At 31.3% G+C, this 62,604-nt stretch overlaps 4 protein-coding genes and 1 long non-coding RNA gene across 6 annotated transcripts; 3 read left to right on the top strand and 2 right to left on the bottom strand.

The window, feature by feature from the left end:
- The first annotated feature begins 5,958 nt into the window (after window positions 1-5,958).
- LOC105251759 (neprilysin-2) lies at window positions 5,959-29,504 on the top strand. 2 transcript variants are annotated; one of them, XM_011258747.3, is made up of 10 exons: window positions 5,959-6,299; window positions 19,400-19,545; window positions 23,596-23,697; window positions 24,342-24,587; window positions 24,755-24,966; window positions 25,098-25,274; window positions 25,492-25,986; window positions 26,334-26,625; window positions 27,174-27,424; window positions 28,360-29,504. In XM_011258747.3, the coding sequence occupies exons 1-10, from the start codon at window positions 6,268-6,270 to the stop codon at window positions 28,696-28,698; spliced, it is 2,292 nt and encodes a 763-aa protein (XP_011257049.1). In that variant the 5' UTR covers window positions 5,959-6,267; the 3' UTR covers window positions 28,699-29,504. The 2 variants fall into 2 exon arrangements, with proteins under 2 accessions (XP_011257049.1, XP_011257048.1); XM_011258746.3 differs by having other exon boundaries at window positions 23,563-23,697.
- Window positions 29,505-31,720: 2,216 nt separating this feature from the next.
- LOC105251758 lies at window positions 31,721-32,844 on the bottom strand. Its single transcript, XR_889227.3, has 3 exons — window positions 32,731-32,844; window positions 32,318-32,396; window positions 31,721-31,900 (listed from the first exon to the last, which is right to left on the bottom strand). It is a non-coding gene; the product is annotated as an uncharacterized LOC105251758 (long non-coding RNA).
- Window positions 32,845-41,591: 8,747 nt separating this feature from the next.
- Window positions 41,592-44,331, top strand: LOC112638422 (proto-oncogene tyrosine-protein kinase ROS-like). The gene is made up of 4 exons (XM_025410107.1): window positions 41,592-41,661; window positions 42,744-42,952; window positions 43,254-43,730; window positions 43,969-44,331. Exons 1-4 carry the CDS (start codon window positions 41,607-41,609, stop codon window positions 44,329-44,331), a joined length of 1,104 nt encoding a protein of 367 aa, XP_025265892.1. The 5' UTR covers window positions 41,592-41,606.
- Window positions 44,332-46,598: 2,267 nt separating this feature from the next.
- LOC105247939 (phospholipase A-2-activating protein) lies at window positions 46,599-50,158 on the top strand. Its single transcript, XM_011252407.3, has 6 exons — window positions 46,599-46,887; window positions 47,396-48,265; window positions 48,344-48,674; window positions 48,832-49,072; window positions 49,145-49,563; window positions 49,752-50,158. Exons 1-6 carry the CDS (start codon window positions 46,751-46,753, stop codon window positions 50,076-50,078), a joined length of 2,325 nt encoding a protein of 774 aa, XP_011250709.2. The 5' UTR covers window positions 46,599-46,750; the 3' UTR covers window positions 50,079-50,158.
- A 1,892-nt stretch (window positions 50,159-52,050) lies between these two features.
- LOC105247940 (dual specificity protein phosphatase Mpk3) lies at window positions 52,051-59,794 on the bottom strand. Its single transcript, XM_011252408.3, has 4 exons — window positions 57,961-59,794; window positions 56,437-56,622; window positions 56,017-56,259; window positions 52,051-54,620 (listed from the first exon to the last, which is right to left on the bottom strand). Exons 1-4 carry the CDS (start codon window positions 58,355-58,357, stop codon window positions 54,235-54,237), a joined length of 1,212 nt encoding a protein of 403 aa, XP_011250710.1. The 5' UTR covers window positions 58,358-59,794; the 3' UTR covers window positions 52,051-54,234.
- Window positions 59,795-62,604: the final 2,810 nt, after the last annotated feature.

Raw genomic sequence — 62,604 nt, 5'->3', positions numbered from 1 at the left:
TAACCACAATTTTCAAATTCTAATCATTTATGAGATTTTCTGCAATTATCATGTATATCAACTAGTAACCATCCATGCTAACATGGATCATAATCGAATTCTTTTAACATAAATACATATGAAATGGAACAAAATCAGTTAAAATCATAAATCTATCAAAAAATCGATAGTTGACAATATTTAATAAATCATTTAAGCATAATCTTTCACGTGCAATGATATTAAATCTATTATATTATTAAATCTATTTTTTGATGACTTATCCAACTAGAATATAAAATAGAATTTTATTATTATATGTATTTGATATAAATGTGCTAATTTTTTCCTGACTCTTCAAATATGTTTCTGCTATAAATAAAATTTTCTATTATTAATTATACATTGTTTAAAGTAACTTTTAAATGGCGAATTATTTTATTTATAAATATTGTAATAAAGTTAAAAAAAACATAAGCTAAAGTAATCATTTTCCACAATTCTTTTATATTGCATATTCATGATATTCATGAAATACAAGGTCTTTAGAGAAAATTATATAAATTAGAAATCACCGAAAATTTATCAAACATATTTTTCAACATGTTTGTTCAAATATTGCTTATTTAAATTGAAAAGTTCTCTGCAGATTATTAAATACGAATTATTAAATACGAAACGTCAAAATCAATATATTAAAAATATATATTAAAAATGGCAAAAACAGTACAATGAATGTGTCAAAATTTAAAAAAAATTGTCGATTTTTTATTAATTTCCATTTCGAATTTGTCAATTTTAATATTAGACTTAGTATTTATAGCGATATTATTATAGATTTAAGAAAAACTTAAATTTAAATGAAAATTGAAAAATATTTGATAAATTCTCAATAATCTAATTTACAATTATCTTGTAATAAAGATCAATTTAATCATAAATATCAATTATAATTAACACAAAAAATTTCTTTTGAGGATTAAAAATTCTAACATACTTAATTTTTTTATTATAACAAAACTTCTTTAATATATCACGTAATAATCATAAATATAAGAAATAAATTATACGATAAATAATCGTCTTGTTTTTAAAATTTTTTTGTTGAATGCATATAATAATAAAAGACATCAAAATCCAAGAAGAAATAAGAAAGAAAAATTCTCTTAGATTTATGAGAAAAAAAACAGCGAAAACCTGACATCGATAATACAAATGAGAAGTTGATACTTTCTTGCCGCAAGCAAGTTCATTCGCAATGGATTTAACTGTGATTTTAATTCGAGATAAATGAAATTCAAACTGCCATATCGAATCATCGTTAAAAGCTTTCTTACTTCTAGCTTGTAAACTTGTGTATGCAGCAAATATGATATCTCAGTCATTAGACTTTTACGAGTTAAACGTACATTTTTGCAATCAATCCAATCGTTTGGTTATCATTAATAAATTAGTTCTCGTCGGCAATTGCTAAGGAATAAAATACGCGACACACCGACTCGGTCAACTCTTTTTTACTTATAATAGACATTGCTCGAGATGCGTGATCGGTGTCGTCGGTTGATTATACTAAGAGAGCCATTAAACGACTTCGTGATATCGTTTGATAATACACGTGTTGGCATTAATTTGCATATCGGTTACGGCGACATGATTCGGGAATCGCGGACAAAAATCGCGTCTTCTCTTTTCCTGAGGCAGCAGGTTAGAGCAGGTGTGGTTGTACAGCCACATGTTATAATCGAAACGGTTATAACTGTACTCTGGGTGTCACTGAGTATTTTCATACTTGATTGCATCGCAGACCCAACATTTGCCGATTATGTGCGATGCAGGAAACCGTGATAATAAATAAAGCTCGTATTCGCGCCGATTATCCAGCTTGTTTCATGGGTATACAAATGGATAGATAAATCCATGAGGAATTTATATAGTTTTCAATTTACAGCGTTATCGAGATTGCAGATTTTTAACGCGTAATTGCATCTTGCCTGACATTTTTATCTCTTGACAGGAAATTCTTAGTACCTTGAAGTATGTAAAAGTTATTTAAAAAAAATTTTTTTTAAATTATATAAATTCCATATGGATTTATCTATCCATTAGCTTGTTTTAAAAAAATTTTACAAAGAGAATATTCGTTCTCTCTCTCCACGAGATTTATTAAATATTAAATCGAGAAAATATTAACGATTAAGATTGCACAACGTGCGCAGTCTCTTAGAAAAGAGACCGTTTCTTATTCAATATCTATTTGAACGGATATTAACAGTCATGCAAAGATCCGAAAAAATGTTCCGCGACCCATAAAATGGAATGACAGTGCAAAAAGCTAATTCTTCGGATTATCGTTCCACTTTTCAAATCTCAGGATAATGACTTTTCGAATCTTTTCATGCCAGATTTTAAGCATATCTTTGCATTCGAGTCGGTTAGCTAATGCCAATATTTTTTTATACAATCTGCATTCCAAATCCAAGAGCGCTGTCTGACATATCGATCTCCTTAATGTCGCTAACGGTATCTGGTATCCCTATTTAAAGAACTGTCTTTCGCACTCAGGCGGTTAGAATTGTATTTTTATTCAAAATTATCGCGTAGATAACAAATTGAAAAATTTATAGATGAGTTTATTCCCAATTCGAGAGATTTACGTTTAATAATTGTAAATTGTTCGATCAATGTTAACAAAAAGCAATAATCAGAAATTTCGAATCGCTTACGTGTTTATTCCGTTATTACTTTTAACTCTCAGTTAATTATTATTAATTAATTCTTTTATATTAAAATATATTCCTTATCCCATTAACTAGAAAGTATCTGATTCTCTCATTAGTCGAAACATTTTATTTTCTGTCACACGGTATATTATCTACGTGCATATCTCTTTTGCAAAATAAAATGTTGCAGCTTTCGAGGTTATACATACATGCAGTAACTAAAGAATCGCAAAGAAATACGAAGTGATCCTGAACTCCTTTCTACAGCGCGAAGAACGCGACAGCATCTAGAACGGATGTCCCATGTTTATGAGATTTATTGCATCTATTAATTTTTTCTCTTCAATTTCTCGCTATTGTAAAGCGTCGGCCGATAATCAATGGAATTTCTTTAATTAATATCGACACACTTCTACGCACATTATACGGTTCACTGCTTTTATTTCAATTCGACTTTCGTCTCGTAGGCGTTTCTTTGCCGAAACGAATCTTATCCAGACTGACTATAAAAATGACGACTGAATAGAGACGAACGCCACGTAATGGCTCCCACAATGACGTTCAATTAATTATTCTTTAATAAATATAAAAATGATATACCACATCTTAAGCTTTTTTAAAATTATAATCGATCGGCTAATATGCCAATCGATGAAAAAAAATAATTAACCATTTATCAAAATGTAAAATTTGCCTTACAATGATTAAAAAAATAAATTAAGATTTTATAATTTAAATTAAATCGTGAATAAAAAAATAAATCAAGATTTTATAATTTAAATTAAATCATGAATAAAAAAATAAATCAAGATTTTAATTAAATCGTGAGTTTAATTCAGTTCCTAAAGAAAGATTTATTTCATGTGATTCACGTTATATTTGATCAATATTCGGTTGAGTCACACATTATTGTTTTAAAACAAAGTGCGCGTCTTTCAGAGAAATGTATTTATCAGTGACAAATCGCTGAAATATTCATCGACAACCGTAAAGGCTTTTCACGCGGTTTCTGCGCTAGATCGCGTAACCTGATTAGCATTCGTCCTTGATTATTATACTTAATGAAACTTTGCGGCTTATACCACAAAGAAACTTTTACGAGGAATGAAAGAAGGTGAAGGATAAACAGAATCGACTGCTATCATGCGTATCCATTGTTTCCCTTTAAAGCAATATGATATTGACGTTTGCATGGAATTATGAACGATGTGATTTTAAAAACGTTCCATAGAATAAATTAAAAGTATCCCTACGGAAATTAAATGAGAGATAAATAAATTAAGCTCTAAATGTTTGTATGATTTAAGCTTAATATTAGCAAAAAATTTCCCTATCAAAGCTTCGTCTCTGTTTTCCTCTTTCTCTATTTTCTAGCACTGCAAGTCGAGAGAATACAAAAGTTATCCTTGAATTGGCGAAGCCACAAGTCAATTTATCGCATCATGTCGGTGCAATCGACAATTGTACGTCTTGTCTAAGTTTGAGCCCTACGTTAACTGGGTTCTAGTTATAAACGAGATTTCCGTTCTTGTTCAAGGTGTGCCTTCGAGAAGTTACAAGGAATTGGATCAACTATATTAAAAGTTAATAAATCTATGCATTTCGAAATTCATGAATTTGAATCGATATGTATGATATGTTGGATTTATTAATTTTTGACATAGCCAGTTCCTCTTTAAGAGGCGAGACAAGTTTTCGAAACTCGGCCGAATTCATGCATCGCTATTATTCGCGTGCTTATTCATTCAACCTCTAACAAAACTGTTTTCTTAGCACATACGTCATATTAAGAGCGTTTATGAGATTATCATTATCAATGATTATCTGCGGTATTAGTATTATAGTTATATTTCTAAGATTTTGTATATTAATAACATGTAGAATTATTATTTTTGCGATAATTTTATATCTATTTCAACGATTTATTTAACACTTTATCAGAAAATAAATATATTATATGTTAACATATTAGCACATAAAATTAAACTTTAACATCTGATCACTTCATACACACGAATTTGTGTAAAATATTTAATTTTTAACTCTTAAATAAATTACAATCTGTCCAAAAATATTTAATTTAAAAAGATATTCTTTTAAAGAAAGAATTATTAATTTGTTATGAAATGATTTATCAGCTTAAATCAATTTTAGTCAAGTCTACACATTTCAAGAAATATTTGTCAATAATGAATATTGTAAAATATTTTGGTTTTTAATTTTATATAAATATATATTAAGAAAGCAAAAAAACAGAGAAACAGAAATTAAATAATTGATATATTTTAACAGATTTTCCTAGACAAATAAAATATAATTAAAAACAATAGCATAAAATTCTTAAAACATTTTAAATAAACTACACTTCTCTCTTTTTTTTTCTCTCTCATTATTATAATGATTCGTGCAATATTATATAGAAATTTGCATAGAAATTTGCGAATAACTATGCGTCATCATTCAATAGACTTCTCAAAATTATCATTCCTGGATATGTGTCAATTTCACCATAATACTTGTTTGATTAAATCGTCAAAATAAAATTCTTTAATAATGAGGAAATCTTATTATTCAAATTGAGATACTGAGACGTAATAATATCGCAACATTTAAACTCGGAATTTAAATGGAAGATGGAAGATTCACATTTCTATCTTCATAAATTCTCTTCATTTTATTGATTTTATTTATATCGAAATTTGAACTGTAAAATATAACGTTAAAATGTAATCTAACGCGAATGCTGTCACTAATTCATAATAATACAAGGCATACACATTAATGATAACATATCTAAAAAAAATTGTTTGTAAAATACATAGTTAAAAAAAGAAAAAAGTTTTGTATTGTAAGTTTTTTTAACAAAAATTTTCAAATCTATCTCAAAGATGCTTTACAATATTTGTGAAAATTTCTTCAAGTGTATTTAATAATATATATTCAATCTTTAAGGATTAAAAAATCCGAAAATTCCTTGTGTCGCGCCTATAAAATCGTATCTCTTTATTTTTATATTTTTGTACGTTCTTAATAAATACAGAATTTTAAAAAATCAGAATTGCTACGAAACAATAAACTATATATATTTTTCAACGAAAAAGACCCTCAAATTTTCGTAATATTTTGCTCGAGTCGAAAAAATGTTTGAAGAACGCGAGAATTTGCGCGCGTGAAAGAGGGAGAGAGAGGGAAAGAGAGGACGCGAAAGGGAGGGAGAGGGGTTTAAATACGAGCAGAAGCGCGCGCGCTACTTCAGTCCGGCGCTAACAGTCTAAACTGATTGCTATCCGGATCTCGCAGGAAGGCAACGACCTTTTTCCCTTCTTCTACCACCCTTCTTTCACAATCCTTTGTTCCTTTAAAAAGAAAATCGTCGAACAGAAAGCGGAAAATTATAGGACTACGAGAAGTTGTCGGTTGGAAACTATTTGAAATCAGGTGTCTTTTTCGGCTGAATTAAAAATTCAGACCAGGTAGTGGTCGAGGACAAAAGTGTGTGTAACTATGTGCTAGTGAGAATCGACAAGAAGATATAAACAAGGCACAATAAAAGAAAATACGAATCGCTATGACCAACAGCATGAAGCAAACTGTTATCAAGTGAGTTGGCATAATTGTTAGACAAACAGTAATAGCGATCTTCTGTTGATAATAATTATTCGCGAAAGTGTATTTCTCTGTCACTTTTCCCATTTTAAAGTTCAGCTATCTCTGATGTGATGCAATTTTTATGATATAATTATTGCAGCTAGATGCAATGTTATTCTAACGAAATAGTATGATTGGAGGAATCAAATTTAAACAATAATAAAAGCTGCTTTTGCAACGACTGAATTATTCATGGAAGACTAATAGTTAAATGATTTCTATGAAAATACATTTATTTGCAAAATATTTATATTGGTAGGTCAAAATATCGAACTTGATTTTGTTATTCGACTTTCAGAGGCTAGATATAGAAAATACATATAGAAATAAAATATAAAAATGTATAGATGTATAAAATTATTAAAATAGATCATAATACCATAATATTTTAATAATATTTTAATAATTTAAATACTTTATAAATCTTTAAAACAGATTTACAATTAACATAATCATCTATCAAAAATAATTAGAATGCTAATAAATATCTGTAATTTTAACAATATTAAAACTTAGGAATTTTTATAAATAAAAATTTTCTGAAAGAATGCAAGCAGAAATAATAAAATCTTATTTTATATTTCAAGTAAAACTTCATTTTATATTCTATTCAAAACTCTACTCGAAATAAACTCCAACGGATCTTTTTTAACCTTTTTATCTATAAATGAAAAACTTTTTACATTACATAGAAAAGACACGTGTCTAGCAATCATAAACTGCTGACGCGCCAGCTATACCGGAACAGTTTTTGTGTCTTCTCTTTTTTTCCCTTTTACGCATTAGTAGAGTTTTACTTTTACCATGGACTACATATTCAACTTATGCAACGTTGCTTAAAAAACTGGTCATTCGGTGAAATCCGCTGAGTTCAATCTGAAGGAGAATATTTCATAAGAGAAGAAAGTGTTCTTAGATTCGATAGTAAATCACCAATTGTTACGCGAATTATCAATCGTTGACTGGAATATTAAAAATGTTGGAAATTGCATCTTTTTTACAGTATTGTGTCTCAATAAATATCAAGTAAAGTTAATCTTTATTAAGTAATTATTAAGTAAATAATCATCAAGTAAATAAGAGGTAATCATTAAGTCAATACAGATTAGTACAGAGTCACTTATAAATACTCGCTATAAAAGTCTAGTAGAATAATATTATATTCCGTAAAAATAATCATGTGGTTTTTTATAAAAAATATAAGTTTGTCTTTGAAATAATAGAACATTTTTCGATCATCAAGCAGATTGTCGCTAAGCTAATGTTTAAACTCTAGCATATATCGGTGCAAGATATGATCGTTGTTGATCTTATGTCTATGTCACACATTAACATTAGGCCGATAATTTGCTCGATCAGCGAGAAAAGTTCTATTCATTTATTTCATATAATGAATAGTTTACATACGTCAACTTTTAAATCATTGTTTTATTCAGAGCATATAGTTATGCAATGCAAATACTCGCAGACGTATCGTTTTCATATGTTGACATATCGTTGACATATTGCTCCGATATTATGTAAGAGATTGTGTTGCGGTTACGATAAACAAACTTTGCAATATACAATGTACGACTGCTAGTTGATATCAGGTCTATCAGCATCACACTAGCATCTCGTGAAACTACTCTCTGATTTGTTATTATCTTGATTTATTAAGATGTAAATATTGTTCTCTACTATTTTGTCTCTCTAATCAATTAACAAAAAACCTATAAATGAGTGAAATTCAGCATATTGCAAGAGTGTCGTTACCAAAACAAAAGCTCAATCGTTCGAAAAATCATGACATAACAATGATTTTGTAATCAATTTTAAAACGATTTTAAAACAATTTCAAACAACATAATCAATTTTAGAAGTGTTATACACATATTTAATAAGATTAATACACATAATTAATCATTATTTTTATTAGCTCACTTTCTGATTAATTAAATGTTGCATTCGTAAACTTGTACTTGTACAGCTGAATCTGGACCGTCCATTTATCGCCTATTATGACAAATCGCGATAACGACATACGCGATTCTACTTAATGTATTTTAATACGCAAACGAAAGAACGCGCAGCGCTTTAGCGCAACGAGAGAAATCTCGCGATTTCAATGCACGGGACAGCCGGTGATAAAACGTACCAGGCGTTGATGTTACAACGAAAGTCGGCCGGCCATTGCACCGCATGCAGGAATAAAAAAAGAGAGGGTAGACAATGTTGACAGAAGAAAAATCCTGAGATGAATATCTTTTCTCTTAAACGAGTTCAGCTAATAAATATTCGTACTATTATACGTCGCATTGTTCCTCCTTGCGATATTGATTTCCTTCTGTAATGAGTATAAACGTCTGTATATAAAATGTTTCCATTGTTGTTACTCGTCTCTTTTGTACGGGAATGTCCGCTTGAAAAGAAACTCCGTTTATTGCAAAGAGATATGGAAATTCTCGGATGGCATAACAGACGTTCCTGCGATTCGCAAGAACAAGAACTTTCTCAATTACATTCTGCGTCGCGAGGAAACTTATATTTAACTGTGAGACATATAGTTGTCAAGTGCGACTGTACATACATATTTCATAAGGTTAAATAATAATAAATACATCAAACATGTCAGTCACACAGTGCGTGTTCTCTTCAATCACAATAACTTATAATCCATAACTAATAATCCACATATACGCACTTGGAATGTTTTTAGCAGTTATTTAATAAGCAAATTATGACTTGCGATTTTGAGTTTTAATTATCGATCACTCTAGGATGATAAAAGTTAACATATTAAAATTTTATATGTAGGATACTAAAATAATTTGCATATTAGAAACCGGTATAAACGTATGATATTCAACTTTAAGAGCCAACTGATACATCAAGTATTGAAACTTCATAAGAATGTCTGGTATAAGGAAAGAATATAAAAATTTAGTCAAAAATATCAGAACCCTAAACTAAATTAAAAACACAAATTAGTTGTAAATCTCCATTTTAATGTAAATTATTTATAGATAATAATGCAAATGTGTAGATTTGAAAAGTTAAATGTGCTTAAATGTTTTTGACAAGGTTTTTGATATAGCATTACGTAAATAAATTAATAAATAAATTAAATTTTAAATCATATAAGTAAAAAAAATAATAGGTTTAATTTTTAAATATTTATTATCGATAAATTCATACACTAGCAAAACTGCGTACATACTCTCTTATAATTTTTCTATACCAATTAGACAAATCTCAAAATATTAAAAAAATGGAAAAGAATATGTATATACACATAAACAATATAATGTAATCATTATATGTATTATTATAAATGTTCACATATGACTAATAATTCTTTTTTTTTGTGTGAAATGGAATTTTTTTTCTATACGGAAGTAATAAAATAATATGCTACGAAAGACGACGAAATATCATGGATTGTACAATGAAATTCGCAAAATAACGCGAACTTGTATTGAACTCGCTCAAACGATTGGTGAAAGTTTCTCGTGAGGTATTGAATGTGTTTATGGTTCATGGTGCAAGTTTACAAACGCTTATCCCCCGAGTTATTACAGCGTTACGACAGTCGCGCCGTTACAATGTAATATGTATGTAAAATTTGTACTACGGAACGATCCTGTTTAACATCTTCATGAATAAGCCGAACTGCGATAAATTGATTTCAAGTAGAGTGTAAACTTGGTAATGCATTTTGTACAATACACATGTTTTTTTGTTGTCCGCATGCATAATATACGATTCAAAAGATTTCTAAGATAAGCATTTACACGTGGACATTATGAGGAATCCATTAGAAAAATCATATTGAACTCATAATAACATTTTATATAATTTTTCATATTTGTAAATCATGTGTGATGCATTTCTAGTTAATTTCTAATAAATCATTGAGATTTATTTTTGTTTTGCAAATATATATTAGACTTTTCTAATTTTACATACGCATATAATATATTTCTTTTTTTTATTATCGTTATGTACAAAGTTGCAAAGTTACATAACATTAAAATGAAAGCTCCACATTTAAACAATTTCACAAGCACAATCGCATAGCCTTGTATTACTTTGCTTTGGTTGCGAAATCGCGATTTGTCTTTCGCTTTTTCGAATACCACTTTAATACTCCTACTACCTTACCATAGAAACGAGCAATAATAAATTTAAAATTTAATATTTGCATACTGCACGTGGACGGAAAATTATTTGTAGCTAGATGCTATTAATGGAACAGCTTATTACACGTCAAATAATGCCATGATGTAGCGAATAATTAGTATAATCACACATCACATTGTTATTAGCATAACGTGAAAAACGTACCTTGATGAAACTTTATTGATCTCTCTCTCTCTTTCTCTCTCTCCCTCTCTCTCTCTCTCTGTTTTTGTACATCGCTAATTTTGAAATAATTCAGTGCATAATTCCAGACGCTGTAGTATCTATTAGAATAATTTAAATATTAATTCTTTAAAAGTATAATAAAAATTGCAATGTACATATTTCTTATTTTTAGATGTTTAAATATGCGCGCAAATTTTTTTCTTCAAAGTAACTTCAATTTTTTTAACCTAGCATAAATTTTGCTACATGAAAATAAAAAAACGTTTTCTCTTTATACAATTATACTCATAAGAATGTATATAGAATTATGTTCTTTTTTTACAAAGATACTAATTATATTTAGATATCTTGCTTATGCATAAGTATCTACTTAAGATTTAACTACTATAAAAAAATATGGAAAACGTCGATAAATATTTAACGAACATATTGTCTTATACTTAATAAGTCAATTATTGCATTATTTTGCACTATTAACATCTTGCTATTGCATTTTACTACGGGATAGCGCATCCTAGTTCGACAAGAACCAATATATTCCTTCATATTATATATGGCTTGTTATCTTTATAAATATTTGTTATATTTATATTTATTATTCCCTAAGAAATAAATGATACATTCTCCGTGTATCTGCTACATAATTGCAGCGGAAGAGAAAGGGGAAAGTGAAACATTTAATTACATATATTTATCATGCAATTATAAAACTGTTCCTTATATCGTTAATGTATGTATCGCAATGTGCATACATAAATAAGCGAATTTAATTTCACAAAATATTAATGTATGATAGTAAATTTTTACTTAGAATATTTTGTGTTTTGATTAATATATTTTAATAGAAAGTGTACATTTTATCTAAATATATATACATAAAAATAATAATAAAACAATGTTTTTTGATATCGCTTGATAAATTTGTGATGACTAATTATATTGAAATTATGAAATAATAAATAATAAATTTGCGTTCTTGACGATAATGATTTTTGAAATGTTAAATATATTTGTCAAAAGAAATTTATTTGTTCAAAAAAATGTTATTTAAAAGTTACATTGTATCATATTTTTAAATGACTGCACATTTAATAACAAAATACATTTTAACTAATTTTGCGTATTCATGTAACATTATCAAATAACTATCAAATGCTACTGATCGAATAAATATCTGCCCTCGTACAAATTACGATAAATGGTGAATGTAAAGTAGCATTTTATATGATAGTTTTATAAGAGAATCAAATAGAATCAAAGAGGCAAGAAATGTAACCAATTAAACTATAATTTCAAAGTTGGTATTTTATCCTAACAGTCATTATTTTTGTTACTTATCATGCAATCTTATCTATACAAACACAGTAAATAGAGAAGATTAGAAAAAGAACTATGTAATACATTAAGATAAAACCTTATTTTATCTGCTCTTCTCAAAGTACAATCATAATGATAACTTGATAAATATTTATGTTTCTTTGACCTTGTTTACGAAATTCCAATACAAGTTTCAAGAAAAAAACTTAGGATCCTCTCAGTGAAAAATATTATGAATATTCATATATTATAAATTCGAAATTATAACAAACATAAAATTTCTCTTGCTGTTTCAAATACGGATATATTTTTTATGTAAAAAATTATCTTGTAAAAGAGGGAGAGATATTAAAAACTAAATGAGCTCTAATTCGTTCCAACTCACTTATATTCTCTTCTTAAGAAGGAAATCTTCTCACATAGCAATCAAGTTATTTCCACGTAATGCAAAATTGTAAATAATTACATAATTGTGTTGAGAGTCATATAAAATAATTGATATCTATACATCTTTTTACGATTCACTTATACATTTTATAAATTTTCGTCTAGCTTTCTTAGTTATATAGTATTGAGTAATAATTAATAATTTATTTATCGTGTATTTTTAAATTTATTCAGATTATTATTGATTTGAGAATTGATTTATTAAAAATTTATTTGCAAAAATAAAAACTTCTCTCTGATAGATTAATAATTACTAATTATATTAACAGGGTTGGAATGTTATCTTGCTCAAGATCTTGCTTTTAATGAGTTGACACATAAAATAATATTACGTTGTTCTTCTCTGCGTTTCTTGTCATTGACATTAATGTCGAGTGCAATCGAAGTTACATAACGAAATTTATATATATATTCCTTTCTTGTGTAATAATCGATTATTTTATTAACATTGTGAAAAAATGTTGATTCATCATAAAATGTTGTACATCGCGTGTCATTTTTTTATAGAAAACTACGTCTTTACAAAACAATCGAATTATTTTACCCCTATTTTACCTATCTACGAATATATCAAAATATTTACAGAAGATACTTGAATTTAAACTCATAAGCAGATTTAACGGAATAATTTAATAAATTAATAAATTAAATTAAATTAAATTAAATTAAAAAGAAAAAGAAAGAACTCAGTGATTCGACTATTTTCATTAATTTTATCAAATTTATATTTATCTAAATATAATTATATTTTTTTGCCTGAAGGTTTGATAATAATTAACAATAATTCTATCAAGATCTTAGAAAAAAATATACGTTAAAATAATCTATATTAAAATCTATACTAAATCTATACATTATGTATTATTAGTGTAAACCAAAAATTCAAAATAGTTAATAATTTAGAACTTTCAAAGTGTTCAAATGACGCAAAATATAATTCGCAATCAAATGGATATCGAATGTGTGATTCGCGTGTCTAGAGAATCGTCCATAATATTGTCAGCAACACACGCGAGCGAGAATTGAAATTAATTTAAATCGACTTAAAGGAGATCTTCCTCTTTCAGCTTGCAGTTTCACGCGAATTTGCAAAGGTCAATTGAAAGACGGAAGAGCTATGCGCTAATCTGCACGCCAATTGTTATAATTCGATAATTGGGTACAAAATTGCGAATAAAAAGCTCAACTTCAGTTTCCTCACGCAATCTTCTCCGAAGTGAAAATTTACTGTTACATTGTCATAGTTATCGTCACTATCGTCATCGTTGTTCCGTGTCCACTCAAAGTGGCCCCCTGGCTGACCTCGTTGTCGTACAACGGGAATATTGAAAATACGCGAAAGCTCAAACGACGTACACTTCTCGCCTGTCAAAAGGACACCTCACCTACTATCCCGTTAAAAATATTTGCACGGATGATATATACAGAGAGACATCATTTTTAGGTTTATTAACATCTCTCATTTTCGCGATATTTTTTTTTTCGAAAATAATGTCAATCAATATTTTAAATGTAGAATTTTTTCAACTGCTTACTTTCTACTTACATAATTACGCGTGATATTTCTTTTTTTATTCTGAAAAAGTTATATAAATCTATATAAATGATATACTAGAGAAGTTTTTGTTTTTAAATATTTATGAATAGATTTATATAAAAATATTTTCTAGAGACATGTAGCATTTTTTCTTTCATATGATTGTTCTCTTATAATTTTTAATTATTTCATTATTTACATCTATGTATTTTTATTTGATTCGGAAAGCTTTGTTCTTAATAAGCAATAATAAATTCTATATATACGTAACTTCTTTCCATATTATATTCTAAATTATAATTATTTAAAATGCAGCAATTAATCTTATTAAGAGTTTTAGAATATATTGCGCTTTATTTTTTATCGTGCGCATAAGAAAGGAGTTACGTTTCTATATATATACGAACATGCTATATCTAAATAAACGACTCTCTGGCGATTGGTTATCGCATGCATTATAATACATCGTTAAGTCTAGTGTGTTATCGTGTAATTTACGAGAATTGGAAAATTTACCATCATGAGGGCTACCCACGAGAAATTATGCGATGTCGTGAATGCGATCGCAGCCAAGAAATGAAACACACGTGTGAAAAGATGAACGAACTGCGAAAATAGTTATGACTAATTTAAAACGAGTCATGAAGAACAAGGTCACGATGTCGAAAATACGTTCGTTAAAATAATAAAATGAATTACATAAGATTTCGAACTGAGAGAAATTATGAGATTATCACAGAGGCAATAATTTGAATATAATCAATATCTCTTAAGTAATAGCTAGTCGATAAAAAATATCGATTTATAACACACATAATAATGCAAATGTACCTTATTTTTCTTTTTCATTAACACAATCATGAAATAGATCTAATCGCTCTACAAATATCTCCAAAAGAGAAAATCACCTCAGAAAATTACAGCGATATTAAAAGGTATCGATCATTAATTCTAGCCAATCCTACTATTAGTTAATATCGGAGTAATATCTAGCAGTTTCACATCCTCATTTCTAAAAGAAAAAAAATGCCTACAATTAGAGAAATAAATATACAATAATCAGTTCACACATTAGTGTTGCCTATCATTCACTCAATTTCTAGATATCTTGATGTCCTGATTTTAATAGAATAGCAATGTGTGATATGTCCTACACGTGTACAAGGAAGAGGGTCAGGAAGAGGCGATTAAGAGGCGCCAGGTCAGGGCACGTGAAGGCGATGCCTCTATTCGTTCATGCGTTTCTTCATTACGTAGTTTGCGCCTCGCCTTTCTGTTGAACTCACACGACACAGTTTCGCGGTCGCGTTACTCTGTCGAAACGCACTTTGCACCAACAAACGTGCCCACAGCACGCTCAATGGAGGACAATGGCGTGTTCCCGATAACACTCGTATCACGCGAATCATTTTCCCAAGGACAACAGACTAAGAGATCGATTGGCAACGCGAATACAATAGAAACGATCGCTCCAGGAAGAGTAATCTTGAAAGAAAATTTTTATATATATTTTTTTAAAAAGATAAAAAATATTATGTACAGTCAATATTATATCTATAGATAAAATTACATTTCACGAAATTATTTTTTATTTCGAAGTTTTATTTCGAAAGATAATAATCGATAAAGAAATATAAAATAGATCTCTTTATCTAATCTAGATATCTAGAATCTTTTTTTCATTCGCATAAAAATGCGAAATCGAGGGATAGAAAATCTTAGAATAATCTTACAATAATCTTATATAATTTGAAATTTTATCTAATTTAAGGGATCAACGGTACTTCTTATTCAGAGTGAGTAAAAATTTATCGCGAGATCGCTAAAAATGCGCTTATTCGCACGTTCGTTTATTTCGTCAGGTGATATCGTTCGAAAAAAAATGCACGTGTTCGCACGTGTCTGGAGAAATAATTATACCTTATATCATAATGCCTTACACATTTTACCTATTGATTATCACTTTTATCTTACAAGATCTTTGAAACCAAAACTCATCGTTTTATAAAACATATATTATTTTTTTTAAACATAATATATATTTCATATATATTTTTTAAACATAAATTTTTTTTAATTCAAGGATGAGTTGCAGTACAAAGCAATATTTTGGAGTATCATGACATGCTTTTTAATATACGTTGTATCAATCGGAAAATATACATTAATCATTCGAGCTAAATATAATATCGATCGAAAAGTATGAAATATTTATTCTGCGATTTTTTATCAACAATTACGATTGAATAAATTATACAAGTTTGTTAAACTTGTCGCGAGATAGGCTATAATGTTTTACTAGGATTTTGCTCATGATATAGATATGATCTATATACATCAATTACGTCGATCAATCCATCTCGATCCGACGATGCGGCTTGATTGCTTGGTTAGTGGTGCGACAAATATGGAATATAGACCGCAATCTCTCACCGATCTCGGGAGGTAAATACCGCAAAATCGGAAGATAATTATATCCTATCCGTTTTCCACGGCCTTTCGCTATATCGTTGATACTTCGATGCGTAGTTATTTCGAAGGACTGACACGAATATGTAATAACGAACAATAAAGCACGATAACGAAGAAATTATCGATCTCTTTATTCTTTTCGTTTGACTTGAATCGATCAGGAAAAAAAAACAAGGAAAGGAAAAGTATCAAAATTGATGCAGATATAGAACAGATGTAAAAATCTATAAATAACATAAACTATTTTTTTATTATCATCATATGCGAATTATTTAATTTGTTAAAGATATCTAGAAGAAAGAATTTTTCGAGCTTCAAGAATCACGAGTACAAAGTTTTTGATGAACATATTTAAGATAATATGAATGAAATAAATATATAGAAAAATCACGATTTTTGATGAATATAAAATATATTGGGAATATGTAAAAATTCAAATTGTGTCGTAAATAAATGCATTTACGGTAATAAAAAGTGTAAGCAAAACTACTCGATCGAATGAATTTAAAATTGAATTACATATTGAATTTTCAAGATGTATGCAGAATAAACAATACAGGACAAAGTATATAAAAAATCTTTTTAAAATAAAATGTAATAAGGGTAAAATATTGTTTCAAGAAACACCTTGATTTTGATATCTTCCCTCTTTAACATGTCACTATTTCTCACAAAAAAGAAATTTAATTGCATAAAATTCGCAAAAAATAATGCGCAAAAATAATTACCAGCATAATACATGAAAATCTCGGTTTGTCTATCTTAATCGTAAATATATCGCGAGGTTAGGTTTAATGTTGAAACTTGCTGTCAGAGTCAAGGTTACAAACGTCAGATGCAAATGCGTGGCATTGACTCCAATATTACACATTATGCGATGGAGGACCCCTCGGAGTAAGTGTCTGATGTCGCCGCGCCTCAATGAGGTCAATACACTCGTTGCATTACACGTGCCATGAGCTCTATTATGCGTTTCTCTACTAGTAAGTATCTGGCATTCGATGCATTTGTGCATACGAAGAATGAGGAAAAGAATTATCGCATATTTGTCTCACGAAATAAAGACATGACAAAAGTCAACAACTGTATTATTACATATTGATTATTTCTTGTATAAATATGGTTGAAATTTTTTGATCATCAGTTCTTACATCAGTTCTCTTACGAATTGACGATTTTTTTATACAAAAGCGATTCCAATCATGATCTAAGAAGGAATTGAAACCACAATGAAATAGCAAAGCAACGCAATAAATCATGGTTCCGCATTGTATGATAGAAATAAGAATAATGAATTATACAATTTTCAGTGATCAAGACGCAAATCGACATAAATCGATTCTAATTAATTGGCATTACATCATCGGCGAATCATGCATCCTGCAATCTATCTTATTGCGATATAAGAAAAAACGGGAGAGTAAAATTAGCATTCCCGAGTCGAAATTTTCCTTCTTTTAGATTTCAATATTCAATTTAATATTTAATTTAATGTTTTAAGCAATCAAATCACCCTATCTTGAAATTATAAATTTAATCTCTAGTTTTGTTGAAAGATCCTGTTTTAAATCTTTAAGTGAAAAACTGATTTTTACCGTCTATTTAAATAAAGTAAAAACTTATATAATATTATGCTTATATACTTATACAATTTTTATGTAAATAAAATTCTTAATAAAATTCTTCAAAGTCCAAACGTAAAAAAATAGGGATTGAAAATGGAAACAAAATTTCAACTCAGGATTCTTGGGAGTCATTTTGGAAAAATGTAAAAAATGCTCGCATGTTCACTACTGGTTTTGCATACGATTCCAACGATTCTGCATTTCCCATCACCTCTCGGCGAAGTCTCGCTGAGCGATTACGCCAGGAATTTAATGCGCCGCGCGATCTCTCGCGCGAGATGATCGTAAAAATAAAACGCAGAAATGGCGTGCGGCTATGAAGATAAAAATCTCGGGGTTCGCGGTTATCCTTTCGCTCGCCGCGAAAAGACGGCAATACTCTCGGCGAAGAAAAGCAATCCATATAAATTCCGATGCCCTTAATGGTACACGTGCCATGAACGGTGACCCGAGTAACGTTTTACTGCACGATTTTTCGCTCACGCTATGTGTAATAACACGAAGATCAAAATCAATCAAGAAGAAGAGGAATGAATATGTTTACGCGCATGCACACGACGCACAGAATACTTGCAATTATCCAATAATAAAAAAAATTGCTGATATTTATAGCTCATCGTTTTTATATCGCGTGGAAATGACGATGGTTTGTAGATATTTCTTGCATAAACGAATATCTTTTTTATGATATTCCTTGCGTAAACATATTTTTTTATGATGTACGTAAATATATCATAGTGATCCATTTGATAGAGTAGTATATTATCTAGGTATAGGAAATATATGTACAAGATCAATATAATTTCGTAACAAATCAAAGAAGAATATCTTTCATTTATTATAAAAATTGAAGCAGAGAATTCTTCTGTTATGACAGAAGAAAACAGTTCTTAAGAATCACGTAATTTAAATAGATTAAATCACAAGAATACTTTGTATGCGACTATGATAATATGCAGATATTTACATCGTCCATTTAAAGACTTGTTCGTTGAGTTTGTGGAATACAAGAAATAAATTCTTTCTCTCTTTAACACTATACAAAGCGATTGCGAATAATATACTATAAATGAATCTAATTTTTATAAATGCAAAACAATGTCGCAAAGCATATTACAAAGAAAAGAGAGAGCACGAAATTATTATACAAATAAATAAATAAATTGAATGTAATTTTCACAGGAATATTTTTAAAATGTTTTCATAATTGCTCACGTTTCTCATATAATTTAATTTCGATTATACTCCTTTTCCCTCTTTCATTTTATTTTATTATTATTGCAGAAATCGTTTTATTTTTATTGTAGAAATCCGACATGGTGGAAGAGACGGTCCGGTTTGGAACGCGGGTTAACGGTGATAGCCGTTTCCGGGTTTCTCTTGTGCATCGCTTTGGCCGTGGCGCTCGGAATTTTGGCGTCCAACACGACATGCAACACTACATCCATACCAGGTAAGAGCATTCACTTTTACAACGACCCACAATGCAACACGAGCCGCTCGCGCACGCATGTTATAAGTGCAATGTCATTCAAGAAGTGTGGAAATAAAATTCATATATGTAGTTTCCTTTCGAGATTTTGTCGTGTTAAAACCTCGCATATATGCCTTTGAATGAATTGCCTAGATTTTTTATCCCAATATTGATTTAGAAACTCAATGTTGGTTTTGTTGTACGCTTGGAATGCATATAGCATCGAAAATTGAATATAAATATCTTTATTATTTCTAATGAGTTAAAAGAAATATGCACAAAATTTAGATGATTCCAAATCTTTAACGTTCCAGTATATTTAACGTAAATTAAATAAAGTAATTTTAGAATGAAATCACAATCTTGATTGGATCTTGCATCTCGAGACTATGAAACTATTATTTTACTTTTAAGATGAATCTCGATATAATTTCGACGGAAAACAAAAAATATAATAATAAAATATAATAATAAAAAATATAATAACTTCTCATTTTCTTTCACGTAATGAGACTTTCATAACATCTGAAAATTTCTCGAAGAAGATCTCATTTTCTTCTTTCAATCTAAGCCAAGTGCAATTTATAAATCCGATCCTACGCGTACAACAACGAACTATCATGCATCGGCATCCCAAGAGGTGCATTGGTCTCGCGTTGCGACAAAGACGTTACTTAACATCATCCAATTACATTAATCATTAATACCTGGAATGAAGTTGCTAGTGGCATAGGAGCAAGGTATAATTCTCCGCGACATGGCAGCGATAAACTTCTGCAATGGCTTATACAGACACAAGTAAAAAAATGTCAGACACTATATCTTATAAATCTTCTATGCAATAAATGTACTTTGCGACATCAATGATTTAGAAATGGCAATATCTGTTGGAAAAAATTTTCAATATATTTTTTTCTAATGCATTTAAATAGCTATAATTTTAATTTTGTATTATTTAATTTTTTTGCAAACGATAGATTATTTATTTATGATCTGAAAGAGTTATTATTGTACGGAAAAAGAGCGCGAAGTTTATGTATATTAAAACATTTTATAGTATATATATTTATATTTATATATTAAAAGAGGCTAAATTTGTTCAGGAAGATGTTAATGAAAATTTTAATGGTATTTAAATCATACGCTTTTAATCACCATTTTAATTATTGTTAGACGTATTATCGAGATATGGACGTTTATACATTACGTTTTTCTTTCATATCTCAAAGAAAGAAAGAGAAAGAAGTAGGATGCACTTTTTAATAGCTCAATGCGACAAGCGGTGATTACCTTTATGATCGAAGCCGTTTGATAACGGTATGTGTCGTAAAAAGTTTTAACCGTGAGAAAATAAAGTACGTGAAATTGCATCCTTGTCGTAAATTTTATTTATAGATCGTCTTTTATATATGTTTTGTATCAAAAATGTTTTATCAGCTCATTAAATGAATTAAAAAAACAATATGATGTTACAAATATAATATACAGGGTGTCATATAACTTTTGTCTGAAACATTTTTTCGATTTTTTATTATTTTCCGAAATATTTGCCTGGGGAAATTAACATGAGACACCCTGTATATTTCGCAGAATTATAAAAAGTTCTTATTATTTATATATCAGTATTTATCAGTATTTATTTTATTTCGCTATATTATATTTTATATTGTTAACGAGAAAAAACGGTCAAATATAAATTAAATCAAATATAAATTTAAAAAAAATTATTGAAATTTAGTTAAAAAGGCATTTCATAATTTTTGAATTTTCCATGCAAAAAATGATGCATGCATAAATTTAATTAAAAAAGTTTATAAATATATACTACTGTGTCCAAAAAGTAAGACCAGTTTTCAATTTAAATCGCGCGAGTAAACCGCACATCATAAATATTTTTTTTCTAAGTTGGCGGCATTGTGACAGACATCTGTGACAAATTTCATGTCAAAACATTCATTACTTTTTGCTTTACGCTTGGTTTTGTACAACGCTAAAAGTGCATTCGGCGATTTTTACAATATGTCTAATTATATTGAGCAAAGAAGTTGCATTAAATTTTGTTTGCGGAATGAAATTTCGGGTGCAGAAACGTTCAGGATGTTGCAGAAAGCTTTCGGGGACCATGCTTTGTCGGAAAGGAATGTCCAAAAGAATGACCGAAAAGATCACGCCAAAGTCGATCGAAAATCAAGATCATGTTGACAGTTTTCATCGATTATCGTGGTGTTGTCTATTCAGAATTCCTTCCACCCGGCCAAACCGTCAACAAAGAGTATTATTTGAGTGTTATGCGTCGTTTGCGAGAAGCTATTCGCAAGAAGAGGCTAGAATTGTGGGCAAATAATTCTTGATTTTTGCATCACGATAATGCACCTTCTCACACTGCACTCGTTCTTCGTGACTTTTTCGCCAAAAATTCGATCCATATCGTTCCACAACCACCGTATTCGCCTGATTTAGCACCGTGTGACTTCTGGCTATTCCCGAAACTCAAAAGACCACTGCGGGGAAATTGTTTTGAGACGATAGAAGAGATACAACGTGAATCGCTACGCGCTCTGAAAGCCATCTCGGAAGGCGACTTTAATTCTTGTTTCGAGGACTGGAAAATACGTTGGCATAAGTGTAATGTGTCGAGAGGGGATTACTTTAAAGGCGACGAAATAGATTTGGAAGAATAAATAAATATTTTTTGAAATAAATAAAAACTGGTCTTACTTTTTGGACACAGTAGTATAACAAATGGATCATTATTCTTTAAGTTAAAAAAATTTATATATATTTTGCTTTTCTTTCCAAGACAAATAATTTATATATAAAAAACTTATCGCGAAAACAAATTAAAATATTATTAGAAAAATTCGATGAAAATAAACTTAAAGTATATTATTTTAATTCGCGCAAAATTTGCGACAATGTTTTCTATGCAAGATTTTTGTTGAAAAGACTACGCACATTTTAAAAAGATTCAAGAGGGAGCTAGACTTGTCTAAAAGAAAGAGCAACATTATTCATGACGTATGATTCGAAGTGACGTCAACGAAAGGTCGACTCTGACGCGTTTTGATATTTTAAACGGGGCAAACATTGTTTTGAGAGTTACTCACCCGCCACGTGTGTTTACACCGACGTAATAAGCGATTACACGCATAATCACGCAGTTTACAATGCGAACTAATATATTTCATTTCGTCGACTGACGCATCCCCGCAAGATATTTCCGGAAATTATGTATTTAAAAAAATCGGGACATAAAACTTAGTCAGCGCGCGGTAGTTTGATGTTGAAATGCTGCCTTTCCCTACGTGAGTACTTAGTGATTACATACGCAATTCAAGGAATAATAATAGGTAAAGCAGCGTGCAACGTTTTGCATGAACGCGTTCGAGAGGAAACCGCGATATAAAAATACGATTATTGTCGACTTAACTTTAATTTATAAATATTAATTTGTAAAAATAAATTTTTAAAAATATTTATAAATTGATATTTTGTTTAAGCGTTTTAAAGAAAAAATAGAAAATGATCAAATAGTTTATTTATTAAATAAAATACGAGCTCTCGTGATTTATAAAATTCAAGAAATATATATTTTGCAAAAATATTCTTTAGAAATTAATTTTCACATAGTATTATATTTCATATCATTGTATATAATTATTTTATTTATTATATAATTATTAATAAACATAATCAATTGAATTCTATCAACGTAAAATATATCTCTGTTTTTTAAATGCATTATGTTATTTTCTGGAAAATCTTGCATTTTTGACAGAAAAATAGAACTGATAGCTCTCTTAATCACATATATTTGCACAGCATAATTCATATTGATTGCTCGCGAGAAGAAAGATATTAAATTTTACTCTGTGTGCAATTTAAGTTTTATCACAGCTTGTTGTATATAACTCGATGCTTCACCCATCCACTAATTTGTCGCTATTACGCATTTTTTTCGCACCCGCAACCGCACCTGCATCCGCACGAGAACAGATCCTGTTAATACAGAGATGCTACCGTCCACAGCCGAAGCGTTAAGCGGATCGGAAACATCGAGCAGCGTCCATATCATACAGAAAAGCTCGGAATGCGACAATATATGCTTAACAACTGGATGCGTTAACACAGGTTAGTGAGAAATATATGACAGAACTTGAATTTTCTATTTATTTATAGATATAAATATTTATAGATTAAAATTAAATATCGTAATATAAAATTGTAGATTTCAATACATCTTGTTAAAAAGAAGATTAAGGTATATTAAACTGTATCTGTATATTAATTAATTTTAAAAAATAAAAACAAAATTTAAATAAATTTATAGTAAATATGTTTTAATTTTTTTTATCGATAAAGATTTTATAATTTTATTTAAATAAAATTTAGAAATACACAAATCAAATCATATACATATATTCACATCAGCATTGAAGTATATCATATTCTTTGAATTTATGTCATAAGGTGTTAAATATTTAAAAAGTATTCGATAATTTTGATATTTTCCTCTTTGGTAATGTTTATTTCATAATAATTAAAAATTAAATTATTTCCCATAATAAATAATTTAATTTAATTTATTTCACATAATAATTAAAAATTTTGCAATCCAAAAAATATTTTTTTATCTCTAAATTATTTATTATTCAAAAATGTTTCAACAAAACATATACTTCGGGACATTCGATTATAAGATAAATTAATCTCATCACGCGAATGCTGAAAATCTTTGCCTAAAATCGAGTTGTACTAACTTGTGCACGACACAGCCTCACAGGTACTGAAAAATATGGATCGCAACGTGGAGCCGTGCGATGACTTTTACAAGTTCACCTGCGGCGGTTTTCTTGATTCCACCATCATTCCTGATGACAAAACCAGCGTAAATACGTTCTCCATCATCGCCGACGATCTCTTGGAACAATTACGGACTAGCATCGAGGAGGAAAGTCCTCCAAACGAACCGAGACCATTTAGACTTGCCAAAGACTTCTATAAGGCTTGCATGAACAAAAGTAAGCATGACTTTTTTATATAAACCACTAGGCTTATTACTAAAAATAATAAAATTATATTACGAATTTTATAAGATTCACGAAATCAATAGCTATTTGTTAAGTAAATAATAGTAATATTTTATTTCTCTTTTTTATTTTTTTCTGAAATTTATTTATTCTTACAGCCGCTATCGAGGAGCGAGGCTTGCGTCCGTTATTGGACAATCTCAGAAAACTTGGTGGCTGGCCAGTTTTAGATGCCGAGCGATGGAATGAGGGTGACTTCACTTGGAAAGATGCCGTCTACAGATTTCGCAAATTGGGCTATTCCGTTGACTACTTCATCGATTTCGGCGTCAGTGTCGACTTGAAGAACAACTCAAGACGCCTGATCGACGTAAGCACGTAACAATTTGCAACGAAAGACGAGATTTAAAACAAGCGAAACGAAAGCCATAATTGTTCCAAGTTAAATATATAGAATTTACAACAATAAATCCGTGCTCAATGTAAGTTGATTATTTTTAGCTTGATCAAGCAGCTCTTGGTTTGTCGCGTGAATATTTATCGAAAGGCTTCGACGAGAAAATCGTTCAAGCATATTACAAATACATGGTGGACATTGCTGTGATCCTTGGAGCTAATCCGGATCGAGCCCAAAAGGAATTGAAGGAGTCGCTCGAATTCGAAATCAAGCTCGCTAATGTAAGTCACCCTCCAAGAATTTAAAACTTGTAATTGCAACCATTTGATACAAAAATATTTAAAACAAAATTCAATAATAACTTCTCAAATTTCAATCTCTTTATTTGACAAAAATAAAAGAGATCTTTCGAAATTTGCAAGACTTTCTAAATTAATTATTTTATGTTACTAATCAGTATAAACGTCAATTGCGATTAATCGACTATTATGTACATAGATCTCGCTACCTAATGAAAAACGACGCAACGTAACTCTGCTCTATAACCCTATGACTGTGAACGAGCTGTCCGCGGCTTATCCTAGCATACCATGGTGGGAATACTTCAACACAATCCTTGCGCCACAAGCGAAACTAAGTCGGGACGAGATAGTTATCGTGAACGTGCCCAGCTATGTAAAAAGCTTTGAACAGCTGATCAGCCAGACACCCAAGAGGATACAGGCGAATTATATGTTTTGGAGGGCGGCCGCCGCGTCGGTCAGCTATTTAACGGACGATATCCGAAAAAGGCAGCTGAAGTATACGCTAGAATTAAACGGCAAGACAGAGAGGGAACCGAGATGGAAAGAGTGCGTGGAAATTGTTTCTGGCAGTATGGCGATCAGCGTCGGTTCGATGTACGTGAGAAAGTACTTTAAGGAGGACGCGAAGAAGACCGCTCTCGAAATGGTCGGCGACATCAGAGAGGAATTCACGAAGATTCTGAAGAAGGTGAGAAAATCAAATCAAATTCCTGCGAAATCGCAAGTATGAGAGATGGAAATCTTGAGATTGATTCTTTTGACGTTCATTTATCTAGAAATTGAAATCTGGAAGACGAAGAAGTCTCTCCTTTAGTTTTCTTTTATCTGTAAATTGAATCGCACGAAAAAACACATGCAAGAATCTTAACATACACCTATTTACTAATGAATTAAAATCTAGAGAGTGACTATTTTTATCTATTTCCTTTACTATTCAAGAAAGAAACAATTTGTCAGAAATATTAATTTCAGAAATACTTTGACATTGTAATTTTATCCATTTAAAATTTTTAACGAAATTGCGCGCATTTGTAGGTGGATTGGATGGATGAGAAGACCAGAGCAAACGCCTTAGAAAAAGCAGCTGATATGACATCACATATTGCTTATCCAGATGAGTTGCTGGACAATAAAAAGCTTGACGAGTTTTACGACGGACTAGAATTAAATTCTGCTGATTATTTAGGAAGCATTTTAAATCTGACTATCTTCGGAACGAATTTCTCATTTGGTAGACTGAGAAAGCCGGTGAATAAAACGGAATGGATTACTCATGGAAGGCCGGCTATTGTCAATGCATTCTACTCATCGATTGAGAATAGTATTCGTAAGTATTTAAAAATAATTTTAAATTTATATCAGTAAATAAATATCAAGCGCATATATCATTAATAATAATTTATATAAATTTTTAGAAAATATTTTTAGAAAATATTTTTATAAAGTTAAGAAAAACAAAAATTAATTTAAACAACAGTTGAAAAAGTATATTTACATCATGCTGATCTTAATATTCATAAAGCTAATTTTTTTTAAAATCTTTCATTTCAATTGAAGCAAATTTTAAATCTTTTAAATTCTTTCAAAAATGCAATCGTTTTCATTAAATTTTATATTTATGTTTTCGAATAAAAAATAAAAAATTTCTATCATATGTAAAATATTATATGAAATTCTACAATTAAAATATAAATATTTCTCGTGTAAGAAACAGAAAAATTTATGTATTTTGAATTATTATTACTTTTTTAGATCTTAATCTAGCTAACGTGTTTTAATCTCAAGAAGAGACATTATTATAAAATAATATGCAAATTAATGCTGCAATCATTATTTGTCAAGTGTCAAATAATTTTCTCGCAATTTTTTTCCTAGAATTCCCCGCAGGTATCTTGCAAGGCACATTCTTCAGTAATGATCGGCCGCGATACATGAACTACGGCGCTATCGGCTTTGTTATTGGCCATGAGATTACCCACGGCTTCGACGATCAAGGCAGACAGTTCAATAAGGAAGGTAATCTCGTAGATTGGTGGGAGCCGGAGACAAAGGAGCACTATCTCAAGAGAGCCGAATGTATAATTTACCAGTATGGAAATTATACTGTGAAGGACATTGGAATGAACGTAAGGCAAATCTTATATGTTCGCTTTTTCCTACATTTATATTCTTAATTATATTTTTCCAAATTTTATATTTAAATTAAATTTTATATTTTTTAATATATTGTCTAAATTTTATATCTTTTTTATATATTGTCTATTGTAAATTTTACATTTTTTTATATATTGTCTATTTTATTTTTATGATGCAGAAATTCTAATTGTCTCCAAAGAGATATCGAAAAAATATGAAATTCATAAAGGAAGAGATTTATATTCGTGTTACATAAATTCTTTCGCATATATCTGTCGTTTCTATTTCTTTAATGAAACATTCTCTGATGATACTGGATGCAATTGTCATAACATCTTTTGTTATTCTATTTGCTGCTATTTCCGCCGCACTTAATATATAAGCAAAAACGCTACCGTTGCAAAATTAATCACCATTCAAGTTAATTTCTATTCATTGTATGTCGCAATATACCGTGTAAATGTTGTAATAGAAAATTTATGTGCAATGATAAGTAAACTTTTTCAGCGAAATCATTTTCAAGTAAAATATTTAATAGTCGCATAAAATATCTTTTTCTAAATCCGCGGAAAGAGAAAAATAATTATCTAAAAAAATATACAGTGGATCACAAAAAATATATTTTTGTCATATTTTATATAAAATAAATATATATATAATAAAAATATATTTGTTCGTTATAAAAAAATTAATGCCAATAAATATTTATCAGCATGATTAATGAATTATTCATTTTGCGATATAAGTGAATGCAACGAATAGAGTCAATTCTATCATTTTTTCGTGACGGAATAAATTAATGATTAACGCTTTAAAAAAAGAGAATCATTTTTAAATGCAATATAAAAATATTTTATATTGTAATATTGCGCCTAAGTGAAAAAAACTTGATTATATAATTCTAAAAAAGATTTACACTTTGCAGGTGAATGGAATAAATACTCAGGGTGAGAATATCGCCGATAACGGCGGCATAAAAGAGGCGTATTACGCATACAAGGAATGGGTAAGACGAAACAAGCCGGAGCAGACGTTGCCGGGCTTGCCCTATAGCCCGGAACAGATGTTCTGGATAAGCGCCGCCAACACTTGGTGCAGCAAATACCGTCCGGAAGCGATGAAGCTACGTATCACGACGGGATTCCACAGCCCCGGCGAATTTCGCGTACGGGGACCATTGTCGAACATGGAGGAATTCTCGCACGACTTTAATTGCCCGATCGGATCTAAGATGAATCCCAAGAAGAAGTGCGCCGTATGGTAGATCTCAAAGGTGTCAGCAAGAAACGGTTGGCTCCGTTATAACGTTTCGCGATCGTTTTTAACCCTATAAGCTGTAATTCCAAATGCTTCCTGAAAACAAGCAATTCGGTGGCTTTATAAATGAGAGATGTATTTTCAAATGTGCATGACGTTCCCTTTCTCCATTTTTCCTGTTTTTAAAGCCACGGTAATATTTATTATTTCGATCCTCAAACGTTAAATTGTATCGTATTCATAAAATAATTATTGGTTTTTTTTTTCATTGTAAGATTTTAGTGAATTTAGAACTTTTACACCGTCGCTTTTAGGGTTAATGAACGCAAATGAATCGTATTTGAGAATATGGAAGTAATCTGATTTCTTCTAGCATCCTACAAAACATCTCATCGTAACAGAGAATATTTTATCAGCGATAATATTTGAAGGCGAGAACTGATATTCCGCAATATCTAGCATGAAACATGCAAAAATCTGTAAGAAAGCATTGTTCATGAAATCCATAAAGATTGATGCAATGTACGTTTTTAAATGCGCAGGATATAGATATTATGAATCGTTTTTGGTAAACAATTTTTATAATAAGTAAGAAATACGTGTCATATGCGCGTATGTAAATAGAGAAAAAAATGGAATATATGATGGATTTGAAAGTTAATTAACTCTACTTGTATGAAATTATATTCGTCTAACTGTCTTTGATGTAATAAGAAATAGGATTTCTGTATTACAACGATAATGTTAAAAATTTGAAATTCCATATGATGGAATATAACTCGCCGAGCGAGATTAATTAAATTATCAAACATATTCCATTCTTTTATTTTTTTATTAAAAATTTTTATAATTTGTATATCGCAAAAAATATTGACAGATCCATTAAGAAAACACTTTTCGTTTCTTATTGTTAATAATTTTGTTAAGGCTTTCTAATAAGTAAATTAAATTTTAAAATATTCTGTTGACACATAGATGAATAGTAGTAGTATAGATTGTACAAGAATGATCTATAAAATCAATATTTGGAAAGAATTTAGAATAAACTTGTTACAGTTTTTTTAAATTTTAACAAAACTCGGATAACTTTTCATAACTATTTTACGTAAAGTATTATTTAGTAGTATTATAGAGTAGCAATTATAAAAACATTGCAAAATAATAAATATGCATTTGCGACAATATAAAGCGCTTTTACAAAAAAAATAATGCGATATACACGATTTCTCAAAGTTCTAGTTATGTTATAGATTTCGATTTTCAAGTACGTAATACATATTCGAATATTTGTTCTCTCGGAGATTTCTTGGATAAAAGAGTGCCAAAATAATTAATTTTTACATCTTTGACAGCATTTTTTGTAAGAATTAGACATGCTGGTCAAATTAAAAAGCAAGTCAAATTATAGAAAATGGATTTTTTTAAATACATTTATATTTTCAATATATTCGTGAATTTATAAGAAATATTTTATTAAACTAAATATATTAAAAAATTCACATTTTCTTTCAGTGAGTCAAATATTCAACGAATTCTATTTTTCCTAAAAATTCACTTCTTCTAAAAAAATGATTATTTTTTTTACATGATTATTATTTTTTGATACATGTAGAGGAAAGATATCAAAAAAAGATATCCATATACTATTTTGACTTCTATAGAGAAAATCTTTAGCTGAAAATTTAAAATAAAAATTTATTTTCACAAATATTTACTGAAAATAACTTTTTATCAGATTTATTATAATTTTCCTAATATTATTTCAAATTTTTTAACAAATAATCTTTTTAATAGAATGGAAATTAAAATCTGAAATTTAAATCTGAAAAATTGACATTTAAAAAAAAGTTAATTGATAAATAAACAAATTTATAAATTATATGCTTTTATCAAATTTACATCAGTTCTGATAAAGTAATAATAACTGAATTGTTAAGAAATAAGTCGTCTAACAATAAGATCTGCATCAGTTGGTATCTTTCCTTTATTTAAATAAAAAAAAACGCAGAAAAAATGTTTTATCGAAAAAAATTAAAATCTTAAAAAGTTAAATGCGCGCATTTTAGCAATATTTGACTAATTTTATTACCGATAGCGTATGTCATATCTTTAATAATAAATTAAATAAGTTATTTTAGACAAAATGTAGATCTCATGTTACGAACAACAAATTAATTTTCTAAAACAAATTAAGCTTGTAATTAAAAGTTAAGACCAAACTCTTATTCTCCGCAATTTTATTCTTAGAATATAATTTGCGGAAATATTTTACATTACAATGCAAAATAATATTAACAAAATTTATATAATGTCATTTTTAAATTATTAAATGCAAATATTGATCCCTGATTTTTACAAACTACATTTTTACAAACTACACTTGTATATTGTATATTTGTATGTGGTATCAGCATTGTAATTGTAAACTTTAATGCGAGAAATTTTACATTTTGTTTATTATATACCTTCGAGTAATTATTAGTCGTAGAGTTACCGTTTCGAAGTACTTACAATTACAATAGAGCAATCTATTAATAAATATTAACCGTATATATTTAACTGCAATCGATTGAACCGCGATTGCTTTCCAGTATATTACTTTTTGCATCCGTGTGCGTTGCGTATAATATTTTTATTTGCGTTATATTTCCTCCTATATAGATGCATTTTCTACTTTCAAATATTTATTACGATGGCCATTTAAGCCATAAAATACAATAAAATTTAATTTAAGTAAAAACAATATAAGAAATATGTATATATACATACATATATATATATATATATATATATATATATATATGTATATATTTATAAAATAAGATGTTTGTTGAATATATGTGAAAGTTTAATACAAAAGTATCTCGTAAATAAATACCAAACTGTATTTTAAGCACTTTCCAAAAAAATATCCGCATTGTTTTTTTCCAAAATATACCATTAGTGAAATTTTACGCACGCAATTTTGCAATTCGTTGTGCACGCACAATGCGAAAGAATATAAATAAATACTTATCGCTATCACTTACCTTAAACTATCACTTAACTGTATTAAAATGATCCAATGTCTGCGCCCACGATGCATCAGACAGCGAGATAATATATGATGCTTCGATCATTTGATCCTTTCTTGTACCTTTCAGTGAGGATGATGTGCTGCTGTCCGGCTTATCACGACGCAAATTACATCATAATTACACTGAAAATCCCTGAAAATTTAGCACACTTTTAGTTAATCGATCACTGAATTCTCGACACTCTTTTATATTTTTAAACGTAACTTTACACCAATTGTTACAGAACAGATTAGAAGGCGCCACTAATGCCCTCACTTTTAGATTCAATACTTTTCACTTGGATATCTAGATATATTCACGTATCGTGGCTGTTGGTTCGAAAAGAATCAAAAATGCTATCACGAACAAGAGATAAAAATGACGATATTCTTTATATTTAGTCTTAATTAAATGTTCAACAGATGTTCAACTATTCATTATAAAATCGCCAATTCGTCCGAGAACTAATCACAATGAGCGAATATCTACACAACGTGACTGACTCGAAAAGTGAAGAACATTGTTAACATCGACGATTATTAAAACATACTGTCTTTAAAAATCACTTACCATCACGCACTTATTGTTGCACTGTCCTTCGAAATTATATTCGATACTTCGATGTTCACTTCACACGTCGTAAACGAGTCTGAAAAACGATAACTTTGCGTCAATCTATAAATTGAAACCTGTAAAGAGAGTTTATTATAATAATCCTTGTGCGACAGATTATTCTAAAAATCGATAGTATTATCGATAACGTGATATCTCACGGAGAATATATCTTTTTATAAGGGTACTGTATGATTTTATGCAACGCGTAAGGAAGAGAAGCGCAGATCATCTTTGAACGATGCGAGAACAAAATTGATAACCGCGCATGCGCGGCCTGGGTATCGCTTCGCGCGCATCGAGGTATCATTGAAACTGACTCGTAAATAAATTCATTTCTGTAATGTCAGATAATTTTCAAAATTACTCACCTCACATGACGACACTTTATTAAACGCAATCCTGCGCAATCAAAGAGGAGCCGAATGCAAAAGAATCAAAAAGAAGAATGAGAGATGAGATACCATGACTCGCTTTTTTAGAGAAAACGAACAATGACTATGGCAGCGCCATCTAGCTCGCTTTTAGATAATTTCTGAAAGCAATGCGCCCTCTATAGACATAGACACGTAGACGTGAACTACGAAGGTAAAATTCATGAATGTTTTCAATGAGTAACACAATGTGCACAACTTCTGGTTGTGTTCCGTGCTATGTGCATGAAATGTCGGTAATATGAGTGCTGTAACGCAAAATGCTCGTATATGTTATATATTTATATAGAAAATTTTTTGGAAAAAAACCACTATTTTAACGAAAAATGCCGATAGTTTAAAGATTAATATATATATATATATTATCTGATAGTAAATAGTAATTATATATCATTCCACCCCCATCATTCACCGCAATCATCATTGAAAATAAAGTATAATATTAATTAATATTTGAAAATAAAGTATAATATTAATTAATATTTGTATATAGATAGTAATATTTTATAATATGCTTGTCATTTTGTTATGCATTTTATTGATGAATAAAATAAATAACTGTAGACTTGAGATAACACAACGTAAAGAACTAATGGAATTGTCAATAAGCAATCTTCGCATCATAGCATATCTTAAAGTTACTTATTGACGACAGCTATGTTTTATAAAACGTTTAATCATCTGACAATGCAGTAACTAAAGGGTTAATTGTCCACTTAATATTAAAAAACGTTTAATCAGCTATGGACAATGCAGTAGCTAAAGGGTTAATTGCCCATTTAATATTAAAAAACGTTTAATCAGCTATGGACAATGCAGTAGCAAAAAGATTAACTGTTCACTTAATATTAACGCTGTGTTGTTGCAATGCAACGAAATTAAACCAAACATCAAATATTACAGTTCTAAGAAGTGACATAGAAGAGATTTATTGAATCTAGTAAATATTATATTTATATTATCTAATATATTTATATTATCTAATATACATAACTTTATTTAATAAGAAATAAATTGTAGATAGATATGCATGTATTAATATTGGAATGTTTGTTACTTGCGATATATATTAGACATTTAACATGTGTATTTTTCTATTTTACATATTATATAAGATTTGCATTTTTTAATGTAGTATTAACTTTTTAATGTAGTATTTCAAACTATACATATAAAATTTTGTACGTACACATGTATCATTGTTGGAGGGAATAAATTTTTATAAATTTGTAAAATAATATAATGATATTTTTGAAAATAAAAAGATTGTATATCATTTAATATATAAATGGATTGGATATATATTACAAAAGGAGACCGGAGCATCACAGAATTATTTTCATTTATATTTTACGTAATTAAGTGTTTATAACACTTTTTTGGAAATAAAGTAATTGATGATTTATAGCGGGAGAAAGAGAGAATTTGATTGAATTGGATGCACTAATGCACACTGATGTATATAAAGACTGGTGTATATTAGTATAATTAAAATAATAAAGTAACTAATATTATAAGTTTTTACATTATATTATATTATATTAAGTATATTATGTTAAGTTAATATTAAATAAAATTATACTGTGTACGTTATTATATTATAAGGTTATTCAATGCAAAAAACGGTAATAATAATTCGTACAATTATTTTATTTATTTTAATTATTTATATGCTATTGTAAATTTGTAGTTATTTATACTAATGTAAAAACGCTACCGTTATGTATCTAAACTACATTATATGAATTATATGAATCACAGAAAACGTATAAATCACTTTTTTTAAATCCATTATTATTTTTATTATAATCAGAATATCTTTTCAATAAACGCCTCTCTCCTATGCCAAAGAGAAGATATGCAGAAATAAATTAATATAAAAAGTTTAATAAAATTCATTTAACAATTATATGTACATATAATTATTTTTATTTATATATAGAACTATTTTTGTTTTATACACATATAACTTTTTTGTCAAACAATTTTTAAAGATTTTTATTCTATTTAACGCCGAGTATCGCACCAGAGAGAAAAAAAAATTACAAACGGAATGCAGTTAATAAGACGTCATGGCAACACATGATCAAATTGATCATTCGAAGTCAGTTATCATTCTTCTTGCTACTAGCCAAAAACACTACCGCGTTCGTCCCTTGATTCAAACTTCATCATATGAATATCACAAAAAACGTGTAATCGTGTACGAATAGTGAATTTTAAAAAGCGTATACGTAGTAACACAATCGTACGAATGATGTGTGTATACAGGGTGATCCAAAAGTATGGAAACGGCCAAATAACTGTGGAGGAATGCACTTTGGAGAAAAAAGTTTGAGACAAAAGTTGTAGGATTTTTCCCGGGCAATCCGACGGTGACCTTAGATTTGACCTTGGATAGTCATTTGAAGGTCACATAAAGATTACCTTCAATTTCTTAAATGGAACCCCCTATTTTTCATTACATATTCTTGTAGCTTATCTCGAGAGCTTTCCAAAACACTATAATTAAGTACCTTTTTATTAAGTACTTTTTGAGTTATAAGGCTTGAAATAATTTCTTAATTTTACATAAACCATAAAATATCTAGTAAACCATTCATTTTTCGATTATCTTACCTTCATACTTTTATGTACAAAATAATGAGAGGAATTAATTGGTGTAAAGAAAACACATAGTTGTTTCTAAGAAAAAATATGTAATTTGCAATTAACAATTCCATATTTTTTCTTAAAAACAACTGTATGTTTTCTTTACACCAATTGATTCCTCTCATTATTTTGTACATAAAAGTATGAAGGTAAGATAATCGAAAAATGAATGGTTCGCTAGATATTTTATGGTTTATGTAAAATTAAGAAATTATTTCAAGCCTTATAACTCAAAAAGTACTTAATAAAAAGGTACTTAATTATAGTGTTTTGGAAAGCTCTCGAGATAAGCTACAAGAATATGCAATGAAAAATAGGGGGTTCCATTTAAGAAATTGAAGGTAATCTTTATGTGACCTTCAAATGACTATCCAAGGTCAAATCTAAGGTCACCGTCGGATTGCCCGGAAAAAATCCTACAACTTTTGTCTCAAACTTTTTTCTCCAAAGTGCATTCCTCCACAGTTATTTGGCCGTTTCCATACTTTTGGATCATCCTGTATATGAATTAATATTAATTCGATTAGCACATTAGAAATAATAGAGTGAGAAGAAAAAACTAATTAAGAATTCAACGGGATTTGATTGAGTGCAAACATTTACAAAAAATGCAAATTATATTTGGAACAATTTTATGTATTTTATCGAAAGATTTAATACTGACAAGAGCAACTATCACGTTTATGCCGAAAAATTATATCACTTCAAACAACCTTCAGACAAGAAATGTTTCCATATATGCGGATTTAAACTTCACGCAGGTGAGAGATACTTTTCGTTTGATTAAGAAACAATTGAATATTATTGCAGCTGGTAATTCATAAATGAATGATAATAATTTATATATACTCTCTCTATCTAATTCTCTCTCTATATAAAAAGATACAATAAAATAAAACTCTCCAACATAAAAGAAAAAGTGTGTTGTAAAAAAAAAATGTATAAAGTTTCGAAATTTTATTTATAAATGGAAGTGCTACATATAGTATAATATATTAAGTTTAATTAAAACAATATGTTAAAACTCGATTGTATCTCTCTCCCTCTCTCTCTCTCTCTCTCTCTCTCTCTCTCTCTCTATATATATATATATATATATATATATATATATATATGTGTGTGTGTGTGTGTGTATACATATAATTATTATTTCTAAAAATAACAATTTTTAAAATTAATAAAGTTTGCTGCTTACTATATATCCGTTACATTAATATATATATATATATATATATATATATATATATATATGTACGATGACACATGAACAGACTTTTAAGTCATTTTTCTTCAATTTCTAAAATTTCTTTATTTTTCTAGATATTTGTAATAATATTTATTGATATATAGTATAAAGTTTATACTAATGTAGATTTCATTTCATAAAATTAATTTAGAAAATCGTTAGTAATATCGGCAAATTTTTGAAAAAAAGATTAAGTTACGATAAAATTGGAGAAAAGTTATCTAACCTAACATGAAAAAATCAAATTGTTAGGCACAAAATTGTTTCAACAATTGCAAAGTGCTACACTTTTACTTGTATTATTTACTAAGAGTAGCCATTATATATCCTTGTTGATTCTTGTTAACCTATTGATTGATCTTCTATTTAATATATATATTTGTTTTTATACAAGATGTTCAAAAAGAAATTAAAAAATAGATTTTATAATATAAATAAAACTACATCATATTTAATATATATATATATATATATATATATATATATATATATCAATTAGGAATGATATATTGTATATCAAACCAGTATTATTAATCCAATAAATAACAAATGGCAATTTTTCGTTTAATTTTATTACTTATAGATATAATTTATCATTAAAAGCAACAGAAATAATCGCGTTTTTGCTCTAACGATACTCACTCAATTCTTTTTGTATGTTATACTTTATGACTATATTTTGTATGTTATACTTTATGAAGGATATTTTAATGTCCGGAAAAAGTGATCATCATATACTAAATTTCAAATCTGACTGGAGTCATTTTGATAATATGACTATGAGAAGTAAGCGAGAAGTCGGTGAGGTTCCACCTGCAAATATTCCTATCACTCCAGAACCTATCAGTAAGTTACAATAAAATACATTAAATAAAATGCATTAATAATAAAATCTATGACAAAAAATTGTAAATATAATTTAAATTCAAATGAGAATGGAAATCAAATCTAAAAATATCTTCTAGTAGTGAGAAAAATATAAATTCTATTCTGTTGTGAGAAAGAAATAGAAAATCATAATATTGTAAAAATAATATTGTAAAAATCATAATATAAACATAATATTGTAAAAAATTTTATAATTTTTTTATAATTTAAGATAAAGTCAATATATATTTTATCAATTTGCCATTTTGTTTTTAAGCAATCGCAAATATTATATTTCTGATTTTTCAAGCAATAGAAATTTTTCGAAGAGTATGGCTTATCATTTTATTAAAAGTTATTTATTGATTTTTGCTCTGGATTAACAATTACTTTCTAAGTCTTAAATGACGGAAAATTTTTTTATATTATTTTATTTTTTTAAAGATCAATACTGTACTAATTTTATAATATACATTTATTTTTTTCTTTTCTTAACTTTCACATTAAATTATTCTTTCTGATTTACTGAGATAAATCACTTAATTATTATATATTAATTTTATATATAATTATGTTAATATGTACGATCTTAAAATCTTTAGAAAGCAGTTTGAGCGAGCCAACATCTCTCAGAGCATTTGTACAATTCGACAATCCAATCACAAAAAGCGATATTTTTGTGACATTGAGGTAAAAAAATCTAAATTCTCAGTTTATAGTCTTTCATTTTTCTTTCTTTTCTTTAAATTCAACGACATAAAAAGATTAATTTTGTTAGAATTTTACTAAGTATAAAAAGACTAGTTTGTTGTACTTTTACAGATGGAATCAACCTAATTTTACCGATAAAGCAATACAAGGATACACAGTGAAATGTTTTTTCATCGAGGACTTAGAAGAGAAAATCTGTGACGATAAAAATATCACAACTACAAAATTGGAGCACATGGTGCACAATCTAAAACCTAACACGACATATTATTTCCGAATACGTGCGCATACTAAAGTTGTTGCTGGTCCTTACACAAACATCAGTATGTCAACCATGCATGAAAATCCAATACCTAAATTATTAATACAAACCTCGAACGGGATCGAAATATGGGACCAGGATACAAACATTCCTGAATTCGTATTGAGGGAAGAATAGTACGTATATTGATAAAAAAAATAGTTATAATTATCAAGTTATTTTTGACACTTATAAAGTTAATTATTGCGATGTACAAGTTTATTATTATCAACATTATAGTAATAACTATAAAAATAAAAATTTCAACTATAATTTTTTTACTATACAATTGTAGTTGACTTTCTTTTTCAGTGAGTTTAAAGACCTGGGAGGTTTCGTTTACTCGATACAAGAACAAAGAATTTATTGGCATGACAATAATGATCTAATGACATTGGAGATTAATAAAAATAATATCAAAAAAGTAACTAGCTTTGTAAATCTATTTGGTCTCTGGATTGATTATGTAGCAAGAAATCTGTATTTTTTACATAGAAAATATGACGGCTTACAATATGATGTTTTAAAGTTTGACTTAACAATGTGGGAAAATGGCATAAGTAAATTTGATAAGATTTTGGAATTAAAAACCACCAAGGATTTTAATTGGAATATGATTTATACAAATATGTTTCCGTCTATGAGGTATGTTTACTACCATTCACCTAAAAAAATAACTGTCTATTAAAGATTTATGCAAATTTGTAATTTTTCTATAATTTTACGTAGTGGTTTTATAATTAAGATTATAAGTAAAAAAAATAAATTATTATATAATTATAAGAATTTCGAATTTTCACTACATATAAGTTTTTATTTTTGGTAAAATGTTTTATAGTGAGTAAAATAATTATATATTTTTTAGAATTGGATATTGCCTATCGTATAATTCGAAAATTATGCGATACGATATGGTAAAATTTTATCTTGATGGAAAAAATAAGCAAATTGTTCCGTTAAATTTGTCTATTATGTACACTTGCGAACTTCAATTGGCCAAAAAATCTGTTGATTTTACGATGATTGATGACGTGAATAATGAGAATCCATTAATTTACTGGTTGACTCCCAATCACTTAATTGTGACAGACATTAATGTTTCTATGTGCAATACGATTTTACATAACAAAAACATAAGTGATGATGATATATTATTCTCATACGCAACGATTGACAAAACATACATTTATATTTTAACTAATCATGTGGATCAATTTTATTTCCGTTTGGAAAAGAAATATGCAAGTCTCGAGAACGGAAATGCAGACAAATATGTTGAAAAGATAATAATGAGCCAACAAGAAGTTAACGCAATTTTATCTTTTGATCAATCTCTTCAACCATACCCTCCAATAAGATGTCTGACACCTGACGAAAAAGTTTATAATTTTGAGAATGTGACTGCAACGACAAACAGCATCATTGTAAATCTTCCGGAGCCGGTTGTAAAGAGTGGATGCAAAAAATATAATTTACCAACTACTATATATATTATTTCCGTAAGTTTTGACAATTGTTTAGACAACAAGTCTGAAAAATTCAATGTGCCGACGTACGAGCGATCTTACGAGATTCAGAACTTAATTCCATTTACGGAGTACAAGTTGAAGTTTACTTTAAGCAATTTTTACTTTGATCAATTATCAATAAATCCATTCGATTCGAATATGATACCAATAAAAACTAATTTAGGCAAGCTTAATGCACCAGAAAACGTAAGTGTTCTAGCTTTGACGCCTACTATAGCAGTAGTTCATTGGATGCTATTCAAGAAAGGGAACTGCGTGGCCGTGAGCTACGAAGTGAATTGGAAGTCAAATATATTAGTGAACGGCAAGCAACAAAAGGGCATACAATTGATCAATGTACCGAAAAGTACAGCAGACGGCAGATTTTTCACAAAGATTAACTTGTTGCTACCAGTACAAGATTACTCGATATATGTACGTGTGTATCCAACTAATTTCAGTGATTTCTACAACGAGAGTTTGAGCAAGATTGTTCACATATACTCAGAACCAAACATTATTATTTTGAGGGAGGTCAACACAAATAGCATGAACATTTCATGGATCTCAAATATCAATCTGACGGTCTCTTCTGCACTAGAGTACAAAGACGTTGCAACAGAAAAGTGGCAAACAACGAATGATACTAGAACGAATTATAACGAAGAAGTAATATATCATATTAAAAATTTGCAATCGGGAACTTCATATAAGTTTCGCTTAATATTGAAATACCTCGAATATGAGGAAACTTTTACATGGCCTGATGAAAGATTTATTTTTTCAACACTTGGTAAGTAAATGAAGGTATCTATACAGCACAATAATATTACAGATATATTAAAGAATAATTTCATTGAAACATTACAATATTGCAAATCGATTGCGAAACTCTACTAAATTATTGTTATAAGATGATAACGTGTTAAGATGTTCACTTTTTGCAATATTGCAATGAATATATATTATAACAACATTGCAGTATAATATATTTGAAAAAATGCAATGTTATTGCAACCATTTAATAATATTATAAAATACACTAATCAAAAAAAAAAGGGAACATTTTTTGAACCCTACAAATTGGGCTACGCAATTGGGAGGTGCAAAAAAATTAAAGAGTGTTATAGTTTTAAAATGTTTCTAAAATATAAATATCATATTACTTATATCTAATTGATATTTTGTTAATTTATATTTCTGCAATGTTTCTGTAATGTGTTACATTACAATTTGCAATATTACAACGTTGTCACAAAGTAGCTGTAATATTCTGTGGTGCATAGATGTTATAATATTATATGCTTATTTTTTTACATATGAATAGACTGATAAAACGTAAAAAATTATTTATTTATTATTAATTTATTATTTTTTTATTATTAATTAATTTATAATAACGTTATTAGTAGATATAAGTTTTTAAATAAAACGCACACACGAAAATATTAAAATTATGTTTTTGCGTAACATAGGTGATATTTCGAACACTCCTGGAATAACAAAACTAGAATATTATTTATCATTGATGTTAAGTTTTATCATTATAGTTACTATAATCTGCATCTGCTACTTTTATTATTGTAAGTATATTTGATGTAGGTATCAACTTAAATTGTAGATTATACGTATACAGGATGGACCAATAACTCTGTCCATCTGGAATATCTCCGTTATTTTTAGAGATACAAAAATATTGTACTTATAAAAGTTGTACGGTACCAAGAGGGCCGTAATATGCTACTAATAATTTTTTTCTAGGTGGCGGCGCTTGAGAGATTTCAAGATTATCTCCATTTTTTTTAAATAGAACCCTCCATTTTTTATTACCTATTCTTATTACTTATCTCGAGAACTTTCCAAACACTATAATAAAGTATTTCTTCATTGAGTACTTTTCGAGTTATGAAACTTGAAATGATTTCTTGATTTTACATAAACCATAAAATATCTAGTAAAATATTCATTTTTTTTATTATCTTATCTTAATACTTTTATATACAAAATAATGAAAGAAATCAATTCATGTAAAAAAAATAGTTTGTAAAAAAAGATATGTAATTTGCAATTAAAATTTCATATTTTTTCTTAAAAACAACTGTATGTTTTCTTAACACCACAATTGATTATTCTCATTATTTTGTATATTAAAAGCATTAAGGTAAAATAATCGAAAAATAAATATTTTACTAGATATTTTATGGTTTATGTAAAATTAAGAAATGATTTCAACCCTCATAACTCAAAAAGTACTTAATGAAGAAATACTTTATTGTAGTGTTTTGGAAAGCTCTCGAGATAAGCTATAAGAATAGGTAATAAAAAATGGGGCATCCCATTTAAAAAAATGGAGATGACCTTGAAATCTCTAAAGCGCCTCTACCTACAAAAAAATTATTAGTAGCATATTACGGCCCTCTTGATACCGTACAACTTTTATACGGACAAAATTTTTGTATCTCTAAAAATAATGGAGATATTCGAGGTGGACAGAGTTATTGACCCATCCTGTATATCTTATATAATATCTAGAGATTTACTGAAATTATTAATTTATATATACTAGTGATTTACTTATATAAAATTAAACTAATAAATTTACTAAAAAAAACGATAAATTTTATAATGCATATTATTACATAATTAAATCGGAATTTTATAACAGTATATCATCGACGCAGAAATAATAAAAAGCAATTTTTGCCTTCAACATTGGCCGACATGGAATTAGCGATTCTACCTTGCCAAAACACTCGATTGAATATGCTTTACAGTCCTATGTTACATTATAATCCGGATGAATATGCGATAACTAAAATCGAACGTAAACAAATCACATTAACAAAACCTCTTGGTAGCGGCGCATTTGGAAAGGTAAAAATTAGTTTTTTCAAATTAATTTCTAGATCAAGAAAACAGACCTTTTCTAATAAGGACACAAATTATATGAATTTTTATAGTAGATTATATGTAATATAAAATTTAGATGAGACAACATACATGTACTTTGTTACATAAATTTAGATGAAATTTATTTTTCATTGAATACATGTACTTTGTTATATATTTTTCATTAAATTATTTAATATAAAAAATAAAATATAATGATACTTAACATTAATCTATACATGTTTAAGTGAAGTACATATTTAAATTTGTGTGAAATATTTCGCAGGTGTTTCAAGGAAATGTGAAGAACTTAAAAAAATCGCGCACAGAGATATCGGGCACTGTTGCAATAAAAACGCTTCGAGAAGATGCTTCTTTGAATGAGAAAAAGAAATTTTTAAAAGAAGCCAAGCTTATGAGTCACTTTCGACATAAACATATATTAAGATTGTTGGCCATTTGTGAAGATGGGGATTCTCCATTATTAGTGTTGGAATTGATGGAAACTGATCTATCAAAATATTTGAGAGATTGTCGAAATTTGCAAGCGTCAGATTTGCATGCCTTGCGTTTGCAGGATTTACTCGCCATGTGCGAAGATGTTGCACGAGGCTGTTGCTACTTGGAAGAATTGCGCTTCGTACACAGAGATCTTGCGTGTCGCAATTGTCTAGTATCTTCGAGAAATCGCGAAGATCGTGTCATTAAAATTGGAGATTTTGGACTAGCTAGAAATATATACAAGGATGATTATTATCGCATGGTAAATGCAATTATTTCAAAAAGTTAATTATTAAAACAATGAATTCTTTTGAAAATGTTTTTATTTTTTTATCATAATATTATTGTACATTTTTTTAATAATATGGAATATAAATAAATTGTTTATATTTATATAAAGCAAGAGATAAATAAGAGTTTTTTTTTCATTTTGTACATATTTTATTCTAAATGAACAACTTGAGCCAGAAAATTAAATTTTTGTTAAAATCATGTTTTAGAAAGGAGACGATCCGCTTCCTATTCGCTGGATGGCACCCGAATCTTTGACATTCGGCATATTTACTTCTCAAAGCGACGTTTGGTCATTTGGTATTTTAATGTGGGAAATTACATCGTTGGGTGAGCAACCTTATATTGGCAAGTCTAATGAAGAACTGATAAATTATGTACGTGCTGCAGGCAAACTGCCGATAAATCCGATAAATCTTAACTGTCCGTCAATATTGTACCAGTTGATGCTACGTTGCTGGCGTACAGCGGGTGCTAGGCCAAATTTCAAATTATGTTTGAAAAATATTATAGCATTAAGAAAGAACATAGAAGATGCCTTACTGATTATGAGTCCAGTCGACACTATTTAGCCGATATAATTAAATTAATGTTTATCTCTTCGTTTCCGAACGATTCGATAAATCTTAATGTAAAAAAAATATTTTTAGAATATTTCTAAATTGATTCTGTTATTTTAAAGTTTAATCTTAATATTAGATTTATCAATGAAGGTAAAAGAAATTTTTTAATCTTACCTTCCATAAAATCTTGATTATTAAAAAACATCACATCCATTTTCATAATTGTAACAACAACGTAATATAATGATATATCTAATTTATGTTTTTGAATAATCGAAGCGAAACCTAATTGATTGCGATTATATATATATATATATATATATATATATATATATATATAAACAATATTTTTTTCAATATGGAAGTATAATTAATTTTCGATATTATATATGAGCAATAATTACAAACTGATTGTAAAATTTATGAGCGAAAGGGAAACGTGAATAATATTCTCTATAATTAGTTGTGAATACATAAATATAATAATATAATTATTTTTGATTTTTTGAATTTATAACAGTTATCATGTATAAATTTTTAGATCATTCGGGATAAGTATATACATATACAGGGTGTCCCAGACCACCCGTCTCACCCGATTTTTTCGTAAACGCGACATTGTAAAGAAAAATGTTTCAGACAAAAGTTTTGTGACTTCGAGGGGGACATAAGATGGTGTCATTGGTTTGACCTTGGATAGTCGTTTGAAGATTACGTGAAGGTCACCTTTAATTTCTTAAATGGAAACCCTCATTTTTCAATGCATATTCTTGTAGCTTATCTCGAGAGCTTTCCAAAACACTACAGACAAATGTTTTTTCATTAAGTACTTTTTGAGTTATAAGGTTTCAAAGTTTGCAGTACTTCGATATAAAATGCAAAATATCTCGTAAAATATTTAGTTTTCGGTAGTCTTACCCTAATACTTTTATGCACAGGATAATGAGCCAAAACTATTGGTGCAAAGAAAACGTATGATTGTTTATAATAAAAAATGTGTAATTTGCAATGCACTTTTTGTTATAAACAATCATGCGTTTTCTTTGTATCAATAGTTTTGTCTCATTATCCTGTGCATAAAAGTATTAGGGTAAGACTACCGAAAACTAAATATTTTACGAGATATTTTGCATTTTATATCGAAGTACTGCAAACTTTGAAGCCTTATAACTCAAAAAGTACTTAATGAAAAAACATTTGTCTGTAGTGTTTTGGAAAGCTCTCGAGATAAGCTACAAGAATATGTAATGAAAAATAGTGGGTTCAATTTAAGAAATTAAAGGTGACCTTCACGTGATCTTCAAACGACTATCCAAGGTCAAACCAATGACACCATCTTATGTCCCCCTCGAAGTCACAAAACTTTTGTCTGAAACATTTTTCTTTACAATGTCGCGTTTACGAAAAAATCGGGTGAGACGGGTGGTCTGGGACACCCTGTATACATATTTTTTATTTTTATATTTATTGACTTACTGTATATTCAAATTATATTGATTACAAAAGTGTGCAGTTGCAAAAATAAACTATATTTATTGCTCTATCTCCACTAACTATATTTAATAAAGCTAATGTGCAATATTTACACACAATTAAGTACAATCTATAATTTCGAAAAATCATCAAATATTGACAACGTTATAGATATGTATGACTTTTTTATAAATATTAAAAGAATTATTAATTTTAAAAGGAGAACAATTGTAGAGACGAAGCAATTAAGAAAAGCAATCGTTTGAGCTAGTTTATTAAAAAATATGAACTTCTAGCGCTAACTTATTTCCGATCAAAAATTGCATATTGCATTTCGTATATCGTTTTTTGTGAAAAACAATGTATGGAAATGTTGCATACATATTCTCAATTCATAATATCTCTTTACCATAAAATAAAATGCATTTTATTCATTTAAACATAATTTTAATTGGAGTAATGAAAATTTTGCAATTAAAATAACTATACAAAACTTATTTATATTCAAAATTTATTTAACATATATACATAGGCCCAGTTCCACAATCCAATTAATCCGAGTTTAAGTAGTGAATGGACCCAGTTTAACGTATTAAATTCGGATTAACTCGAGTTGTGGAACCGGGCCATAATCGTCTTGCATCAGGCGTTAACTCATGTTATCGACATTTGATGCACGTAACATGGAACAGAACCACAATTTATCGACATGGTGTGTGACATGGTACCCAAAGAAGTTTCCCCCCTTATCGACGATTCTGAGCCTTCTTTTTTTTTACCGATAGCGCGGCGCGTGCACGCTCGACTCGGATTGCATCTGTCATCATGGCTGTCATCAGGGCGCGCGCGAAGCGATATTTATGCGGAACGTGGACGAACGCGTAGTCGGGCAAAATTGTCGTGTCTTTGCGTGTTCTGGCTCGAGAGCGAGACGGGAAGACCGTGTTGTGCCAGCATGGACAAGCCACCGTACAAATTGAGCAGCGTGCTGCTCGGTCACTCCGCGGACGTGCGAGCGGTGGCGACCTTCGTCGACGGGACCGTCGTGTCCGCCTCCCGGGACAAGACGGCGCGCGTATGGAAGCCGACCGGGTTGGTACTTTCTCGGAGAAAACTCGTACGGAGTCTCCGAGGACTCGTAACGTCTGAGTTTTCCAACCTGTTCGCTTCAATTCTCTCAATCCTTTCATGGAACTATGTTTCCCTCTCTGGCAGAATCTTATCTAAATATTATTGCTGACCTTCCTTCGAAATGACGTCTATTTATGTTTGTTTTGAGACTAATTGTCTTTTAAAAGTTGGCTTAAAAAAAATCAGTCTTATATTTGATGAAGTATATTTTTTAATCAGTCTTATATTTAATGCATATCACTCTGACCCTCTAATATTGATCTTAAGAATATTATATTTTATTATATATTACATTTATTTATTATATATTTTATATATATTATATATTTTATTTATATATATTATATTTATTTATTATATATTATCATATATTACATGTATTTTATTATACATTTATAATAAAGATTATTGTCAGATAGTAGAATTATTGTAACTGTATTTAAGTGTATTAACATTTAGAATTTTGCAGGAAAGATAACAAGTACGAGCAGAGCGCAATATTGACAGGCCACTCTAACTTTGTCAGTTCAGTATGCGTTATAAACCCATCAGAAAGAAATCCCAAAGGGTACATCATAACTGGTAGCAATGACAATACTATATGTGTTTATATAATGGATGAAACAGTACCAGTGCATACAATAACAGCGCATCAGAATACAGTGTGCAACCTGAGGACTGGTAAGAAGGATGATACGTTTCTTTCGAGTTCCTGGGACCTTACTGCTAAGTTATGGGACGTAAGAGATTTGAGTAAACCTCAGCTGAACCTCACGGGTCATACTGCTGCTGTATGGTGTGTAGCAGATTTATTAAATGGCAATATAGTGACTGGATCGGCCGATAAATTGGTAATAGTGTGGGCGAAAAATGGTTCGATACAACATAAATTAACAGGACATACAGACTGTATTCGTGACATAGTTGATATAAAAGAGGACGAGTTTTTAACGTGCGCCAACGATGCTACTATAAGGCACTGGAACGCCAAACTTGGGACCTGTTTAGGCACTTACTGTGGGCACGAGAATTACATCTATAGTATAGCAGCTATTCCAAATGGCACATATGTTTTTTCGTCTGGGGAAGACAGAACTGTTAGAGTATGGTACAATGCGGAACTGAGTCAAACCATTGTTCTGCCGACGCAATCAATATGGTGTATTGAGTTGTTCTCAAATGGTGACATAGTCGCTGGAAGTTCCGATGGGGCTGTTAGAATATTTTCGTCCAATCCCGAAAGATACGCGAATTCAGAAACACTGGAAGCGTTTGAAAAGCAAGTGGCAAATACTACTCTGAATGCACAGCAAGCAATTGGAGACATCAATATAAAAGAGTTAATCATTTTTTTTTCCTTTTAAATATAAAATAAAAATCTTTCTACTCACATTATTAATTTTAATTTTGTAAATAGTTTACCAGATGCAAAAGTTCTTTTACAACCTGGCCAACGAGATGGCCAAACAAAAATTGTGAATGAAGGGGATGCAGTTAGAGCGTATAGTTGGTCGCAAAATGAGCAACGGTGGATAAAAATTGGCGATGTGATGGGTGCATCCGGCAGTACCGCGGCTACATCCGGAAAACAACTTTACAATGGCATAGAATATGATTATGTTTTTTCGGTTGATATACAAGACGGCGTGCCACCTTTAAAGCTTCCATATAACAAAGATCAAGATCCCTGGCATGTTGCACAACAGTTCCTTCATGACAATAATCTCAGTCAATTATATTTAGATCAGGTATCTATTTTGAACAGCGTTATTTTAATTTATCATACAATATTATTTATATAATGAATGATAAGTGTAACTTCTTTCATTATTGCTTTATTTAAAGGACAATTATAAAATAGCAAATCTGAATAAAAAGTGAAATTATCTGTATACTTTGTTTCAGGTTGCAAATTTCATAGTGAAGAATTCTGAGTCAGCTCCAGTTTTGACTACTGGATCTCAATATGTAGATCCTTTTACAGGAGGAAACAGGTATGTTCCTGGATCAGGAACATCGTCTAGTACATCCAACGTTACTGTACAATCATCGATGTTTAATTCTTCCAACACATCTGCATCACCTTCCTATATACCTCACTTGAGGTATTTAAAATTAGAACAAGCAAATATGTCTGCCATTTTGGGTAATTAAGTTTAAGATAATTAGAAATAACACAAGATATACAATTGTATTTTATTCTGTGTTTGTATTGTAGAAAAATTAAACGAGTTAAACGTTAAACAAGAAAGTATGTATAAAGTACCAGAGGAGAAATTAAATGCGATAGGAAAACTCGTAGGCGGTCAAGTGTCCGAGGAAGTTAAGGCCAGCGCTATTAGTGCGCTAAAGAATCTTTTAGATTGGCCGAATGATACAGTATTTCCGGCGTTGGATATAGCGAGACTCGCTGTGCTTCATAAAGAAATAAACGATCAATTGTGTACAGAGGAACTGTTGCCAGTCATACAGAGGCACATCAAATCTGATGCGACTCCATCGAACCAAATGCTCACCTTCCGATTGATAGCCAATATGTTCCAGCATGAAAAAGGGGAAAAACTTTGTCTCGATCATCGAGATGAGATACTGAAGTCTCTGTTGGATCTGCAATCGTTTGGAAACAAAAATAATCAAGTATGTGTCATGTTAAACAATTAAAATAATTATTGAAAGAAAAGAGGCCGGCAAGAGTCTAAATTACATAATTAATAAATGATTCAAATAAAATCGCAAATGTAAATCACTACAGTTTCAAATAAACTAATCTTTTACAATATAATTGCAAATAGCGTAAGAACTGTAAATTAAAATATTTTTTTCAGGTCGCAATATCGACGTATATCTTGAATCTGATCGTAGCATTAAATAAGTATAACGATATGCCTGCTAGAACGAGAGCACTGAATGTATTATTTGCCATGTTACCCCGTTTGAACGAGCCCGAAGCAATATTTAGAGCTCTAGTTGGACTGGGGACGTTATTGGCCGCTACAGCAGATCCTAGTGATCGTAACGAACTAATTACCGCTGTGCGACAATCCGAAACTGCTTTGAACGTTCTTACAACTCTATCGGAAAGCGCGACTGATCTTAGTACGACAAACAAATTAGTAAACTGTTCCAAGCAGATTATCGATTTGATTATTTAATGCGCTTACGAATGTTTGGGATACACTCTATTCATACAACTATTATAAAAATAAATTTTAATAAAAAAGAAAAACATTGAAAAGATTATAATTAATGAAAATTATTACTTTAAAATAAAAAAATTCTAAAAACCTGCACTAATATATAATTTTAGTAAATGCAATTAAAAGTAAAAAATAAGTTTGCACACATGCATGTTTTATAGTTTGGTTATTCAATTCATAAAATATAGTAAAAGAAATAAAAATGCATTTTTGAATTGAAATTTATTTATCATATATTTGATTATTTAGATATGTGCTATGCTCTTCCACATAATTGCAGAATGTACTCGAAAAAAAAGTGTTTATTGATTTATATGATAAGAAAGACATAAAACAATACAAGATGTTTTTAAATAATATACACAATTTTTAAGATTGCTCTATATAAATTAAATATCCTTTTAGAAAATCCATGTATAATTTATTAGCCAAATTATTCAGTTAAAATTGTATAAATGATACATTAACAATTTATGTCTTTAATTAAATAGTTACAATTTATTAAGAAAAAATATTTTTTGCAGATATCGTTTAATGTATGTTTAATGTTGACTGTTCTGAAATTAAAGTGGAACGATATGTTCTTTTATCTACTTTTTAATTTAATTTAATTTTTTATGAAATTCTTTTAATTTTATTATTTATGAAATAAGTATAAATATTTTTAATAAATAAAGACATCAAAATTATACATACATACATACATATATATATATATATATATATATATATATATATATATATAAATAAGATTCAAAGAAATTTTTTACACATTCCAGATTTTATAATTGATTTTATATAGGAAGTACAAAACTATGAATTAATTAACATGATTGCAATATACGAATAAAAATTAAAATTGATACGCATCGAGATAATGGAAACTAAATTAATTATTAATATTATCATATGGCAGATATACAATGTGCGTGTAACGCATATATTTCATTTTACATTATCAAATAAACTCGGAAAATAAGAGACGAAAGTTACATGCGTGGAATGTAGATGACCTGCTTAAATGACATTGATTAATTGTAGTTCAGGTAAGATAAGTTGTATTTCTATAATGAAAATTAGTTAAAATATATATACAACGACGAATATAAAATAATAATTTATATATATAATATACATAATATTTGATTAAATTTCTCGGGCATCGCGCGCCCAGTAAACATACAACAGACAACAGTGTAATAGTAGAATATGGTTATTACATTAACGTCAAATATATATTTCCTTAATTGTATATCAATTTACTCCCGCAATAGCCAAGAGCTATTAATTACTGTATAACTCTTGCAGTTAATTATTACACGAAAAAAATAACATTCACTTGTACACTCATATTAACTTCAATTATGCTCAATGAACGGTACATGTAGTAGTACATGAAAAGGTAGTTACAGTGTCACAGGCCATTCTGGCTCGTTATGGGAATGTGAATGCATTTCTTTTCTTTTCGTTTTCTTTACAAAAATAACTTTCAATATATATCTGAGATCTGTGAGATAAACAGTGCTGATTCTCGTACAATTCAGAGTTCAATTTGGCGCACGAGTTGTTACGCAATATACAGCTAGATGCGTTTACAATATGAATGCACAGGCCCAAAAATGTGTTCTCGTATAGAAAAGTATCTATATAAAAAATCTGAAGAGGGCTAATGTTCTGATGCCAGAAATCTAATGTGTGCAGGAACCATTATCTTTCAGATTTCTATGTATGTAGCAATGACGACGGATTCTGATTAATAACAAAATCGACTACCGATTATTTGAAGGCGTTACTTTAATAGTGAAATTTTATTTTACTATTAAAAAAGAAAAGAACAAATTTTAATCATTGAAACGAAATATTAAAATTAAATGAATTAAAAATTACCTTGACAGCAAATAGATCTTTTTAAAAAAATCAATCTTTTTTATGGCAAATATTTCAAACATATTTTTACTAATATGATAGTAATCTATTTCAACTTTTTACATTTTCTCTTGCCGATTTTAACGCTTTGCATCTTGAATCGATGAAAATAAAAAACAAGTAACGCCTTCACACATATCTATCATTCCGAGAATTGGCTCGGATATTAGTTTCCTATATCGGTGACAAGCCTGACTTTTCTCATGAGCAGGAGAGATTCGGAATGCCCTACAGAAATGCACTGATTTTTCTAAGATGTGTGTCCTCCCTTAAACTTAAGTTTAACTGGCATATGTACCTGAGGCGACGTGCATATACCTTTCGCGCATCTCGAAGGTGAAAATGCATTGAGGCGATTATCCTTGGTGAGATAAGTCACTTCAGTGTGTATGTCGACAAACTATGTTGAAAATTACTCTCTCGCGAGCTTTATCTTTTATACAAACTACCAGACGAGTAAAAGATTCCGGGAGCGGATTTAAGAAACGGTCTGAAACGCACAACTTCACTTTCTGCTCCGGCTTTTAAAAATTCGGAAACGTTTATTTCCGAAAGGAAATGCTCGACACTTTAGTAATATCAATGAGAATTTGCTGTGAGCAACCTCGATCCTTCAATGACAAAATTTTTGAAGGCCATTCTTGAAAACTGTCCACGTAAAATTCCGCTTAAATTCGCTCCTGTGTGTATATATATATGTGTATATATATAGGACCTCTCTTAATTTTGTACCACGGAACTTAATATACTAAGCGGTGATGTTTATCTTCGACTATACTTGTGATTGCCTGGTGGGAATTCGTCGTTTAGAGATTACTTCGCGCATGAAATATCGCTTGCGGTAAAATAAACACAGCCTCATTAATTGAAGGATTCGGGGGAAGAAGTATTAAAATATATATATATATGTATATATATGTTTTAGAACTCTCTCTCTCTCTCTCTCTCTCTCTCTTTCTTTCTCTCTCTCTCTCTCTCTCTCTCTCTCTCTCTCTCTCTCTCTTACATACATACGTTCTTTCATTCTTTCTCTCTCTCTTTCTCTCTCGATATGATGGTACATGTTACGTCATATCTTTTCAAATACACAGTGCCTGAATCCTGATACATCTCGCATACCATTTACAATCATACACGCTAAAGATTTCTCGAAACTTGGAAGCATAATGTCAGAATTGTACAATTACGATTACGACGCAACTGTTGCACGATGAGAAATTACGGGATCTCATTTATAAAATACTTTCAGTGTCCATTGCTGCCACGACAAGTTAGAAAGGAGAATTGTAAAGTTTTCCTTTTTTTTGTTATTTTTTTTTTTACATATTTGGGCATGAAAAGTGTTATATCATCTAATCTCCCCGTAAGTCACAACACGACCGCATCATATTATCGTGATTCGACGGCGTAACGTAACGTGCCAAATCTTCGTAATTGAAAATTTCAACAAGATAGACAAGCTTCGCTGCTGCAGATATATCTCGCAGCGCATTATTACCCAACGCATAGGCTGAAGAGCTAATTGTCTAACAAAGAGATAATTTTTCTTTAATATATTTCCTTTTTTTGAAGGGTATATTAATCCTCTCATTCCTATATTATATCAAAATTTTGTCGAAAATTTACTCGCATATTTACTACAATAAGCAGTTATAATCACGTAACAATATTAAAGCTTAATAAAAAGAAATCTTTAGAAATGATTTCATAAATTCTTAATCCGTCATAGTATGTATAATTACTGAATATGATGAATATTGAATGGTGCTGCGTATTTCGAAAAGTTAATTTTTTCAAAAGAATTCAACTTGTAGTGAGAATTTAAATAATTTACATTTAATTTATCGTTAATTTGTAACGTCGTATAATCATGTTGTAGGAATGAGAGGCTCGACGGGAAGAAACAAGAAATTAGAAGGAAGAAAAGTGCCGGTGTAATAACCAACTTTGGATGCCTCTAATAGAGCTACGTACATCTTAGCATTTGTCGAACGTGCGTCTAACATCCTACTCTATCTGGAGATATACCGGAAGCAAAGAGAGGGCCGAATTTCGATGCTCGTCTCTCACGTGTCAGAATGATAAAGCGCGTTATCGTAACCACCCTTCAATCAGGATTTTTTCTCTAAGGAGACGCGTGTGACGGAGGGACCTAAAATTTGTATTGGGTCCCCCCAGGCCCGTCTCATTCGGCCGGAGTGCTCGCTGCCCATCTGTCGAACTCGATGCCCGAATCAGGACTGAGGCCCAGATCGATGGGACTCAGGAAGCTGGGCGCCGGACAATTGCAGGGCCCATCAGGCCGACACGCCCCGATGCACCTCTGATCATTGTTCTTGTTACTTTGCCGATCTCCCCCTCGATCCCTCAACTCCCTCTCGAAGCTGTGCAACTGTTCCATGAAGTGAAAATTCGGTGCGACATTGGACTTTCTACTACGTACTAGGTTGAAAGCGTCATTCAGGCTGAGGCTGCACTTGTGCATGAGATAAGCCACGGTGATCGTGACAGACCGTGATACTCCGGCCAAACAATGAACCAGCACTCCCTTGTCTGAGCTCCGTGCTTCTTCTGAAAAATATCGCGATTTTAATCCCGCAATCATAAATTTCATCAATTACCGTAAATATAATTTTATTTATTTATTTTTTTGACATAATTTTATTTATTTTTTTTTTTTTTGACAACACATTAAATGTAAAAGATGTAAGCTTATTTTGATTTTCCAAAGTTTATATAACGCGAAGCGATCTCTCGAATAAATCAATAGAAAGAAAGATATTTGTTGAAATATTGAGATATAACGCTATTCTCTTTGATAGTCATTATTCAATTAATATGATATACATGTAATATAAAATTAATTATTAACCATCATCAACTCTATGTTATATTTGTGAATATTTAATATTAATTAACTTGAAAATTGTATATGAATATGCGTGTGTTTGTATGCAATAAAAACATGCCAAGGAAAACAATGTATGTCACGACAAATTTGTGTAAATGACGATAACAAAGGGCAGCCGGATTGCCAAGAGTGAAGTGTGTCGAGACAGTCAAAAGTGCCAGACCGGCTCAATAGCAATGCCAAGCCTCGCCATTCAGACTTAAGTATAGCTCTCGGCCTAACCGGACATCCGTTGTTTAATTGTCTAGCACGGTTTGCCCGCCACGTGGGAAAGTTTCTATTTAGGCGAACCTATTTATAAGAATGCCCCTTTCAGAAGTTGGGCGCGCGGGGACTTTCTTAAACAGGAAATCCTGTTTAAGAAGCGCGGTTCGAACTGAGAATTTTTGACGCAGAAAAAGCTCGCGTTTTTCTTACACACTGCAATAAAATGATACGAGGCATAAATTATATTGTAAAGCAAAAGTAACAAAGGAAAACAAGAAAATCTCTCTTATTAATACAGGACAAAATTACATGTGTGTCATAATTACATTAATCATCGATATATTTATGTAATTGTATACAAAAACTCTTTCATATATAAGTTCCTTTTATGTATTCATAAAAAATCTCTTTTATTACATATCTTTTGATAGATGCAAAATATTTATGGTAATTGCTGAACTTCGCGTGAGTGAGAAATTAATTTACATTATAAAAAGCAATCGTGCATTGGAATATAATAAACTCCAGGAAAACACGATGACGAAACATCCATTGAAGAGAGAATAAACATATCGTGTAGGAGACGCTAATTAATAGCTGAGAATTTCTTTTTCCGAGAAACATTTACTTTCCTTTTGCTGCTTTTGCTCTCGTGCGTTTCATGAGACGTTCAAAAAAAGGATATTTTTTTCTTTCAAACATACTTATAAAGAAAACGATTTATTTTATAAATGTTTTTTTTTAAATCTTAAGATCAGATAGAATAAAAATATGTATATTTATCTTAACTTGTAATATTATATTTACGATATTTTTAATAAAAATTATCCGAGGCACGCTATTACTTACCTATGAACTGAATCGCCTGCGGAAAGAAACTAGCCAAATTCTGACTCCAGTGATCACTTATTGGTATCTGCATGTACTTTATTAATCCGGCGCTTTCAAACACATTTGGTAAATCCGGTGTCACATTGAGTATATACTGTATCCTGTGTCGCGCTAAAGCCTCACGATCCTCGCTATTAGCCGCGTTACCGAGATACAAATGAGGTAAAATTTCCACGGGAAAATCTTTATCTTCCTCGGGACCTGGAATATAATAGCAGAAATTTAATACCGTTATACCGTATTATTTTTTACTATTATGCGCCGTTATTGTATTATGATATTCATGCATTATATTATTCTTCATTACTATGCATTATCGTTACACAATTCTCATCAATTACATGCACGAATACATGCTCTGAGAATGTTTACACTCACCGACTGAATCGCATGTGCTGTCACTATCCGAATCCGAATAGGACCTAGTCGGCGGAGTGGATATCCGAAGGGATCTAAGGCCCATTAATTCACCATCATTATTGTCCTGACCTGGGGCACGTTCATTATTAGCTTGACTACCCTCACACCATTCTGGATATCTATCTCTGAATGCTCCAAAACCATCTACAAATAAACATAACAATAATTATTTGCATAAAACCAAGTTGAGATCTTTATCTAAAACAATGAAAAATTTTACACTGTTCTATTTATATAAAATAATCTCTATAATATTGTATATATAAAATTTCTCTGTTCAAGATATAACAATTTTATATAATTTCATTTCATTTTTTACATAATTTAAAAAAAGATATTCTAAAATTTATTAATTTTAAATTTCTAAATTTATTAATTTATAAAATTTTTTATATATTTTTTTATATATTTTATATATTTATTATATATATAACTGTTATTATTATTCTCACTGTATTATCATATGCAAAGCTATTTAATTTCTGGCTCATATATTAATAACAAGCTTATTGAAAATGTTGTGTCAGCGGATTAATAAATTTGGAAATTAATTCTCTCAAAATTATATGAGAAAAATATAATATATAAAACTATCATATTATATCTTTTAAACAGAAAAACTTTATATATAATATTATAGAGATCATTATATATATTAAATAGATGCTAACAATTATATAAAAAAAAATGTTATATTTTTTTTTGAAAAAGGAAAATATGATGTACATAAATATGCAATTTTTATTTTCTTTTACATCTATTTTAAAGTATTTATTGTTTTTGTATTCATTTTGCATAAATATATATATATATATATATATATATATATATATATATATATAATTAGTAAATTGCTTGTGTCAAATAAAAACATTGAATGGCTAGTCTTATCTAGAGGCTTGATAAAGGCAGGGTATAGAATTAAGTGTCTGGTTCTACTGGAATGCCTCCCACATAAATCAATATTTCATTCACAACCAGTCTCTGTGCTTCAGCTGTTACTTCTGAAAGCCTTCCATACCACTATTACCATTGCTATCTATGCATGTATGTGTATGTGTGACAAACAAAATAATATGGATGCTGAGTTATAATTAGCAAATATTGTGTGATGCAGTTAAATTTAAAAACCTTTGTCCAACAAACTATACAAACTAAACTAATTATGTCAAAAAATTGGCATTATAACAATAATTTGACAATAATCTGAATATTAATATTATACATTTATAACAAGCAATATTAATCAAATATATTTATAACAAGTAATACTGATATTGATACCAATATTGTATATTTGTAATGCTTTCAAATCTATATTTATGTACAATCACCTTAAAGAGCAAACCAATGAAAACATTCCAGACATGACAACTTGGTGTAAGTATCCAACTATTAATTGAACTTAGAGGACAAATGATCCAAATAGAAACTGAACTGCTGTCAATAAAAATTTGCTGTCGTATAAAGATGCATTCTCACCAATTAAAATGGCAACATTGCCACCGCTGCTTTTAAGTCTCCGGCTCAAAACTTGTATTGTTTCACCCTGATGGCCCGCAGGATCTGTAGAGTCACCGATTAGTACAAATGTCCCTCTACTGTTTTCATCTCCGCACAAAAACACCTGCACTCTGTTTCTCAGATCTAAGCACCTTATCGTGGACAGGAGGTCCACTTTACCAGCAGCCAATCTTCGCAGCATGATGCTAGGAATGGCCAGAGGTACGGAGCCTCTAATATGAGCATCGGAGAAGTCAGAATGTGCTCTGCAATCTAGAATAAGAAGCTTGTTGGGGCCGTTCTGCGACCTGAGCTCTCTGAACAACCATTCTGGATCCAGAAGATCCTCCTCCATCGCACCGCCGCTACCTGGCATCTTATATTCTTCTATTTCCCCAAGTGGACGGCGCTCGTCGAGTCTCGTCCCGCGAAAAGCAAGCTCCCAGGCTCAACGATTCCTCCCTCGATCACTGAGAATTGTCTCTCTCGCAAGGATAAACTGTCGAGACCCTCGAGCATCCAAGTCCTGTCACTTCTGGACACTGCACCTCCGCGAGAAATCGTACGAGGCGACGTGACATTGTCAGGGCGTCATCGTTCTGCCACGATAATCGCTCCAACGACGATCCTCGCTCGTCGTCACCCTAGAAGCCTCCAGGTATCCACACATGGATTCCACGATCGCACCATCAACAGACTCCAAGCTGCGCCCGTCGCCCATCGGGATCCAGGGAGTCGTCAGCCTCTTCGCGCGTCCTCCACGACGTCCAGTCGACGGAGTTTATGTACATAAAAGCGCGCGCGCGCCCTGTGACCCGTAGTGGCTGGCCAGATCCGCGTCCACGCGTCTACTACGATGAACGCTCTCCTGGATACCTGGAAGAGATGGCACTTGGAATCGGACGGCGATGGCCTCATCCGGACGAAGCAACGTTCACCCGTCGACGGCGCGGCCCGACGAGTTCTCACGCGTTGCCATCATTTCCTGCGACACTACAGTACCGCATATGTGTGTGAGTCTACTCCGCCTCCTTCTCCTTCTCCTCGTCCTCCTCCTCTCTCGGAGCCGTTGCCGCCACCACCGCCGTTACCACCACCATCACCACTCTCGCCGCCGCCGCCGTCGTCCTCGTCCTCGTCCTCGTCCTCGTCGTCGTCGTCCTCGTCCTCGTCGCCGCCAGGTCGTCCCGGTTATCGATCCCTCGCTGAATCAAAACGACGCGTCCAACGAACGGCACGGCTGCTGCGGAAGGTTCACGCTCGCCGTTCAACAGACGCATGTCCACCTCGCTCTATCTTAACCCTCCAAGCGAGCGCTCGCGCGAGCGAGCTCTGTCGTCGCGACGCGCCAACAACAGTGCTGCCATCCTTGTCGCTCGCTCGCTCGCGCGCTCTCGCTCCCTCTCGCTCCCTCTCGCTCGCGCTCTCGCTCCCTTTCGCTCCCTCTCGCGCTCTCGCTCCCTCTCGCTCGCGCTCTCGCTCCCTCTCGCTCCCTCTCGCTGCTGCCTTCAGAGCGTAGTTCGAGCTGACGGACGGGCTCCTCCGCTTCCGTCAGTTTCCCTCCGTTCTTCTCCTCTCGCTTCTCACCTCATCGACTCCTCCGACAGCGACTCCGAGGTCCGAGATCCCCGTCGACGGTTTCCCCGATTCCGAGGAAGAGAAGAGTCGATGGCGTCAACTTTGACAAGTATGTGAAAGACTTTCTCTCTCTCTTTCTCTGTCTCTCTCTCTCTCTTTCTCTGTCTCTCTCTCTTCGTTTACGCGATACACTCTCGCCACAGGCCACACCTTATCTCGAGCGTCCGTCCGTCGAGAGTCAATCGAGAATGGAGCGAAACGGGCGCTCGGCGCGTCGCGCCAAGGGCGGGAGACGCGCGGACGCGCGGCGCGATTCGTCGGCGGTCACGTGGGCCCGCGCGGCCGGCCAATCGGCGCGCGCGCTGACGTCAGTTCATTGACAAAAGATGTTTTCATTAACGAGGCGTGGGTAGTGGATGTGTCGGGGGTCGGTGCTGACTGAGCCGTCGTTGAAGCGGCTCCGAGTGGCCTCGCGCGGTGGGAGGGGGAGGGGGGACACCGTGCGTTGCACGCGCGCTCTCTCACGCGTGCGTGGGCGCGTATTATCGTGAGACAAGGAGAGAGCCCTCCCGTTGCGACACTCACGCACACCCGCGTGCACGTGCTGCTCGTCGACAGGGCCGAATACGACGATTCCCGTCACCCCTGCGTCGATGTTGGTGCGATTCCCGTCTCTCTCTCTCTCTCTCTCTCTCCTTCTCTCTTTCCCTCTGGCTCGATAGAATCAATATCGCTATATTTTTCTATCATCTATCCGTTCGTCATGTAAGAATACGCGTCACCGTTTCCTCTCTGTATTCACGTCGAATCGTGTTTTCGATTAGACAATTGTAATATTGCATTTATTTGCTCTCTATCCGGGATCTGTTTATTATTTATTCGTGCGGATATCGAAGTCGGGAGTTGCATTTATTTTGGTTGTAAATATAGTAATTTTTATCAGGACGTCTCTTTCCGTCTACGATCGATAAGCCGCGATATCGCGTGCTGCACGATTGTGTAATTCTATCGACGTTCTCGCGTAGTACGCCTAAAGCCCATGCAGCGCACGTAGTACTATATACTCGAGTAACGATTTCTCATTTGTATGACAAAACAATGACCTCACGGGATCGATCCTGGCTGTGTCTTGCACGGAAGAATGCATATAGATGCTGTTAATATAAGTTTGTGCTATTAAGTTTATTGATGTGTGATGTAAACGTTTTGGACGTTGCAAAATTTTATGACGCAACCATTTCGTATAATATATAATGATTGAATGATTAATACGCAAGAATAAAAGTGCGAGATGTATAAAATGGAATGAAAATATTTTTGTTTAGAGTTTGTTTATCAAGTTTAAAAAATAAGGAATTTCTCATATTTATTTATCAAGGAAAAAAGAAGGAAACGCGATATAAATACGTGTGGAGCACAAAACGATTTGAGAAAAAGCTACAAAGGACGTTGTAAATTTTGCAATGTAAAATGTAGACAATTTTGTGATTCCAGTGACGTTATAATATCGAATGACTGAGAGTCTCGATAATATAAATAGTTTATTAATCACGCGCTGGATATCGAATTATTAATTGAAATGTATTGCAATTACAATATATTACATTATATATATTACCCGGAAATACATTACCTCCGACAAATGAACGTAAAGTCTCATCATAAATTGCAAAATATCAAATCTCCATATAATTATTCAAACTTTATTATCCATTATCACGGAATAACGTACAGATATTAACAGGTAGTAATAAACACCCCTGACGTACACGTGTAACGTGTTCCCTTATTGAAATAATTAATTCGCGTAACAAAATCATCCGAATGATGTTGCGATTAAATAATCGAAGTAATAAAAAAAGAATCGCAATTATCGACTAATTTCAAACGGATCCAAGACTCTTGACTTTGGGATACAATTAACAATTGCAAAATTGAAATTTTCCTGCGGAGGAAGATTAAATAACCGAAGCGAATCAAATAAATAATCAAGCTTCGACGGGAGAACGATCCCCTCGTCGGACGCGCGTCTCGTGATCCACGATCACGTTTACGCGGCTCGTAAAAGGGCTCGACGTAAATCACGCGGGGGAGGACGCGCCGTCGAATGATACGGCCTTGGCCCTTACCGTTTACGCGAAGCGCCTGTCCTCCGTTCATCGCGCTCAGCTCGATTCGGTCCGCTCTCGCTCACCCTCGCTTACTCATCCGTTCGTTCTGCCTCTCTCTCTCTCTCTCTCTCTCTCTCTCTCTCTCTCTCTCTCTCTCTCTCTCTCTCTCTCTCTCTCTCTCTCTCTTCCCTCGCGCAAGAGGGGACGACAGCCTATCAGACGGCCGTGCGGGACAGGCGTGGGTCGGCATTCCATTCATTTGGGCGGCTGTCGTTGAAGATTTTCGCGTTCGATCGCGCGGCCGTCGCTTTATCGCGCTACCCCTCCCCCCGCGGGAGGGGGAGGGGAGCGGGGGGAGCGCGAGGGTGAAAGAGAGGCGACGTGGAGGGGGGGCGAGTGAAGGCTGGAAGGCGCGAGGGAAAAGGGGGAGACGGGGAGGGAGAGCGAGGGTTGAAACAGGGCGTGAAGCTGGGCCGGGGGGGTGAAGAAGCGGGAGGGGCGGGGAGAGGAGAGGGGAAGGTCGGGAAAGGGCCGCGGGCGTTTGTGACCTTCCGCGGGTATCCGACGCGTGCCGACGAATTGGATTCGATCCGCGTGGGTGCCGGATAAGGTGAGCACCCGGCACCGCTCGTCCTGTCGCGCGCGCGCGCCCGCCCGCCCGCCCCCGCCCCCTCCTCCCCCTGGGGTTCGCCCTAACGTCAATAATGCCCGGAGTTGCGGAGGCTTTAAACGTTAAAGCGGACGAGAGAGAGGGGCTGCTGGCCTCTACGTCGGTCGTGTCGCGAGAGCCGAAATTTCCGAATCCAGCGATCTTGCCTCCTCGACGTCATTTCCGGCTTCCGCTCGACTCGCCGTGAACTCTCTTTGAAATTTATCCGCGAGATCCGTGAAAGGTGCGCATGCACACGTGAACGGGACACCGGGAGAGAGATTT

Source organism: Camponotus floridanus, unplaced genomic scaffold (assembly GCF_003227725.1).
Source record: "Camponotus floridanus strain SB8 unplaced genomic scaffold, Cflo_v7.5 scaffold3, whole genome shotgun sequence".
NCBI lineage: Eukaryota > Metazoa > Arthropoda > Insecta > Hymenoptera > Formicidae > Camponotus > Camponotus floridanus.
The sequence above is the reverse complement of the archived record's forward strand: the minus strand, read 5'-3'. Positions and strand labels throughout refer to the sequence as shown.

Coding starts and splice junctions, on each gene's coding strand:
- LOC112638422 (XM_025410107.1), top strand. CDS start 41,607: ATGTTAAGTTTTATCATTATAGTTACTATAATCTGCATCTGCTACTTT. Junction 41,662..42,743: donor CATCTGCTACTTTTATTATT/GTAAGTATATTT, acceptor ATTTTATAACAG/TATATCATCGACGCAGAAAT. Junction 43,731..43,968: donor AGGATGATTATTATCGCATG/GTAAATGCAATT, acceptor ATCATGTTTTAG/AAAGGAGACGATCCGCTTCC.
- LOC105247940 (XM_011252408.3), bottom strand. CDS start 58,357: ATGCCAGGTAGCGGCGGTGCGATGGAGGAGGATCTTCTGGATCCAGAA. Junction 56,260..56,436: donor CAGCACATGCGATTCAGTCG/GTGAGTGTAAAC, acceptor ATTATATTCCAG/GTCCCGAGGAAGATAAAGAT. Junction 54,621..56,016: donor GCAGGCGATTCAGTTCATAG/GTAAGTAATAGC, acceptor GATATTTTTCAG/AAGAAGCACGGAGCTCAGAC.
- LOC105247939 (XM_011252407.3), top strand. CDS start 46,751: ATGGACAAGCCACCGTACAAATTGAGCAGCGTGCTGCTCGGTCACTCC. Junction 48,266..48,343: donor GGAGACATCAATATAAAAGA/GTTAATCATTTT, acceptor TTTTGTAAATAG/TTTACCAGATGCAAAAGTTC. Junction 49,073..49,144: donor AAATATGTCTGCCATTTTGG/GTAATTAAGTTT, acceptor TTTGTATTGTAG/AAAAATTAAACGAGTTAAAC.
- LOC105251759 (XM_011258746.3), top strand. CDS start 6,268: ATGACCAACAGCATGAAGCAAACTGTTATCAA. Junction 19,546..23,562: donor CAACACTACATCCATACCAG/GTAAGAGCATTC, acceptor GCACGAGAACAG/ATCCTGTTAATACAGAGATG. Junction 26,626..27,173: donor ATCGATTGAGAATAGTATTC/GTAAGTATTTAA, acceptor TTTTTTTCCTAG/AATTCCCCGCAGGTATCTTG.